This window comes from Benincasa hispida, chromosome 9 (assembly GCF_027475165.1).
Source record: "Benincasa hispida cultivar pf3 chromosome 9, pf3_genome.v1.1, whole genome shotgun sequence".
NCBI classification, from domain to species: Eukaryota; Viridiplantae; Streptophyta; class Magnoliopsida; order Cucurbitales; family Cucurbitaceae; genus Benincasa; species Benincasa hispida.
Window position 1 is genome coordinate 92,528,504 of NC_143486.1, and position 64,384 is coordinate 92,592,887.

At 29.5% G+C, this 64,384-nt stretch overlaps 1 long non-coding RNA gene across 1 annotated transcript; it reads left to right on the forward strand.

Annotated features, from left to right (window-relative positions):
• Nucleotides 1-32,736: 32,736 nt before the first annotated feature.
• On the forward strand, nucleotides 32,737-39,675 carry LOC150034198 (uncharacterized). The gene is made up of 2 exons (XR_016532288.1): nucleotides 32,737-33,014; nucleotides 37,111-39,675. It is a non-coding gene; the product is annotated as an uncharacterized LOC150034198 (long non-coding RNA).
• Nucleotides 39,676-64,384: the final 24,709 nt, after the last annotated feature.

Here is a 64,384-nt window from a genome sequence, read left to right on the forward strand (position 1 = left end):
ACTTTCTTGAAGAACTCTGCAGAAATCCATTACCCTTCAAACCCTTTTCATATCTTATATACATCCAGCCCAACTTAGTGTTTCCACCACACCTCGCAAAAGAATAATAGAGTAGATCTTCGTGCTGGTCTACTTGAAGATTGAAGCTCTTTCACATAGAACTTAGCTGGACTTGAAGAGGATTCTTCAAAGGTATTGTGTTCAGCAAACCCTCTTCTGTAAAAGTTTCTTTGAAGCATGTTTTAAATTAAAATTAAGTATAATTAGAGCACTTATTGATTCTGATTTTCTCCGTTACACGTTAGTATACTCTGTCATGCTATTTTTATTGTATTTATTTCAAAATTATACATAGATGAATTATTGTATATTTACAATAAATTTGGCAAGAGAAAAAATACAGTACAAAAACATGTAAAAATAATAAACTATTATAGACCAACTCTTTGGTGTGCATTTATAAAAATTAAAAAGCAAAAAGACTACAAAAGCATAAAATAGTTGATTCATTACAAGAAAACAACCCTTTCCCGACGCTTAAAATCGTCGAAAAATTGTGAAAAACGCATCGAGAGATCCGCTCTCAATGATTAACTAGTCGTCGGAAGTTTGGTCGGGAGAACATCTTCTGACACGGCAACATATATTATCAGGAGTTTATGTCAAACTCTTGACGCTTGATATACAGCGTCGGGAGTTTGGAACTCCCGATGCATGGATAGACATTGTCGGAGTTTCTGAATTTGAACTCCCGATAGTTGTTATAAGAACTCCAACATTTTTAGTTGGGAGATAGTCCTTTTTGTTTAATTTTTAATTTTGATCTGAATGATCTAAAATGTATAACATTATTAAGCAAATAAAAAAATATTCACATAAGAAATAAAACAGACAAGCAAAGTCGATAGTATTCTTTATTACAGAAACGTTGGTAAAGTGGTCTACAAACGAAATATGTCTTGACAAATAAATAGAAGAAAGAAATTTCGACATCATCTCCAAGAAAAATTCTCCAACACATAATCTTCAACACAGCATCTCCAACAAGATTTCCAACATCATCTCCAAACAGCATCCTACAAAACAAACAAAAACCATAAGATGAATCGCACAATCCTATAAAACAAAGAAAATCCTACAATCTTACAATCTTACAATCATACAAAATAAAGAAAATCAACACACTTCCAAGACTACATGTTCTCAACCTTAAACCTTCACAAACATACAAAGACCACAAGTTGAACTCTAAAAAATAACTAATCTCAACTCATCCTACACAACATTCAAAATTCATAAACTTTTACAAACAAACAAAAGTCATAAGATGAATCCTACAATCCTACAAAACAAATAAAACCAACACACTTCTAAGACTACATATTCTCAACCTAAAACCTCTACAAACACACAAAAACCACAAGTTGAGCCCTAAAAAAAAGCTAACTAATCTCAACCTATCCCACACAACATTCAAATTTCATAAATATCCACAAACACACAAAAACTTCATAAAACACATCAAAACACATCAAAATCTAGCTGTTTGGCTACCATAATTGAAGGATAGCCAACAATTCATTATCATAAAGCTACTGATAAGACATAACTATTTTGCCACCATAATTGTAGGATAGCAACATATTAGCCAACTGGATAATGAAGTAATCATATCTAATTCGATGGCCCTTCTCTCTGTGATCGTATCATATCTTCAATCATTTTTTTTATTTCTTGCATGATCCTCTCCCATTTATTTTTATCGTAATCAAGTTCCTTAATCCTTGATTGAGACTGTTCGACATTGGCTTTCAATTCCCTCACGTCCCTACTTTCCGTTCCTTGAGTATATGACGAACTCGATGAGCTGTTACCCATTCTTGACTTAGGTTTAAGGCCCCAATGGTAATTTCTCTCTATTCTTACTATTCATCCATGAAATTTTACATTAAAAAAAATAAAAATATATTTTATATTAATACATTAAGTAAATGATAGATGTTCTCAACTATTATAACCTGAAATTCTTCACTCTGAAAACGGTCACAAAAAAAAAAAAAAACAATCTTTTGGTCTATTCTTAAGCCAGCTAGGCAGGTTGACACGTGTTTACTGAGAATTGCTACATTTCCTATAATGTCTGTGCAAATCAAGCACGAAAAGAGGCTATAAAAGAATTAAGGAATTATTAACATATATGATGTTTATGACAATCTAAAAGAATAAACTTACAAACTTACCAACAATTGACTTGTAGCCAATTCTACAAATTCGTTTGGAACATCAGGGAAAGTACGATATCGTACTAGAAATGCATATCTGATGGTGACACTAATCGCATTACTAAATCGTACAGAATATTGACAAATTGGCTTCGTTTCCCCTTTTTCGATCACGATTGGAATTCACCCATGTTTTTTTGACATATTTTTCCAACTCGATGATTCGTGAATGCTCGTATTTCCTTCGAGTGGATGGAGAGTTATTATCAAAGGAATAAAAATTTAAAATAGTTTAGAATATATTTCGGTCAATAGAAGATGTGTATGAATACTAACATGAAGTATTACCCACAGAAGATCCCATGTTGCCTAGATATATCTCTTGTTCTTGGAACTCTTCCTCTGCCTCATGTTGCCTATTAGGGGTTTACATTGTATCTATACAAACACAAAAAAGGCAAAACAATATAAAATCAATATTAAATATGTGTAAACAGAGAAAGAGAATGAGTAGATACATGATTAGTCATTGTCGTCATCTAAACCAAATTATTCGTCGACACTTCAACTGTTATTGGTAGATAATTACTCTTCATTATCGTTTATGAAGTTATCATCAGCATGCTGAATAATTGGTCATTCCACAACTGTAGGATCAACGTTGACTCAACATAAGGTAATCTCCTCAATGGATTCATCCACTCGAACTCCACCAACAATTTCTAGTAAATCCAATTGTTTATTTTCAACATCTTTCACTTCTAGTACATCCCATATTCACTTATTTTTTACTACTTGAACAACTTTCCAGATGCTACCATATTTTATGTCGTTGAGGTAAAAGACTTGTTGTGCTTGGATAGCAAAAATGAAAGGCTCGTCAACATACCAAAAGTGAGATATGTTGATTGATTTGTATCATAAATCCATGTGTGTCCTATTACTTTTGTTGTTATCTGTATCAAACCATTTATACTTGAATATAAAAACTGAAATGAGGAAATTCACGATCAAAATGTTTTAATTCCTCTACATCAGCTGGATGTCGTAACACATCATCCGTTTCAACTCGCTATTTTTATGTCATCTCATGTCAGAAGCACCTTTTTTAATGCAAACAATCATTTTAATCTCTGAATCAATGGAAAATAACGCAAAATACCTTATGTGAAATTTTTTTTACCCTTGCCAACATTAACTTTGTATCAAGACTCACCACAAACTGGGCATTGTTGCAAATCTGAAAATTCTTTCCAATACTATACACAATCGTATTTTCACGCATGAATAGACTCATAACTTAGGCCTAAGTCACACAATTTTCACTTAGCTTCATAAAAGGAAGTAGGTATAGCGGTGTCGGTTGGAATGTTGTTTTTAACAATTCTAACATGTCAAACGACTTGTTGCTCCAGTCATTTAGAACTTTGATATGCATCAACTTGACTAAAAAGTTCAAGGGTGAAAATTGCGAATAACCAGGGTATAATTCATTACATGCTTTAGCCATTAAATCCTCAAATAAGTTTGTGGTATCTCTTTCTTGACTATCAAAGGACATTTCATTCTTGATCTCTTCTTCATTTGCGTCTTCGTTTTCAATTGGAACTTGTAGATCGTTTATAAGATTCAACATTTCATTTTCTTCAACAACATTACACTCTATGTTAGTTTCTTCAACATTATATATTGAACAAGTTGTATGTCTTTCAAAATTTCTAGACAAGTTGAGTGACTCTCCGTGAGATACCCATTCACAGTATGAGGGGCATATTCTATATGTTAATAGATGTCGCTCCACACCCTCTAATGACTCCCACATTGAATTCATACAATTCTTGCATGAGCATCTTGTTCGTCCGGAGTCATTAATGTGAAACTTTTCCCATCTAAAAATTAGGATACTCATTCTCTATACTCGACCGACAATTTATTTCTATGTTTGATCTTTTCTTTATTCATCCTTTAAAATAAACCTTTTATAACCTAACTTGTAATCCAAAACAAATTATAATCTGTGTTATGTACATAATGAATGGTGGTTAACTTTTAGAGGCTTATATAAGCTCATAGAAATAAGAATGGGATTATTATAGACTTATGGATGCATTTCTCAACTACAAATTATAAAAAATAAAACATCAAGAACAAGAAATTAAAGGGAAAATACAAAGAAATTTATGAATAAAAAGGGAAAGAAGTTTCTAAAAAGTCCATTAATCTCTTGAAAAATCCACATGAAAATCCAAAATCTATAATTGAACATGCAAATAGTGATGGTGGCCAAGATCATATTGAAAATTTTTAATGTAATATTGGGTATCATAATCAAGAAGAAAACTTCTAGACACAATCATCCCAATCTAATCTAAACAATTTGGAATTAAAGCATGAAAGATAAAAGAGAGGGATCAAAAGGATAGATAGATATTGAAGTTGAGATCATATGATATTTGAAAAACAATAACCATTTCCTACTAAATTTTCACATTTAAATCCTACATCATGATGTAAACTTCAAAGATGAATGAAAGCTCATTGATAATTTGACATGCCAGATGTTTTTCCAACAGTTGAAAGAAAGCAGTAAATAATCTAGAACCGATATTTAGATCATTGGTGAAGCATTGTTCTAAGATAATATAGCTATTAGTTCACAAACCTGAGGATTCAACGGATCACCTCCTGCAGAATCAAGAATTGACTTCAACTTCTCCAACAAATCTTTCCACCCTTGCAAAATTTCATGAATGGCTTTGTATCTGCAAAAACAAGAAAAAAGAACAAAGTTAATTTCGAGTTAAATCACAAAAATAACTACAATGAGATACCAAAAAAGGGAACAAAGCTAACTCTAAGTTAAATCACAAAAACAACTACAATGAGATACCGATAACATAATTCAACATACAACATGATATACAAACCACATTGACCCCACCTTCAACAACAGTGCTAGACCGAAGCTCAACGGGCACCAACGATGGAGATGGGCGATGGCAGCGATCCCTATCTTCAAAATCGACGAGGGATGGCAGTGATCGACTGACGGAAATCGTCAAAAGGTAACAAAATAGAAGAATGGCGAGAGGCAACGAAATTCGACAGAAAGAAATCGACACACAAACCCTAGCTACTTTGCGAAATCGATTTCCAGACTTGGTCTGGAGGATTTAAAGGCTATCTCTCGACGTTTAAAATGTAAGCGTTGGGAGATATGTATAACTCCCAAATGAATAACTTCATTTGTCGGGAGTTCACAACCTATCTCCTGACACGGTAGAATCGACTTGGGAGTTACATATAACTCCCGACGTGCTGATTAACCTGTCAGGAGTTACTTATAACTCCGGACGGTGGTTTTAAAGCTGAAGGAACCTTTGAAGATCCTTAAACGGAAGTGTGGAGATCGATCCAAAATTTATTCTCATATAATCAAAATTACAGAGTACAAACGTTATGCATAACCGTAAATTATTTACAACATGTAAACAAAAAGAAAATGAGAGAATTAGGGTGAGAGAACTAACCCTTAAAGAATGATCTTTTTCGATCATCTTCTCTAAAAAACACGGACTTGAAACCCCACAATGGACACTACCACTTGATTGACTTAATATTCTCTAGGTGAGAATCCAGGAGTTTTGTGGGCTCTGACTATTTTGGAAGAGGGGGTTTTGAGAGAGATGAGAGGAAGTGATGAGATTCATATTTTTTTTCATAATGTTTCTGTAGATCTATAATCTTTTTGTGAAACCACCACTGGAAAAAGAAGAACACCTCTCCCTTTCCCTACTATCACATATCAGAGAGAAAAGAGGGGGAAGGAGATACAACTCCCTCCCAAAATGATTTTTAAAATAAAATAAAATAAATTTATTTATTTTCATAAATCAATTTAATATATATTTATATGATAACTATTTTATCATATAATATATATTAAACTATATGTTATATCAAATAACCTATAGTTTCCACTCTAACCAATGACATTTAATATAAATCTCATTTATATTAAATTTAGTTTTGAATAAAATTCATATAATTAATATTTGAACCATATTCAAATATTTATTTCCTCTCAAATAAACTTTATATTATAATCTATTAAATACATTATAGTAATTATATCACATATAATTAGATTAAATTAGTTATATCCCATATAATTAATTCCCTCAATTAATTTGAACCATTCAAATTAATCAAAAAAATTCTCCAACGATACATGGATAATTAATTAAACTCCTTTAATTAAATCGTTCACCATCCGTTAACTGTCAGGCACTCCATTAAAGACCAACAACTATACTCTTCGCACTACAGATATATTTCAGTGTCCATCGGATATAACCAGTCAACAGTATGATGACCCTTCACAAATTGCTCGTAAGTACAACTGGGTCAAAATTACCATTTTGTCTTTGTAGTTACATCTAACTCTTTAAGTACCATTAATTCCTGTAATGAACAATAAATCATAGTCCAATTATGACCAAACCTTTCTCGAGCTAAGAGAGGTTATGGCGCCACATTGTCCAAGCTCCAAAATCAGCCCTTATAGGAGCAATTTATCTACTTACCTCAATGTGTGGGAAGGAGTGAATTTCGTCTTGCGTAGCTGTGTTCCCAGCTTCCCAATTAGACGAATCCCCGAAATAGTATGTTTGTTGAGTCGACGATCAACCACTTTCACCCATACAAATCAAATGACCGCCTTTATATACAAGAGTTTACAACTCACTCAGGATTCAGGTCATGTAACCTATGGTCATTCTGGTGAAATGTAAGTCTCTATTTTGAACGGTGTTATATAATGAGACTAGTCATCGTGATCTGGTCTTATACAAACTCCTTCGTATAGAATACCCCGCTTACATGCCCTACATGAATGATTAGGATCAGATCATTTGTAGCACTTTACAACTATTGTAACATTACAAAGCAGGTCATACTCGTAGTGTCACTAGGATAAGGTATCCAGCCTTATCCATCCACATGTATGTCTAAGCTACCGATGATAACCAGCTTGGATGTTAGTTTATTGGTTTGTGGGTTTAATGCCACTAAATGACAAAAAAAAACATCCCATATTTTATTAAATAAATAAAATGTTTGTACAATATAATTATAAACTATAGAACTTTACGAGATTTAGGGCATCAATCCCAACAAAAGTTCCAACAAAAGTGTCTCGAGATAACATATCTCCCGACTAGTGGACTTCCGACGGTGTTTTTAACATTGGGATATAGTCTGTTTCTTGTAGTGATTAATCTCTTCTTTTACCTTTCTCTAAATAGGTTGAACCTTAATAAATTTCTTGAAATTTAAAAGGTCTTCTTTTCCACTTCTTCAATATGCGAGGAAGAACAAGTGAATCTATGTAAATGGAATAAAAAAAAGCTACAAAAGCATATAAAAAATTATAATAATATTAAATCATCATTGAAAAAAATGACATGTTAAAAAAAAAAGAAAAAAAAAAGAAGAAGGGGATGATAAACAAAAAAAAATAGAGAGACAAATGTGATATCTCTTTCTAGAATTAGAAGAGAAATATGTGAATAAAAAAATCTCGAGATAATACATATTTAGAAAAAAACTTGAAAGAAGAAAATTTTTTGTTGAGAATTGCTATCAAGAAAATTAAAAAAAAATAACATAATACTACAAACAAAATTTCCACAAAAATGAAAGAAAAAAACAAATAGAGAGAGCGAGCTTAAAAAATAAAAATAAAAAAGGAAAAGGAAAAGAACATGAAAATTGTGAGGAGTTACCTGGATTAATTTAGCTATTTATAGAAATTTCAAATCATAATTATATTTTATTTTCATTTAAAACAAATATATTTACAAACTATAAAATTATTGGATTTTTTGTTTATATATATATATATATATATAAAAGGTTTTTAGATAACATGAGATTACAGGTTCTGGATCTAGATTTTTCTTATAAAAAATTATTTTCAACGTGAATGTCAAAAAAAAGAAGAGAACATTTTTACTTAATAGTTTAATGTGAAATTACTCTCTCTTTATGTATATTCATAGCCCCTTCTAATTAGATTCTAGATTAGAATCAGATAGTAAAAAGAATTTTTATATGTGATTTTTTTTATTTTTTTATTTTAACATGATTTAAAATAATATCATTTTTTTTAATTTAACCCTTTTAAATAAAATGAGATTTTCATACCTATTTTTTTTCTAGATAATATGAGATTATAGATAAAATCAAAATCTAGACTTTTATTTAAAAAAATTATTTTTTAATGTGATTGTTCATAGTATATAGATTGTTTTTTTTTTTTCATAGTTTTTTTTAAAATTCTTGAAAAAAAAGGAAAGAAAAGGGAGATGAGATATTGTTTTTAGCTATTTACAGAGAAAATTTTGATTTCGTAACTTGATTTATTTTAAATAAGATTTTCTTTTAAAAAAATCAAATTTTATCTTTCTATATTAACGTGATATGGGATGAGATATAGAAAGATAAAATTCAATTTTTTTTTTTAAAAAATCTACTATAAAATAGGAATTTTTTAAATTTTAACGTGGGAGTACGAAAAATTAGGCCAAACAATTTTATTTAAAAAATTAAATGTAAAATTATGTAAGATATCCTCGTAACCAATTACTAAAAATGACAACGGAAAAATAGAATGTTTCCCTTTAAGATAGTATAGAGTAGCAAATAAGAAGTTATGGTTCAAATCATCCAACCCTTTTATACTAAAAAAAAATGTAAATTAATGATCTTATGCATTTTTTTTTATATAGGTAATGTGATTACTAATTAACCCCTTATGTGTATTAGAATCTTTTTTCTAAAAAAGAGAAAAAAAAAATCATAAATGGAAAAAATAAAAATGACTAAATGGTTTAATTCACTTTCCAATTTTTAAATCACTTGAACTTTTCTCTTTCTATTTCTCTCACAACTATACATATTTTGTTGATTTTTCTTCATTATCACAATTTGGTTTTCAAAATTTTCAGTCTCATTTCGAATTTCCTCCAACCATTTTTCTGGTGCCTTATATGCATAAACATTTATTTATTTATTATTTTTTATTTTGACAATATACACTATATATATTTTTTTCCTCATGTTTAATGTTAATCATGTATCACTTATCACCATATTCTCATATCATGGCAATAGTATATACATAAATAGGTTTGTCTATGTATATTATATTATATTTACATTTATGGTTGTTAGAGTACATAATTATGAAAAATAAAGCATAGTTCATTGCATTCTCATATTATTTAAAATAAACTATTTATATAATAAGAGAAGAGAATGACTTGTAAAAATCGAATTTATATTTGAAGAAAAGAAAAACATGAAATGGAATGGAATTTTTTAACCTAATATCAAAGAGATAGATTTTTTTTTTATAATCATTTTTTTTTTTAGAATTTCTTTATATTATATTTAATAAATATAATATTTTCCAAACTTGCATGATTGAAACCGTGGCATCGCCTAAGCTTAGCCGATCCGTGGTTAGAGGTTTGGAGATTTTGCTTATTTGTCTAATCTTTTACAACTTATCTTTATTTATTTTATTTTTATAGATTTCAAATTTTGACTTAAAATTTAGAATCTCTATTTCAATAATTTAAATTTAATACATAATTATGGTTACAAATCTTTATTTTTATTTGCATTCGTATTTTATGTATACATATAAAATTTGTTTCAAATATATACGAGGGTTTTTTAAAATATATTTAGAATAAATACAAATTCAAATTTGTTATATATTACATATCTTATATTTTTATTTTAGTATTTTATGTAAATTTTTATATATACATATCTATTTAGTTATTTTGTAAATATATACCTCATTGGAGAATCTTTTTAGGATTATTTTGTCCAATTTTCCACTTCCACTCCCTATTCATTAATTTGTGTGTCTCTCTCATTAATTATTACAAATTTTCCATCAAAGACATTAAATACAATTTTCAACTTAACGAGCATAACCATCTTTTTCATCTTAATTGCAAGCTTTAAAGGTCAAATGCATTTTAGGGGGAATATGAAGAGTTTTAACAAAAATAAAATAAAATAACTTTGAATATTTTCTACTTCCATAACAAAAAAATTGAATGGTCCATTATAACACACATTTTTTTCATTGCCTATAAATAATTCATTTGTAACATATTGGTTGTCAAACAAATTTATCATCTTTTTCTCTTTATGATAATGACAATGGTAATTGTGGCTAAGTGTTTCATTCAGGGTATATCCCAATCTCATGATTTTTTATCGACAACTTATTTCAAATTTTGAATTACGTTGTTACATCGGATCGTACCAAAAATCTATATTTTTGTAGGGGTGTTCAAATAACCTAACAACTCGAACAACTTAGACTACCAAACCTAAAATGTAAAGGTTGAGTTAAGTTAGTTTTGTTCTTGGATTAGGTTAGGTTAAGTTTTTTCTAATTTTGTTGGTTTTGATTGGGTCGTGGGTTGGCTAAAAAAAATTTAGATTGACTCAACCCAACTCGAGTATATATATATATATAAATATATATATTTCTCTTTGTTTAAAGTTTGATTACTTTGTATGGATTAATTTATGAATTTTTAATATATATTTTTTAAATTGTTATGATACTTGTCTTTGTTTAAAGTTTGCAATAAATATCATAGATATTTGGTACTTAGTATTTGAATTTTATGAAATTTTAGTTATTAGTCATGTGTTGTATATAAATTTATATATTTTTAATTAAAAAAAAAGTTACAACTTGGACAATCCAACCCAACTCTTGGGTTGGATCGGGGTGGAGACTTTATTTGATCCTTTGGGTTGTCAACCCAACTAACCCGAATTTTCGGAGTGATCCAAAAGAACATCTTCAACCCAACTAAACCCAACCCATGTACACCCCTATATTTGTTTAGTTATTTTTTTTAAATTTTTTATTGTCAAATAGATTAAAGGTTTCTTGATCGTATGATTTTTTTGACAAATTGAATTTATTTGTAAAAATAATTATGTGTAATTTTTTTTTCATTAAATGTTTGAAATATGAATTGATATAATAAATATAAAATAATAAAATAAAGAGAAATTATTTTAAATGACAAAATTGTTGAAAATATTTATAAATATAGCAAATATCAGAATCTATCTGCGATAGATTGCTATCTGTGTCTATCATGATATAGATAGACAGTTAAATTTTACTATATCATTTTTATCATGCAAATATTTTCTTTCATTTTGTTATGGTTGAAAATAACCCTAAAATAAATAATGATCCATTAGAATAGAAGACCTCATTCATTCTTTCTATATATATATATATATATAATCTCTTGCATTTGTTTTTTTAACTTATTAGAGTCGAGCACCTGTATAAGCTAAGCTTGAAGCAGAAAAATAAAAATGTTGTAGCAGAAGATGAAGATCTGGGAGAGCAATTTCTCTTCCTTTTTCTGTATATTTGATTTCGTATATTAAATCTTTTTCCCACACATAATATAGGGTAATGACGTATAGATATATACACTTAGGTTTTAGAATAAGGACAAAAAAATAACTAACGAATCTTCTATACAACTGGTAGAGAATAATTATATAGCAGAGGCTGTTAGGAAAGCATACACATCAGCATCAGCGAGAGTATACACACCAGCGACACCAGCGAGAGCATACACACCAGCGACACCAGTGAGAGCATACACACCAGCGAGAGCATTCATATCAGCTTCTACATGGCTCCTTGTCATCTGCTGACGAGGAAATTTATTCTTCCTTGACATCTCCCCTCAAGCGAGAGGGTAAGTCCTTTAGTCCTAGCTTGCTTCGAATGTAGATAAATGTATCAAGGGGTAAAGGCTTAGTTAGGCAATCCGCCAATTGTTCTGTAAAGGGTACATATCTAACATGAAGTTGATCTTGAAGGACAAGGTCACGGATGAAGTGCACATCTATTTCAATATGCTTAGTTCGTGCGTGAAAGACAGGGTTGGCAGCTAAGGCACCTGCACCCATGTTGTCACACCAGAGAATAGGTATACTCTTTGGAGAGAAACCAATCTCGGTTAACAGATTTTTCACCCAAATGATCTCGGTTGCAGCATGAGCAATAGCTCGATACTCGGACTCAGTACTGGAGCGAGCCACTGTCATTTGTTTCTTAGATGACCAAGAAATGAGAGTCGATCCAAGATAGAGGCAATAAAAAACTGTAGATTTTCGATCATCAATACTTGAGGCCCAATCTACATCAAAATAGGCTGTTAAATTGAGGTAAGTATCATAGTTGATGGTTAGGCCAAAGTGGAGAATGCTTGCAAGATAGCTAAGCATACGTTTGACAGTGACCAGTGAATATCAGTAGGAGCTTTGAGGAATTGGCTAAACTTATTAACAATGAAGGCGATGTCCGGTCTTGTATTAGTGAGGTATTGGAGAGCACCAACCATGCTACGATATAGAAATGGGTCATGGAGGGGTGTTCCAATGCTCAAGGATAGTGTGGTGCTAGGTACTGCAAGGGTTGGATAAGGTTTCATATGGTTGAGGTTTAGTTTAGAGAGAAGCTCAGTTATGTATTGAGCTTGATGCAGATGTAGGTCGGAGGGTGTATAAGAGATTTGGACACCAAGAAATTGGCTGAGCTGTCCTAGATCTTTGAGAGAGAACTGTGTATGCAGTTGGACAACAAGATGATCGATGTGAGTTGGATCATTACCGGTGAGTATCAAATCATCTACATAGACTAGCAGCAGAGTGATGGAGGATGAGGTACGCATATAATATAAGGAGGTGTCTAGGGAGCTTACTTTGAAGCCGAGTTGACAAAAAGATGCTTTGAGCTCATCATTCCACGCACGAGGAGCCTGCTTGAGACCATAGAGAGTTCTATTGAGCTTGCAAATGTAATGTGGGTGAGTTTTGCTTTTAAAACCCGGGGGTTGAGACATGTAGACAGTCTTCTTCAGTTTGCCGTTGAGAAAGACATTATTGAAGTCAATTTGGCGAAGTGGCTAGTGATGAGACACTGCCAAAGTAAGCACAATTCTAACAGTAGACATCTTGACAACAGGACTGAATGTATCAAAATAATCAAAGCCAGGGTGTTGATGAAACCCTTTGGCAACAAGACGTGTCTTATACCGTTGAACAAGTCCTTGAGCATCACGTTTAATACAATAGACCCATTTGCAATCAACAACAGTTTGATCAGATGAAGGAGGTACCAGTGACCAAGTATTTGTACGTTGCAGTGCAGCAAGTTCTTCATTCATAGCTTCTTGCCACTGTGGAGCTGTAACAGCCTAAGAGACTGAAGTTGGTTCACTCTGAGTAAGGTCTTCAATACGTTCAGCAACCCAAGCCTTGGGTTTGAAAATACCAACCTTCCCTCTGGTGATCATTGGATGAGTGCCAATGAGGGGTTGAGTGGTAGGTTGTAGGAATTACTGTAGAGGGGAGGGTAGAGGTGTTGTTAAGGGTGACACTGTAGGGGATTGAGAAGTAGTTGAGGGAGACAGTAATGGGCTAGGATGTGGGGAAGGTGAACTTGTGGCTGGTGTAGGAAAAGTGTGAGGAGATTGAGGTTGGTAGAGGGATTTGTTTCAGGTGAGGGTTGTGGAGAGGATGGATGGACAGGAGGTGAAGAGAACCATATGGAGATTGATGGAGCTATATTTTTGGGAGTAGAGATTTGAAGGTTAGCAAAGCCTATTTGGAATGAAAATTCGTCTTCATTAAATATGACATGGTGAAAGAAGATGACCTTTCCATCCTCAGTAAAACATCTGTGACCTTTGTGTATTGGGGAAGGGCCAAGATAGATACATTTTCTGCTGTAAAAGGCAAACTTATGGTGCTCGTATGGACGAAGGTGTGGATAGCACGCACACCCAAAGACTCTTAGAGATAGCAGGTCCAATTTTCTTCCAAGTAACACTTCCATTGGCTGTGACCCTGAAGGATAGGAGAAGGAAGAGAGTTAATAAGATAAATAGCAGTTTGAAAGGCATACCACCATAGGTGCAGTGGCATCTTAGACTGTGCTAAGAGAGTAAGACCGGTTTCAACAACGTGGTGATGTTTACGTTCAGCTCGACCATTTTGTGCTGAAGTGTAGGGGTAGGAGACCCTTATTTGAATTCCAAGCTGATCACAAAAATGTGTCACTGCTTTGTACTCACTCCCACCATCCATTTGCAACATGTGAATGGATTTGTTGAATTGATTAGACTCCAACCAACTCTTGGATTGCTTCCCAGAGTTCTTTGGAAGTTTGAAAACCCATCACTTGTATTGCTGTCTCCTAGTTCATTGAATTATAAAGCCAGCCCAAAAGGAGCTGATCCACTGCTATCTAGGCATCATAAGCTGGATTTGATTGCATTTCGACATCAGGGACTGAGACAGTGGTTGGATCTGCACTGGAGCTTTCACCTGATCAACCACTGGTTGGAACTTGAATAAAACGATTTGGGCAAGGCCTTTTCCCAGTTAGATAACCTTCCAATCTGTAGCTTCTTAGAATTGGCCACGCAAGGTTTTGCCAAAGCAAGAAGTTTGACCTATCCATTTTGATGGATGTCACTTGGTTGAGAAGTTGATTTAGGGGAGGACCTGTGATGGTTCCACTGCTGGCAGCTCCAGAAAAAATAGGTGAGAAAAAATTTGTAGAAGGTTGATTTGCCATCGCTAACCTGGCTCTGATACCAAGTCAAGCACCTGTATAAGCTAAGCTTGAAGTAGAAAAATAAAAATGTTGCAGCAGAAGATGAAGATCTGGGAGAGCAATTTCTCTTCCCTTTTCTGTATATTTGATTTTGTATATTAAATCTTTTCCCCACACATAATACAGGGTAGTGATGTATAGATATATATACTTAGGTTTTAGAATAAGGACAAAAAAATAACTAACGAATCTTCTATACAGCTGGTAGAGAAAAATTATATGGCAGAAGCTGTTAGGAAAGTATACACATCAGCATCAGCGAGAGTATACACACCAACGAGAGCATACACACCAGCGAGAGCATTCATATCAGCTTCTACATGGCTCCTTGTCATCTGCCGACGAGGCAATTTGTTCTTCCTTGACAATTAGAAAGTAAGAAATAATCATTTTCCTCTGTAGCAAATTAATCATTCATGGCATATCTCAACTTCTTTTCACATTTATTTATTTTAAAGCATCTTCGAATCTCATGACAGTATATTTATATATAGTTTCATCCATTTGTATTTTGATTAATTGCAAAATAAGAAATAATTATTTTGATATTGTGGGGGTTTTTTCACATTTATGTTATCTTTAATAAAAAAAAAAGGGGATAATTTGAGATTAAACTTGCATCTAACAATGATAACATGTTTTTCTTAATTAAAGTTAAATTAATATTTACAATATCGAATAAAAATTAATTGTGGTTTTATTTTAAAAATTATCCATTGTTTTTAAAAGCTTGAAACAATAAAAAAAAAGTGTTGAATATTACACGTGAATGCACGTTAAAATTTTTAGTTATATAAAATAATTCCAACACATGATAAATGAAGGCATAAACTAAGAAAGATAACATCCTCAAATTATTTAAAATAACTCATATATATTTAAAATTAAAAATAAAATGTAAAATAAATCATGTTTATATATGTCATCATAGTATATGTAGTACATAATACATATTATATAAACCTCAAGCATATCTGAAATGGGGCTATTTGACCAAATATGTATTGGAAAGCCTGTTTTGTGTCCTCATATTTATAGTATCTTGTTTATGTTACCTTTATTGGAATTTCGTTCATGGGTCAGATTCGTTTATCATTACTTTCTAGACATATGTTTGATCCGTTCAAGATCTATTATGTTTGTCCCTCTCTTCGTCGTAATGCATGCTCCAATTGCCTGCAAGCAACGAGCGTTTATTGTCGTTGTCGATTTCTGCTATTGACTTCAGTTGAGCTCGTCAAATAAGATGGGTAATAATAGAAATCGGTGGAAGGAGAAGAAGATTACAAAGGTGCATCAAACAAATGATTTATTCAATTATTATTATAATATTTTACAATAGTAGACTTAATAAAAATAAATGAACATGGAGTTTCTTTCCACAATTTTTTTAACCAAAACTCATAATTTTCTTCACCATCTGTACAATTTGGTGACGGCTTGGAAGAGATGGTTGAGGAAATAAAACAAAAATCAAGGGAAGAGAAGGTTTTCCCCTCCTAATTTCCTTTTTAATTTTCTTTTCTTCTTCTTCCTTTTTTTTTTTTTTTTTCTTTTCAATTTTCTTGTATGATTTTTTCTTTTTATATTGTTTATATAGTTTGAAGGATTGAAATTGTTGAAAAAAAATACTCATTGGTCTATTTGTCAAAAATAAAATAGAACTTGCGATAGTTTTGTAAAACTTAAAATGGCCCCAATATAAAGACCATGTAGGTAGAAAGCCCATATTTCTTAAATGAATGGGCTCATATTCATAATTGGATCTGAGATGTTGGGTTGTTTGATACTAGCTTTAGGGGAATAAACCCATTGAGCTGTCTATTTTGGACATCTAAAAACCCATCATCAATTGCATTATCTCTCGTGGATAAATTTTCGAGATATTTATTTTTTTCTTATTAATAACATTTCGATTTTGTACTTTGTTTATGTTATTTATTAATTTCAGGTGATATATGCATGATACTTTTAAATTAATGTTTCGTTTATTTTAGGAGATCTCGTTTATTTTCTTCCATAATCTTAGTTTAAAATTAATCATGTCTCCATTATAATCTTAAGTATATGTCAGATGTACTAGTAATATGTTGAAAAATATAAATATACATTGCATATAATGTTTGATATATAAAACGAAATATATTACAAATTGTCTTTGTTTATACACTTATCAAATATAACCTAACTTGTTTATGGAAATTTCAAATATATAATGATGTATATATCAAATATACATTTTTTTTTCTTTGAAGCTTTTTGCTGATTCATGCTTTCTTTTTTTAGAGCGACATTTTTTAAACTTTTTGAGAATTTTTCTTTACTTGTGTAGGTTTTGAAAAGAAAATTGTTTTGGGAAGTTCATAACACGAGAAACTTCCCTTACATACTTTATTTTATTAGTATTATTATATATTAAAAAAAATAAATGGTAAGAATATTAAAAAGGTAAATTGGATCAAATTTTTGTGTAAAATAATATTTCGTTAGGCTATTTGCACAGTCATGTGATTATAATATTTATTTATGCCATATGCATAGAAAGTTCATAATTATATGTTGTAGGTCCAAACATGACATTACTTCTCAAAAAGAGCATTCAAATTAATTTTTTTAATAGTGGAATAATCGAACGTCTAACTTTGAGCTTGATAGTACAAGTTTTATTTCAATGTATTTTTTTTTTTGACAACATAGGAGGGAGGATGCAACTTCAAATCTCGAGGTTGATAGTAACAAATTTATGTTAATCGGATTGGTATAATCTTTCATTTATATATTTAAACATAGAATTAATGGTGGTTTTTTAACTCACAATTTTGAAGATTAATTATAGTGTTATATTCAAATTTTTATGACATGCTCATTTTATATAATTTATATCATCTTACAAATATCTTGAACTTGATAATTGATGTTAATATAATTTATTTGTATATTAATTTGTTATACACACGACATTATTTAAAGTTATCTTGATTTTTTTTTAGTTTGTCACCTATAAATAAGTAATAAACTTTGACAATTTTCACACAAAATGATGTGATATTCATATAACTCATTACTCATATGAATATTTATCTTATTTATAAGAGGTATATGTGTTATATGATGTAGTAGGTTCCATTGTTTTTCTTTTTCTTTTTTTTTTTTTTTTGAAAAAATAGTATGTTCCAATGTTATTTGATAGACATTATATTAGGTTGTTTATTATAATTTTTATTTATAATATATTGTTCATTATCTCGGATTTAATTTCTTATATTTTACTACTTTTATTATACATTTTATGTATTTTCAATGCCCCTCAACTTTTATAATTTAATGATTTTTTTTGTTGACCAAATTTTATATTCGATAATTGCATTCTTAAAATTAAGCGATGGAGCTAGCTCTAGCACTTGTATATATTTTTTTCTTTTTCTTTTCCCCTTTTTTTTTTTATCATTTTATATTAAGTTGTTATTATTATAATTTTTTTAATTTATAATATATTTTTCATTATCTCTTATTTAATTTCTTATATTTTACTATTTTTATCATACATGTTATATATTCTCGATGCTCCTCAAATTTTATAATCTAATGATTTTTATGCTGACCAAATTTTATATAGATGAGTGTATTCTCAAAATTAATTGATGGAGCTAGCTCTAACACTTGTATATGTCTTATTTTTATCATTTTATAAAGGATCACTTATATACAATAAATATTTCAAAAAATAAATAAAGAAAAATTCTTAAAATGGAATAATCAATATAGTCGGGGGAGACCAGTCACCCATGGCGGTTTCTTCTAGACCAATAGCCGTTACATTAATTTATTGAAGAATAATATTTATTATATTATATAATATGTTTTTTAACCTTCAAACGAATTTTTCATGTCACCTACATTAATGCTCCGACTCATACTTTAGACATTTGTTTTATTTATTATTATTAAGTTAGTTTTCTTTTCTCAATTATTTGAGATACTTAATTAAAGTTTAGATTTGAAGTAACCAAATCTAATTACAAGATTATAATAACTAATTCAGGTGATTTTCCCCTTTAAACCGTGATTCAGGTGATTAAGATGTTAGATTAATTTATTTTATTCATTACAAACACGTGATTTTCATAAACTATAAAATTAAAGTTCTTTCATTTTTTCAATTCACTTTCTTTTACCTAATAAAAATCAGAATAATAAACTATTTTAGTCGATACTTTGGGACTTTCCTAATGTTTGATTTTAATTTATGCCTTTTTAATAAGTATTAAATTTAATATCAATGACTAGTTTTTTTTTTATTCTTAATTTTACCACTTAGCATTCTTTTCCTAAATGTTGAAAATATATTCATTATACCGTACTTTTTTACATGATAATTAGTTATGGATGGTAAGAAGTGGATTTTGGACTCGAGTTTGGAGAGGACTAAAAGATAAATGTACCACTAGACTAGCTAATTTTATTGATATTATTTCAAATTTTTTTATATATTATATAAAGAGCATAGAGTTGAAGGAGCTTGATACTAATTTCGTAGGTGATGATAGCAATTATTATTATTATCTAACTAATTTCAATAATAAAAGTTAAGATTTAGTAAAGATACAATGACTAAAATTAAATATTTAAAATCATTAAATTAAAATTAAATAAACTTCAAAATACAATAAACTAAAATGATATTTTAACCTAAATTTTAATATTTTTTTTATTTAAAAAAAACTTAATAGCTTTTTATTTATTCTTCGAATAAAATAAATAGGATATGGAAGATGGAGCTTTTTCTTTAAATTAATTTGGAGAATAGACACGAACAATGCATTACTTGTCCGGTCTCCAACTTATCATCATATTCGTTTTTGACCCTAATATTTTAATTAATTTATGGATTTTTTTGTACATCAATTTATTTATTTCTTTTTTCTTTTCTTTTCCTTTTTTTTAAGGAATTTGTACATCAATTTCAACAATTGTGTCAATTAAGCATACTTTCATCTTAAATACGCTTATTATTTTTCTATAAATGAAGGTTCGATTTTTCACCAGTTTGGACAATTTTCAATAATATATATATATATTTTTAAAAAATAATAAATTAAACTTAAAGATGTATCTAATTTTTTAAAGAATAATATTAACTTATGCCTTTAAATGTCTTTTGGTTGCATTCATTAAAATTATGAACTATTACAAATATAGCAATCAAACCTAAAGTATTAGTAAGTGTAACACAACACAAAAAAGACTGCAGGTATAACAAAATTTAGGTAGTTTATAAGTGATAGACCATAACACTTATAAGAATCTATCCATAATAGACCATATCATCGGTAGAAATCTATCCGTGGTAGAACCTATAATTGATAGACTCTACTATATTTGTAATTTTTAAAAAATATTGTTATACTTTTAGTTATTATCATTAAAAATGATATCTATTACAATTACCCTATAAATTAATAATTATATAAATTTAAAATTTTTTCGTAATTGTAGTAATTTATACCCTCACGATGTTTTGTCTTGATAAATATCGTGCGAGGGACTTTTAATTATATCAACTAAACCCAAAACTTTCCTAAGTAAATCAATTTGAGCTATGTACTAAAAAAAAATCAATTTGAACTCTCACTAGGATTTCTCTTAGAAAACGATTCAAGCAACAACAAATCTAATTATCTCTTTTGTTAATTCGACATTTGAACAAATCTACAGATGGTACATTATCAATTTTCAAAGGCAATCTTATTAAAATTTTAATCGAAATAATTATAAATTTCACTCATTATCTTTCGAATTAAATCTCAATGAGGAGATAAATTGAAATTATTAATTTAGAATCTATACTAGACAACTTCTAAAATTTAAAAGTATGAATTGATAATTAATTTTTTGAATTTTTATGCTTATTGATATCTAGAATAAAATATTAACAAAAGATTAAAATTCACGACCGGATAATTTTTTAAAAACATTAATACGTCAGAGATGGAAGAGGAAAATTCAAATAATCTAGCCATAAAAAGAAGCACTAATGCGAAGTCGAAAAAGTGTGAAAAAGAATGAAAAAAAAGAAAAAGAAAAAAAGAAAAAGGTTAACATATGCTTGGATTATCAACGACAATAGCTTTATGCTAAAGTTGTGAACTGTCTCTTCTTTTCTACTAAGGAAAATGTATCTCAACGTTAAAAGGACATTTTGGTCGACATAATTCGATTAATGTCTCATTTGATAATTGATTTTTAAAACTTGTCTTTATTTGTTACAAAAAAATTTTTCATAATTTTTTTATTTTTTAAACTAAATGTTTAAGACCCGTTTGATAACTATTTTTTGTTTTTTTGTTTTTAAAAGTTAGACCTATTTTCTTTCAATTTCTTCCAATGATTTACATTTTTCTTAGGTATAATGGTTGAATTCCTAGTCAAATTTCAAAAACAAAATAAGTTTATAAAAAAACTATTTTTTTTAGTTTTCAAAATTTGACTTGAATTTTGGTAAGATGTAGATAACAAATGAGGAATTTTGAGGTGGAAGTAGTGTCTATTGACTTAATTTAAAAAAAAAAAAAAAGAAAAAATAAGATGATTAATAAACGGGACAAATTTTTAGTCAAATTCTAAAAACAAAAAAATAAGTTTGATCTATTTTTAAGTTTTCAAAATACTTGTTTTTCTTTAAAACACTGCTAAAAAATTGATAACAAGATATAGAAACTTATAAGTGGAAGTAAAGTTTTTAAATTTAATTACTAAAAGCAAAAAAATTTAAGTCCCATTTGATAAATTTTCTTTCTTTCTTTTTATCTTTCTATCTTTCTTCCTTTCTCTCTCTTTTTTTCTTTTTTTTGAAAATGTTCCCGGTTTCCTCCCATTTCTCCAATTATGAGTTTCATATTTGTTAAAGAAACACTTGAAATTACTAGTGAAATTTCAAAAGACAAAAACCATTTTTTTTTTTGTTTTTGATATATGGATTGGTCTTTTAAAATATTCGTAGAAAGTGAATAATATAACACATAAACTTATGTGTGGAAGTAGTGTTTATAAACCTAATTTTAAAAAATTTCTAAAACAAAAAATCAAATAGTTATAAAACAAAGTCTTTTTTTAGTACATTCAATTCGATGTAGGAGAATTCGAACCACAAAATTTATGGTTACTAACACACTAATATACTAATTGAGTTATAAAAAGAAATCTAAATAGTTATTAAACAGGGTTAAAATAATACTTTAGTCACTAATCAAACTTTAAAATATAACAATTTAACCAAATAATATTATTTACACTATAAAATAAATCGTTACAAGTAATAAAATACTAGGAATAAATTGTTATAAATTAAAATGTATGGTTACAAACTAAAGTTAAAAAGAACTAATTCTTTATTCGATCAAAGCACTTTTAAACCCAATCAGAAATAAGACCAAAAAGTGTGTTTTTTTCCTCCTAGATAAAGAAGGGTTTGACAATAAAAATATTTTTAGATCCAACTAAAAACTAAAAATAGAAAGAAAAAAAAAATCTTCGATTAATACCATGGTTGTGGCAGATTAAGAAAGGACACAATTTACCTTTAGTTTTTAAAATTATATGTATGTCGCAAATATTTAACAAAAGAGAACATTATTTATTTATTTATTTATAATAATCCAAAGAGAAATAGAAATGCATTTATATAATAAACACGTACAGTGCACTGAAATATCAAAATTTTAAAGTAAATATTTAGTTGTCAATAGAAATTTTTTTTAATAACAAATATATGATATAATATATACACATATTTTCTCTCTTCTAAAATTATAATTTAATAAAAAAAAAAACTCATAAATAAAATTGTTTATATTATAGCTATAAGCATCCCAAATTTTAAAGTAGGCATATCAACATGGAATAAAAATAATTTGATGTGATAAGAAAAGTAGAATACTATACATATATAAATATCTTACTTTTCTTTGTCCTTCCAGTCTATTTTAAAATTATCTCTCTTACTATTCTCTAGTTTTATCCACTTGTACCCTTCTAAGAAAAACAAAAATAACGACCATTATATAACCAAGAGAAGTGATATATTTATAAGGAAAAAAAAAGAAGGGTAAGAAAGTAAAAGGGGATGTCCTTTCAACGCCGAGAATCTCGGAAACCTACTTGTCAGAAGAGTATTTTCCAAAACTCTTGAGATGCCTCCCGTAAGTCTCTCCAAATTTCTAAACATCTGTATTACCTCGTTTATCTTATCTACTGCAAAATAAATATGATGGTGATAATCCAGATGCTCATTTTAGAAAAATTTTGAATTACCATGAAACAGATGACTACTAAAATGTAGTCATACTTAATGAAAGCTCCATCTGAGACCAAAATGTTATAAGTGTATTTGAGTCGTAGGGCTTTTTCCTAGACAAAAAGCACATATTAAAGGACATCTGTACGATGATGCATTACTACACTTAGGACCACTCTCTTTAAAATTTAATGTTTAAAATATTGAAACTTATGCTCTCTATAATCTACTATCTCATGTTTTTATTTAAAGGAGAAAAATACTTAGGTGATCTTTGGGCTACACTATCTACAACCTAGAGACTTGTCCAGAAAAAAATTGTAGATAACTATTTTTATTTTTTTTCAGAAAAATAATTATTTTAATTTTTCTTTGTGTGTTGAAAAAAGAGATTGCACCTAATCACTGTCTTTTTAATAGAGAGTATATACATATATATACATACATACATACATATACATACATACATATACATACATACATATACATACATACATATATATATATATATATATATATATATATATATGAGTGTGTGAGACAAAATATTACTATTTCTAGTATATTTTTAAATATATTTCAAATGGTAGGCTTTGTTTAGAATAACATAATTTTTGAGAGATTTCAAATTTCATTTTTATGTAAATTAAGAAAATTGACTAAAATATAATGATTAAATTTCATAGGACTTGGCATGAAGTCTTATTTAACCTTGTATTTCCTCATTTTAAATTAACAAATCATAATTAAAAACTTTGTGAGTAAATTTATTATCTTTCATTTTTTTATTACCATTAATTGATTAGCAATTTCACTTTTCACGTTTGGCTCAAGCTGACAAGTAAGAGAACTCACATCGATGTAATATCGAGTCGAGTACACTTTGGTGCATAAGTCAGTATACATGTGTTAAGATTGATTAAGCACCATGATTGAATTGATACAAGATAAAAGGCTACGTATCTTCCTATTTTGAGACATATAGAATAGAGAGTTTTGTTACGTAGACTTGAAACTTGAAACTGTAGACCCTAAACTTAACTTAAATAATAATATGTATCTAAATATAAAATTTTAAATTTTTCTTACACGGAGTAAAAAAAATTAAAATTATTTATCGAATTGTAGGAGGGAATATAATTTTTGAAAGGTGGGTGGAAGTGGGAGGAGGATCGGTTCTGATCTTTAAAATTACATCGACACAGAGATTCTAATAACCTATATTTATCCTTTTAACGTTTCTCTCTCTTTTATTTATTTTTTCTTATTTACAAGCTTCCACCAAAATATCGTTGTCCAATAAATAGAAAAATGCAAAGAATTATTGGATTCCAATATCACAATTTAATTTCAAGTTTCAAGTCCGTAATCTCAACAAAGCATAAAATTAAAGAAATAGCGCAATTATACACATAATTAACTGGTGAAATTTTTAACATGGATAAAATGAAAATTTAAGTTTTTTTCCCTTTTTTTGTACAAGAAAATTTAATTCTCCTCTCTCTCGTTTTAAATATTTTAATTCAAAACATCGCGTCCTAATTAAAGGAATATATAAATACATGTACTTAAAGATGCTTTAATTTGATAATGGTTATTAATTGATTATTGCATGATTTGAAACTTTAAAAAAGGCTTCAACTTGAGAAAAAAACAATTAAAAAAAAAACCTTAAGAAAGAAAATTCATTTGATTTAAGTGGACTGTTGATTATGAAATTATGAAGTAAAATTTATATATGCCTTTCTAATCAAGGATTTTACTGATGATACAAGCTACATAAATTTGAAAAATACACCATAGTATACCGTTTTTTATTTGTACATTTAAAAAAAATGCTTAAAACTTCAAAACTACTTTTAAAAAATAGATTTTGAAATTGCATGAAATACCAAATAAAAATAAGACACTTATTACCTTCTTTTGAGTCGAATCCTCCTCTCTCTTCTTTGTTCAACTAAAAAAAACATTTTTCAAAAATGAAAAACAAAAAACAAGATAGAATAGGTTTAACCCTTCACTTTTATTTGTCATTCTTTTTCAAAATGTTAATTAACCCCTTCACTTTTGGTTTATAGTTTTGCAGTTTTAGTATTCTATTTAATCTCGGTTAAGTAAGTTTTGTTTGGACTTATAAATTTGTGTTTCGCTAAGCTTAAGAAGTTCTTTTGTTTTGTTTTTTTTTTTTTTTGGCAAATTGCAAAAACCAAGTATGGTGGTAATTATTTTTAAACTTTTCATGATAAAAGTTGGGCTCTCAAACTTCTTTAAGTATTAAAATCGGACCATGATAAGAATTGAAATCCTCCCACTTATATAATTGTCAATTTCAACGTATAATTACATTTATCATCGTAATTTAAAAGAATTTTGCAAATTCTCTCATGTAATATTATAAATTTTCCACTTTGACCGAACAATTCTGACGTTTAGGAATCTAAACCCTAAACTAAGTAAAACGAAAATGAGCAAAATAATAATAATAATAATAATATTCAATGCACAAATTAATTTTCCCACATGGGTATTAAGCTTCAATATATAAAGAGAACTACTCCTCACAGCTCTATCCAAAGCAAATAGAAAGAAGAAAAAAGAAGAAAAAAAAAGGTGAAAAAAAACGGAAAGGAGTTGGGAGATGGCGAGGAAAAGCAAAACGTACCATCCAAGGGCTAAACTATCAAGAGATCAGCTACTTATAATCTTCAGAAACCATGACAGCGACAAGGACGGCCGCCTGAACACCACGGAGCTCACCGAAGCCTTCCGGTTTATCGGCGCCCTTCTGCCGCCTTATAGAGCTCGCCTTGCTCTTCTTTATGCTGATTCCGACAGAGACGGATTCATCGGCGAGAAGGATTTCGAATTACTTGTCAATTATGCCGAGCAACGCAAATACACTGTCATTTGAAAGAAAATCATGTATAATCTTAGATCTAACTGCTTATTGTAACTGTCTTCTAATAAAGGGATACTTTTTTTATTGTGAACTTGTAACACGCCCAGCTAATGTCCTATTTATTGAATTCGAATATTTTTACACATATATAAATATTTAACTATTTTAAATAGGTTAAAATCAAGGATTAATATATAAATCAACATTCAATTTCACAAAGATATCGATAAAATACGGATATTTACATAAGTTAAAAAATGAATAATTAATTTATTTTTTTAAGCAAATACCTCTGATATATTGAGCCTCAACGGACAAAAAAGTGGAAACGTCTTTCGAAACTTAATTTTCATGCCAACAACAGCTTTCTGAATCAAAGCCAATGACCTTGTTTTTGTTCTGATTTACAGATATCAATTTTGATTTTTGGTGGGTGTTTTAAGTATTGAATTCACGTGATGAATGCTGTATTTTGTATGGGCTTTTTTGGCTTAATAGATGTTTGCGAAATTTGGCACATAGATTCGTTTGCTTGTTGTTTTGATCAATTATAAGGGCTTGTTTGTATTTTGGCATTTAATTTTAAGCAATTGAATCTGTATTTGAAGTCTGTATCGTTTATGGTTGATGTTGCTGAGAAGAATGTTGGAAAACAGAGGATTTTTCTGCAAAATTGTGCATCCTGGACTACAGTGTCATGACGCTATGACGCGAGGCAGACCGTGAAAAATTTTCGTAACACGACACTATACCCTATAATCGCGACACTACGAATGTCAAACGTGCGCACGAGTTGCTAATAGTCGGTTTGAGTCCAAGCAGTCATTTTTCCTCTTTTTTTGTTGTCATTTTATTTGTTTATAATTAAATTTATATAATTCGATTATATTAATTTAATTATTTGTTTAGGGTTCCAAATATTGGTCTATAGTACCTTTTATATAGTTTAACGTGAATGTGATGTATGTTTAAATTATATGATTTATATGTTGCATATTGTATGTCATATAGATTTAAAATATCACTATAGGTTTGTTGGGATTGATGCCCTAAATCTCGTAAGGTCCTATAGTTTGTAAGTATTGTACAAATTTATTATTTGTTTAATAAAATATATGATGTTTAATTTCAAAATTAGTTGCATTAACCACAAACCAATAAACTAACATCCAATGTTATCTTGTAGTTTAAATATGTATGTAGAGACATACGGGTGGATCATGTTTAAGGGATAATCTAAATGGTCTGGAGTAGATGAATAAAGCTGGGTACTTTATCCTGGTGATACTACGAGTATGACCCACTTTGTAAGTATTACAATTGTTGCAAAATGTTGCAAATGATATGATCCTGATCATTTATGTGTAGACATGTGAGAGAGATATTCTATACAAATGAGTTTATATAAGACCAGACCATGAAATGTTTAGTCTCATTATATAACGTCGTTCATAATAGAGACTTGCATTTCACCGGATGGACATAAGTAACATGACTTGAATCTTGAGTGAGTTGTAAACTCCTGCCTATGAGGGTGGTCCTTTGATTTGTATGGGTAAGAGTGGCTAGATTGTCGATTCAATAAGCTTACCATTTTGGGGATTCATCTGATTGGGGAGCTAGGAACATAACTACACAAGAAGAAATTCGCTCTTTTCCCGAGGCCGGGGTAAGTAGATAAATTGCTCCCTTAAAGGCTGATTCCGGGGCTTGAACAATGTGACGCCACACTCTCTCCATGAGGAGTTTAGTCATAGTTGAACTGTGATCTATTGTTCATTAGAGGGATCAGTGGTACTTAAAGAGTTAAATGTAACTATAGGGGCAAAACGGTAATTTTGGCCTAGTTGTACTTATGAGCAATTTGAGAAGGTTATCGTACTGTTGATTAGTTATATCTAATGGACACAAAATATATCTGTAGTACGAAGAGTGCAGTTGTCAGTCTTTAATGAAGTGTCCGACAGTTAACGAATGATGAATAATTTAATTAAAGAGTTTAATTAATTATTCATATACTTGTGAAACTTCAAGCTACAGGTCCATGAGGTCCCCTTAGTAGCTCAATAGGACTAAATGAGAATCAATATTTGGATTAATTTGAATTGTTCAAATTAATTGAGAGAATTAATTATATATGATATAATTAAGTTATTTTAATTATATATGATATAATTATTATAATGTATTTGATACATTATATTATTTATGAGAGGAAACAAATATTTGAATATGGTTCAAATTTTGATTATATGAATTGGATTCATAATTGTTGAATTTAATATAAATATAATTTATATTAAATGTCATATGTGAGAGAAAAGAAACTATTGGTTATATTGTATATGATATAATGTGAAAACTATTGGTTATATTTTATATTTGATATAATATATAGTTTAATGTATATATTATATGATAAATTAGTTATTATATATATATATATATATATATATATTAAATGATATTTTAAATAAATTAATTTTATTAATTTTTATTTCTTAAAATTAATTTAAATTAAATGAGGGAGAGACTTTATTTCTCTCCACCCACGTAAGTGGGTGTATTTTTTTGGATTTTGATTATCTTTAACCCATGAGAGAAAAGAGATAGATGTAGAACATTGTTTTTACAAAGAAAGGTTATTTGAATTCCTCTACTCTCTCTTCATCTAAAACTCTCATTCTTCTCCCTTCCATCAATCCAAATTAGCTAAAGTCCACTACTCCTGGATTTTCTACACGAGAATACTAAGTCTCCAATTGATGATGTCCTAATTGGCCATTTTGACTTTGTTCGTGATTTGTAGATCGAGGGATTTCTTGAATTTCTTGAAGGGAAGGTAAAGTTTCATGAAACCCTAAACGTTTTGTTGTTGAGCATGCTATAGTTAATTTTTAATTGCATAATCTGTTTGTTTATTCTGTCAAATTTCTTTCTCTATAAAAATGGGATTTGGGACGTTCTCATTTTCGCTCAAGGGCCCTTCACTATGGGATCCTTCAATTAGTATAAGAGCCAAGTTATGATCCCAAATTCTATTTTTTTTAAAATTAAATTTTACAGTGCTGGTAAATTTTTTCCTTTCTACATTCTGTTCATAATTCATGTGATGAATAGCTTTGTGATGAATGTGGTTTTGTTGATGGATGTTTCGGGATATGATACTTAGTTTTAAGGATTTATTCTTTTATAAATTGGTTTGTAAAGACCCTTGTTTTGAGCATAATTATATGCAATAGAGTCTGTATTAATAGTCTTTGAGTCGTTCGTGATGTTCCTGGTGGTTTTCTAGAGAAAACGCGACCTTTTCCGATGAAATTTCGATGGAGTTCGACACTGCTAAAAAGGGACTGTATCGCAGCGTTGCAACGCTGCAATGTGGAAAGAACCAATCGGTTCTAGTTTGGTTCGGTTCGTGGTTCATCTGGTTCGACCGTAGTTCAATCTTTTCAGGTGGTTCAGGTTCGATTCGGTGGTTGATTGGTATGGTTCAAGCGGTTCAAAGCCCGATTCGCTTGTATTTGAACCGGTTGACTCTTTTCTTGTAATAATTAGCTTTTAAATTCCTTTTAGGTGTCTTATCCCAGTCCATTAACTGTTAGTTTTAAATATACATGTGATGTATATTTTTTTCTTATATGTTATGTTGTATGTCATATAGATTTAAAACCCACCATAGGTTATGCATTTATATTCATGTATCATTCTATATTATAAGTGTTATAATATATGTATATGCATAATTTAAATTATATAGCATGCACATGCATCATATATTACAAAAGTTATAGTATATGTATGCATGCATTTATAGCATATCCATGCATCATTTATATTATAATTGTTATAATATATGGTTGAATGAATGTATGGATGTATGCTATAGCTTGATTCATTACTTTATTATATAAATGTTATACATGTTAATAATGAATTGAGAATGCATGAAGCATGACACCACCTTAGGTTAATTTATAAATGTTATGATTAACTGAAGTATGTCAAGCATACAATGAATGTTTTAATTGTTTTATTTATTTATAAACATTATAATTAAATGAAATTTGAATTAAAATCAACAATTAAGAGTTGCATGCAAACCTTTGGTTATAATCATCTTTTAAAATTATTTTGAAACATGATGGAGATAGACCTAAGATCATATTTCTAATAAGATTAAAAATCTTATTTTAATATTTTAATTGGCTTAGTAGGATTAAATTGATTGTTAATAAAAGATTAAATATCTGACAAATGTATCTATAAGGGACTTTTTGTCCTAAGGCGGGTTTTGTCTAGGCTAGGGTACTTAAGATGACGGAAACATCGTACCCCTACATGGGAACCTACCTAGAAAAGTGAATTATTCTGTCTAAGAAACAGTATCCTAAGACACCTCAAGAAGTTGAGGAGATGAGATGAATTTCCTATGCATCTGTAGTAGGTAGCCTAATATATGTCATGTTGTGTATTAGGCCAGATATTTGCTAAATAATGAGAATAGTTAGTAGATATCAATCCAATCCAGGATTTGATCACTGAAAGGCGGTTAAAACTATTGTCAAGTATCTTAGGAGAACGAGAAACTATATACTAGTGTATGATGCTAAGGATTTGATCCTTATAGAATACACTGACTATGATTTTCAGACTGATAAGGATTCCAGAAAATCTAGATCAAAATCCGTATTCACTCTTAACGGAGGGATAGTATGAGGTACCATCAAACGAGGTTGTATTGTTGACTCTACCATGGAGGCAGAGTATATAGTTGTTTGTGGAGCTACTAAAGAAGTTGTCTGACTTATGAAGTTTTTGAAAGATTTAGAAATTGTTCCAAACATGTCAACGTCCATCACCCTATATTATGATAATGGTTGTATTGTGACAAACTCCAAGGAGCCTCAAAACTACAAATGAGGAAAGCACATCGAACACAAGTATCATCTCATCAGGGAGATTGTGCAACGGGGAGATGTGATCATCATATAGATCTCTTTGGAGGACAAATTTCCTGATCCTTTTACAAAGACTCTCACAACTAAGTTTTTGTAGGGTCACCTAGAGAGTTGGGTCTACAGAATATGTGTCATCTTGTCTGTCTAGGGCAAGTGAGAGATTTTTTGGTATAGAGAATGCCCTAGTTTATCGTATTGTATTTCATATTATATCGTGTATTGTACTCCCCACTCGCTTTAGGATAAGTAGGAGATTGTTGGATTTAGCGTCTTAAATCTCGTTCATCTTGTAGTTTGTAATTTGTGTAAATATAAATTATTTATTTAATAAAATAAGAAGTATTTTATTCGACATTTAAATAGCATTAACTCAATCCAATAAACTAACATCCAAGGTCATTGAATAAAACTTGAACAGTATGTGGTAGACATACACGGAGATCACGTTCAAGTAATGGCCTAAAAGGTCTCTATATGGTTAAGGTTAGGTGCCTTATCCTGGTGACACTATGGATACGACCCACTTTATAATTTTTATATGAGTTGTAAGTGTTACAAAAAAATATGATCCATATTGTTCATGTGAAGACATGTGAGTGGGGATAGAGTATATAAAGAGTTTATATATAAGACTGGACCACGAAATAATTAGTTTCTTAGTCTAAAACCATTGCTTGTAGACACTAACTTTTCACTAGGATGACCATAAGTAACTTGGCCTTAATTCTAGATGAGTTGTGAACATCTATCTATGAGGGTAAACCTTTGATCTGTATGGGTGAGAATGGTTTGTTTCATCGATTCAATATATCTACCATTTTGGGGTTTTGTCCAAGTAGGGAGCTAAGAACACAATTACACAAGATGGAATTCACTCTTTCCCATATAAAGGGAAAGTAGATAAATTGCTCCCTTAATAGCTGATCCTGAAACTTGAACAATGAGACCCCACCTACTCATTGGTCCGAGAGGGTACAGTTTATAGTTAGACTATAAATTGTTTGTTCATTAGAAGAATCGGTGGCAACTAAGGAGTTAGATATAACTATAAAGGTAAAATGATAATTTTGACTCAACTGTAGTTACGAGCAATTTGTGAAGGGTCAACTTACTGTTAATTGGTTATATCCAATATATATAGTTAAAAATTTTAGTTGGTTAATCTCATATCATCGAAACTTCTAATCTGTAGGTCCAATAAGTCTCCTTATTAGCTCACTAAGGATAGAAACAAAAATAATCATTTTTGGAATAATTTGAATTGTTCAGATTATTATGTGAATTCAAGTAATTAATTATATTGATATGATTAATACGAAGTATAATATATGTTGATACATCATAATTTACAGTTAATTATAAATATGATTTATAATTAAAACTATATAATATGTGAAAGAAAAATATTTGAATAAGATTCAAATATTTTAAATAAGTTTTATACTATAGATTAAAATTTAATATGAATTTGATTCATATTAAAATTATAGGTTAAAAGTAGAGTTATAATATGATTATAAATGCATGTAATATACTTATTAATGGTTAGTTAACCATGTTATAAACACTATATTAATGTTATTTCAGCAAACGTGGGGATGAGAGTTAACGTAACTCCCTCCTCTTCTCCCTCTTATTCCTTCTCTATGTAAAACAGAGAGACCTCCTTGCACTTGTACTCTCTCTCACTCTCACAAAGATCAAGAAAAAACTTTTCCTGCTTAAATTCTCTTGAAGCCCACACTTCATTTCCTTGTGTCTTGAGAATAATGAGGATTCCGATTGATGGTGTTCACATTGGTGGAACAATTCTTGGATATTTATAGTAGCGTTGATCGTGACCTTGGAGGGAATTGTTTGAAGATTTACGGATTCTTCAAAGGTAACATTCTTCATCTTTAATTTTTAGGATTGAAAAATCAATATGCTTGGCTTATTTTTATTTTAGTAAAAATTAATTTTGATTTTCACAATCCCAGTTAAAAAACACTACGTTTAATCGCTTTCGCTTTGGGATTCAATCCCTTAAAAAAAAACAGGACGTGATCAACACTTTCTCTTCTTGATTCACAAACAGGGCATACTGGCATTAATTCGATTCCTTTCTTTGCCAAATTTGTTCTTGTTGCTAATTTATTCTTCAGGGAACGCCAAAGCAAAAGTCTGATTTTTAAAGTAACATTCAGCTTCCAAACCTTCTTCCAAATATTCTCCATATAATTCTCACTTGATGAGTTAATACATAACCTTGATTTCTGAAACCATTTGTACCTTGGTTTTATAGAATATAAACCCATTTTTATCATAGTGCCAAACCATCTTATCTTCCTTCTTTAGATTCGGGGGAAGTTTTTTAATAATTTCACAAATCTTCTGGAATAGTTGCTGTGATAAGAAGATCAATATTCCATACACCATTCAGTTTGATAAATTAAGAGACTAATGCTTGATCAAAAGAATTATTTAAACACTTTCATTTGGAATCCATGGGTCATGAGGAACATTATCACAATCAATTCATTGGCTACTCTATATCTTAAGCCTTTTTTTTAAGAAAGGAGTAGCTCCACCATATGCTCTTCCATAAGTATATGGGTCATTCTCCCCAGGTTCAACATTCAAGACATTACAATCTCTATAATATAGACTCTTCATCACACCCTTGAAACTAATAGGTTTAGTTCTAAAAATAACCTCCAAGCATGCTTTGCCATTAATGCTTGGTTAAAACCTTCCATACCACTTATGGATCATCAACCATCTAAATTAGAGGTGAAAGTAAAGTTTAAAAGCTTATCTAACATACAATTTAAAGGTGAAAGTAGAGTTTAAGAACTTTAAATTTTCATAAAAACTAAAATAAAAAATAAAAAAATAAAGGTACCAAACAGGGCTTGAGAATTCAAATGTTTACCTAAGAAATATGAAAACGACAGTTAAGAAATTAAGAGAAACAAACACAATTTTCAAAAATAAAATACCAAATAGTTACCAAACTAATCTAAATGTCATCGAATGAGATATTATTTATGCTTTCTAAGTTACACTCATTCATGTAGCAAACTTTGCTTTTTTAAATAATAGATATTTAAAAGAGATGCTTGAAGATGGTGCAATCTAGACTCCACCTTTACTATGTATATATTTTTAAAATTTCATTTTTGATTAAGATTATATTTGATTGTAAGAAAACTAGTTATGAAATTAAGGTGATTCATTATGCAGAACACAAATATTCCACAGATAGTCTTGACAATCTCAGAAAAAAAATAAAGTACCAACAACTAATTAAACAAGCAATACACCGAGTTTGGTAATCCAGTTCGTGATCTGCCACCTATGTCTAGGGAGCAATGTGTCTGGGAAAGATAAATTCACTAATATGAAAAGTTGAGCATTTGCAACATTATATTTATCTGTAAAATAATGGCAAAAACAATAAAACATGTAGAGCCTAACTTATTATTGATCACGTAGGCTATCCCAAGATGTGAGACTTTTTCTCGATAGAACTTAGGCACCTCCTAAGTTTGTGCATATTAATGATGAATCACTTAGGTTCCCCCTAAGTGTGAGAACACCTTCTCTTCGATGCTTTATCTTTCCACTATCCAAATAAGACCACTTCAATAAACTTAAGCTCCCATTAAATTTGAGAATTCCTTCTCTATCAATGTTATCTTAGGATCCCCTTAAGGATGAGAGGTCCTTTTCAATCAATGATGCCTTAGACTCCCCCTAAAAATCAAGAAACTTCTCAAGATTGCTTAGAATAACTCACCAATAATAATACAACATACCACAAAATAACTACCATACTTCTTGCTATGGAGATCTTTGTTGAAAGGCAAATGCTCAATTCTAGACTCAAAAGTGGTAACCTTAGCAAATCCAAAAACTTGCTTTTAAATAAGCATAGCAGGAGAAGAACAATACTCATTCAATATCGACATACCATAACTAAGGAAAACATCCCAAATTAATAACAATGCAGAATATTCTCATAAGAAAAAATAATATTACAAAAATAACATCCGAAATGAGATCTTATGAGACATTTTTTAGGACACCATTAAATCAAAATAATAACAATTTTAATCACTCTTAAACAAATATAATCAATTTAGAACTCCAACAAGTTAAATAAAAGCGATTAAGTCATAACATTAGTTTAAGTTATAATTTAAGTTGAGTTATTTGATGCCTTGATTAGTTGGAGATTTTCAATGTTATGTTACTTTTTGTCTATAGAAGGTTCTAAAATCATTCTTAAATAAAACGACGCTCTGTTACACAATACTCTTTTGGGGGTTTTATTTTATTTTATTTTATTTTTTTAATTCTTAAATTCTTAAATGTTGACAACTCTTTTGATTATTAATATTGCATATAATGCGATTTCCTATACAAATTAAGGGAATAAGAATCGGTAACAGAAAATAAAAGTTCCCACTAATTAAGGCTTTTAAAGGCCTTTTCTTTTTTTATTAAAAAAAAAAAAAAACCTTTCTTGGAAATTACTTCTTCCCCGTTGACGCCAAAATTATTAAAATAATAATAATAATAATAAAAGACTTAAAAAAATTTATTAAAAAAAATCTTTTGTTGAATTTGTGTAAAGTGATATCATGCCAAGATGAGAAAATTACTCTGAGTAAGTTTAGATTCATGTAAACTTTTGTGGTTAGTATTATTCGCTCTTCCCAGAAGGTTAATTGCTGTCCAGATTTAAGGAGTCAATCAAATACATCATTAAAAATTTAGGAACTTATTAGACATATTTTAAAGTTCACAGATCATATATAAAAATTAAAGATTTCCATTTATCTTATGGGTATCGCTCGAATAAGGTCGGGAATGAGGGTAGGGAGAATTTTCTTCCCATTGAGCGCTAAACATGGACGGAAAGGGGGAATGTTCCCGTCCTCAATCTCGACTCCAACCTCGCCCCCGATGAATATAACATATTTATATCATATTTATGTTGGAGTTAACATGCAATTAGCGGAAGATATCAAGATCATTAATCACTTTAATTCATCAATTTTAGCAATTAAGACAATATGCTCATAGAATAATAAAGAGGATTTTAGTCTTACCTTTGTAGAACTCTTCAATTCAACAAATCCAGTTCAAATCTCCTCAACAAATCCTTGTAACTACCACTTGATCTTCCCTGCTATTCTCTTGGACCTTAGATTGATTTGTGGAAATCAAAACGAGTTCTAATAGAATGAATTTTGTAAGAGGAGAAGACTGTTTTTAGGTGTTTAGGTGAAGAACTCTTCTTCTTTCAACCAGCAAAAACTCAACAGTAATTCAATTGCATCGCCTTTTGAATTTGACACCTCAAATTGCACAAATTGGAAGCAAGAAGGAGGTGAAATTCAATAATGGAGAAAGTGGGAATCCCATTTTCTTCCATTTTTTAATTAAATTGAATAATAATTAAATATAGATTTGATTTGGAATTAAATTTCAAAATCTAAAATTAATTCAATTTAATTTTTAACCAAAATTAATTCTAATAATTAATTTGGAATAAAACTAAATTTAATTAAATTATTTAATTTATTTGAAATTTGATATCAAATATCAAATTATTCAACCACCGATTCCTAATACATGAATCCATATTCATGTAATTAATATTTAAATAAAATTTAAATATTATCCAATTCTTTAATTTCGTTTAATTAAACATGTAATTATATCGTATATAATTATTGATTCTATTTGAATGTTTCAAACTTACTCATCACTTTTAATCCGTTTGTGAGCTAGTAGAGGACCTAATGGACCTAAAAATCATGGTCCAACAATGCTAGATTAATTGGCTAAACTTTTAAACCAAATTAATCTAACATTTATTAACTATCGGGTTACTCCATTAAAATCCAATTAGTTGGACTCTTCTTACTGTAGATATATCTCTGTCCACTTGATTTAATACTAATCAGTAAGTTGATCCTTCACAGGTTATTCGTAATAATGGTCGGATTAAATGCTATTTTACCCTCGAAATTACATCTTACTCCTTAAATCACACATTGATCCTCTAATCAATGCCAATGAGAGGGTGAAGAACAAGCTCTCTACTATTCCTAAAAGCAGGTAGGAGGGAATTTTATCTTGCACCCCATGTCCCCAACTATCTACCTGACATTACCCATGAAATGGGAGATTTATTGAATTAGCGCTTTTGAGTTAACCCTCACCTATGCAAATCTAAGGATAATCCCGAATAAACAAGAGTTCCTAGTTAGCTCAGGATTAAGGTTGAGTTACCTAGATCATCCTCTTGAAACAGTCAATCTTAAACAGTAAACAATGATATAAAGTAAAAGTGACATTTTTTCTTGGTCTGGTCTTATGCAAACTCTTTGCATAATTGCATAAGATGCCCCACTCGCATGTATCCATATAAACGATTTAGGATCATATCGTTTGTATTAAATACAAAGTGGGTCACATCTGATAGTGTTATGTACCCAACCTTATTCGTATACTATAGTTCTGGCTATTTACTCAAACTTTATCCATTCCTATGTCTCCACATAAAGTTCAAATACTCATGTAATAGTCATAGATCTTAGTTTATTGGATTTAGCTTTACATGTGCAATTCAGTAATAGTTTTATTGAATAAACATCAATAACATATTTATTGTCAATATAATATGTTTAATCTTACAAACTGCGAGTTTTAGAACATATAACCCAACAATTTATACATGTATATATAATAAACTCACATTTCATACACACACACTAAATACTTTAAAAAATCATTGCTTCTTTAATTAGCTATTTTCTAAATTTCATCTCAACTTTTTCATATTTTAGTACATTTCTAAGATATAGATGTTTGAATATTTAAGTTGAAGCCTAAGAAGCTACAATATCGTAAAATTTAAATTTTAACTTTTAATAACTATGAGATTAAATATTTTAAATATAATTTTTGCATATAAAATATAATTTTTTTTATTGAGAAATTTTATAATGTTTTCATGAATAAAAAATTATTGGAAATGACCATTTAATATTAAAAACTTTATTTGATCGAGAATAAATTTAAATTTTTTTTAATAAATGAATATGTTAAAAATAATGAACAAAGAATTTTCCCGCGGAAAATTTTGCGGGGATGGAGATTGAAATAGGGGACGGGATAGGGATCTATCCCGCCTTATGAACATCTATAATAGAAACAAATCAGAAGTCCATGGACTAAATTTATGTTCTTGTATGGAATTGTGCTCCCCGAACCCATGGACACCATTGATCAAATGGCTAACAATTCAAAGTGTATGGTGGAGATGTTGTTAGTGACCTGAATATACTTAAATACAGTATATTTGCGTTAGTTTAATTAATTTAGGATTTGTTTTAGGTCATGACGTTTTTTTAATCAAAATTAGAGTATATGGGTATTTTGAACATTTTCTAATTACATAAAAAAAATCGTTTTGCTATTTTTACAATTTGAATTTTTTTTCTATTTTTAAAAATTAAGGATTTTTTTTTTTTTTTTTTTTTTGCAAATTACAAAAACCACCTTGAGAGTATCGTAATAGTTGCAATTACACCAACCATTAAACTTTCAATTGTAAAAAGTTGACCTTCAAACTTCTATAAGTGTAAAATTGGACCCATAAACTTACAATAACAGTAGAAATTAGAACTCCAAATGATAAAAAATGAGCCCTCAAGCCTATACAATTGTTACAATTTCTACCATTGTGCAAGTATGAAGATCTAATTTTAACTCTCGTACAAATTTTAGTACTCAATTTTTACAATTGAAAGTTTGAGAATATAATTACAATTATCATCCTATCTTTTAGTTTTTTTTTTCTTTTTTTTAATGTCTATAAATATAAGCAACCTTTAATTTTTTCTCTTTTAATTTCTCTCACTTTGACCGAACAAGTCTGACGTTTTAGGAATCTAAACCCTAAATTAAATGAAAGAAAAACGAGTAAAAGAATAATAATATTTAATGCACAAATTAATTCGATCACATGGCTATTGAGCTTCAATATATAAAGAGAACTACTCCTCAAAGCTCTATGCAAAGCAAACAGAAACAAAAGAAAAAACAGAGGGAAAAAAACGGAAAGGAGTTGGGAGATGGCGAGGAAAAGCAAATCATACCATCCAAGGGCTAAGCTATCAAGAGATCAGCTACTTATAATCTTCAAAAACCATGACAGCGACAAGGATGGCCGCCTGAGCACCTCCGAGCTCACCGAAGCCTTCCGATTTATCGGCGCCTTTTTGCCATCTTATAGAGCTCGTCTCGCTCTTCTTCATGCTGATTCCGACAGAGACGGATTCATCGGCGAGAAGGATTTTGAATTACTCGTCAAATATTCCGAGCAACGCGAATACACCATCATTTGATTTTTTGCCTTCTTTTTCTAAACTATTTTTGTTTTTACAATATGGTTTAACGATCTCGAGTATAACTGTTGAACAGTAGTACTGTAAAAAGTACCATCTTTGAATAAAAGATAGTTTATCGTGAACTTCCATGAAGCGTGTCTTGTTGATTATTGGAAGATTTTTGTATATATATAACTATTTTGATATATTAAGTTTCGTAATTTTGATATGATTGACGAGGTGATATTAGAGTTTTATTAGAAGGCTATGTAAAGCCTTGCTACCATGTTGTTTTGAAGAGTTTTACCATAAATAAAATATATATGAGCATGTGTGCTTGTTGAAAGTTTGATTAGAGAGAATTTCCCTTGAAATTTGCAATTTGTACGTTGAGTTTCATACTAAGAACATTTAAATACGATTGATCTATTGATTTATTGGATTTTGAAAACTAAGAAAAGTAGTTCTTAAAATTTTTTTTTTTTTTTCTGGAATTTGTTTAAGTTTTAATGTTCAATAAAACTACACTTTTTTCTTTTTCTTTTTAAAAAATTTTCAAACATGGCTTGATTTTTTAAACACATTTTATAGAAAGTAGACAACACATAACATAGAATATTTAGAAGTGAATTAGAGTTTAAAAGCTTTAAAATTTCAAAAATCAAAAGTCGAAAAAAATGGTTATCAAACGGGATTTAAGAATTCAAATATTTACCTATGAAATATGAAAATAACGGTTAAGAAATTATGAGAAGCAAACACAAATTTCAAAAATAAAAAGATGAATAGCTATCAAACTATATCTAAATGTTATCAAGCGAGGCATTATTTTCCATAGAAAAATATGCTTCCCAATTTGCACTCATTCATGTGACAAACCTTACTTTTTTAAACAAGAAATATTTAAAGGAAATGCTTGAAAATTAGTACAACCTAGACTGCACCCTAGGCAATCACATAGACAACAAATAAACTCCCAACAACTAATTAAACAAGCAACACACAGAGTTTAGTAATCCAGTTCATGATCCACCACCTACGATCGAGGGCAATATGACCGGGACAGATAAATTCACTAATATAAAAAGTCAAGTGTTAACAACATTGTACTTATTTGTAAAGTAATGACAATTACAATGACACACGTAACAACCTAACTTATTGTTGATCATCTTGTTGGGATGTATGCCCTAAAGACTCGTAGTTTTATGTTAGTTGAATCAATGGTTGATTAATTTTATATTACTTGTGAAATCATCCATTAACCTAAGATCCAAGATTATTTGATGTAATTTAAACATGTATGTGGAGACATACAAGTGGATCATGTTTAAGTGATAATCTAAATGGTCTATAGTATATGGATAAGGTTTGATATCTTATCTTGGTAACACTACTGATACGACCCGTTTTGTAGTTGTTATAATTATTGTGAAGTACTACAAATAATCTGATCCTGATCATTCTTATGGAGATATGTGAGCGGGAGTATCTTATATAAAAGAGTTTGTATAAAGACCGGACCACGAAATGTTAAGTCACTCTTTATAACGCCATTACTAGAAGAGACATACATTTCATCACGATGACCATAGATGACTTGGCCTTAATCCTAAGTGAGTTGTGAACTCTTGCCTATGAAGACAATCCTTTGATTTGTATGTGTGAGAGTGGCCAGATTCGTTGGCTTAATAAGCTTACCATTTTGGAGATTCATCTGATTGGGGAGCTGGGAACACAGCTACATAAGAAAAAGGACTTCACTCCTTCCCTATAGTTAGAGTAAGAAGATAAATTGCTCCCTTAAGGGCTGATTCCGGAGCTTGAACAATGAGATACCTCACCTTCTCCTGGCTCGAGAGAGGTTCGATCATAGTTGGACTATGACTAAATGTTCATTAGAGAGATCAGTGGTACTTAAGGAGTTAGATGTAACTACAGGGGTAAAACAGTAATTTGATCTAGCTGTACTTACGAGTAATTTGTGAAGGGTTAATGCACTGTTGATTGGTTATATCCAATGGATAAATAAATATATCTATAGTTCGAAGAGTTCAACTGTCGGTCTTTAGTAAAGTGACTGACAGTTAATGAATGTTGATTAATTTGATTAAAAGAGGTTAATCAATTAATCTCATATCATTGAAGCTTCATTCTATAGGCTCATAAGATCCCTTCGTTAGCTCAATGAGGACTGATGAGAATCAAATTAATTTTCGTGTGATTTGAATTGTTCAAATTAATTAAAGGGAATTTAATTATATAAGTTACAGTTAAATAATTTATATTGATACATTATATAATATAATGTATGTTGATACACTTTTATGAGAGAAATAAATATTTGAATATGATTCAAATATTAATTATACGAATATGATTCATATAAAAATTATAAGTTAAAATTTAGTGTGAATATGATTCATATTAAATTTATATAGTTTTATGAGAGAAATAAATATTTGAATATGATTCAAATATTAAATATATGAATATGATTCATATAAAAGTTATATTTTAAAATTTAATGTGAATATGATTCATATTAAATTTATATAGGTTTATGAGAGAAATAAATATTTGAATATGATTCATGTATTAATTATGTGAATATGATTCATATAGAAATTATATGTTAAAATTAATATTAATATGATTCATATTAAATTTATAGTGTTTGATGGGAGGGTTTGTTATTTGAATGTGATTCAAATATTAAATTATATGAATGTGATTTATATAAAATCTATAGGTTATATTATAAGGTTATATTATATGTGATATAATATAAACTATAGGTTATATGTTATATGTGATATAACATATAATTTAATATTTATATATATTAAGTTAGTTTATATATTTATTTATTTATTAAAATTCAAATTTTGAATGAATAGAAAAAGGGGAGGGAGTTATAACTCCCTAAATTCTCAAATCTCTCAAGAGAGAAAGAAAGGTTCTCTGATCATCATCTCCTTCCTCATCTTTCTCTCTGGTTTTTCTACAGAAATTTTTCTCAGAAAAATCTGTCATACTCTTCCCTAAATTGAGATTGAGTGCAAGCTCATACCTCTGCACGATTCTCGTCCCTAAGAATAACGGAAAGACCCCTGGTGGTATCCGGTTATAGTATTCATGAGATCGGGAGAAGACGACGTGACTTGGAGAGGAAAGCAAAGAATATTGGCCTTCAATGGGTATGTGATATCCTAACCCTTTTTCTTCTTCTTGTACGATAGAAAACATGTTTAATTAGTTTTGTTTATCCTATATTTCCGTCATCTAATTATTTTTTTGTAAAATTAAAATTGGGACACGATTTATTCCGCTGCAGGAAATTTCAATCCCTTCACACCTAGGCTCTCCCTAGATGTGAGAGTTCTTCTTAGTAGTACTTAGGCACCTCCTAAATATGTGAATATTAATGATGAATCACTTATGCTTCTCTTAAGTGTGAGACACCTTCTCTTCAATGTTTTATCTTTCAATTATCAAATGAACATAACTTCACTTGATAAACTTAGATTTCCCCTAACTTTGAGAACTCCTTTATCGACGTTACTTTAGGATTTCCCTAAGGATGAGAGATCATTTTCAATCAACGATGCTTTAAGCTCCCCTTAAAGGTCAAGAAACTTCTTAAGATTGCTTCGAATAACTCAACAACAATGGTACAACATGCTGCAAAATAACAATCAAACTTCTTGCTATAGAGACCTTTGTTGAAAGGCTACGAAACTCAATTATGCTCAATTCTCAACTCACAAGCGGTAACCTTGACAAACCAAAACCGAAACTTGCTCTTAAATAAGCACAACGGAAGAAGAAAAATATTTCCATTTGATATCGTCATACCATAAATAAGGAAAACATCCCAAAATAATAACAATGCAAAACATTCCTAATAAGGAAAAAATGTTGTAGAAACAACATTCGAAATGAGATCTCGTGAGACATTTTCTGGAACAACCATTAAACCAAAATAACAACAATTCCAACCACTCTTAAATAAATATAGCCAATCCAGAACTCCAACTAGTTAAATAAAATAGATTTAGTCATAACATTAGTTTAAGCTATTTAAGTTTGGCTATTTAATGCCTTCATTAGTTGGAGATTTCAACTGTTATGTTACTTTTTTGTCTATAGAAGGTTCTAAAAGCATTCTTAAATAAAAAGAAGCATTGTTTCTGAATACTCTTTTGAGTTTTTTTTTTTTTTTTTTTTTTTTTTTTTTTTTTTTTTTTAATTCTTAAATTCTTAAATGTTGACAACTCTTATGAGTTGTTAATTAATATGCATATAATGCTATTTCCTATACAAATTAAGGGAATAAGAATCCGTAATAGAAAATAAAAATTCCCACTAATCAAGGCTTTCAAAATTATTAAAATAAACAATAATAATAAAAAAGAGTTTAAATTTTTTTATTTAAAAATTCTTTTGTTGAATTTGTGTAAAATGATAGTTTAGATTTATGTAAACCTTTGTGGTTAGTATTATTCACTCTTTCCAAAAGTTTAATTACTCTCGAGATTTATGAAGTATAACGTATGTTGTATGTGTTTATATAATCGAGCTATCCTGTTGTCTTTGTTATTTATCCTTCAAATGATGGGATCAAAGGCAGGGACGAATCCACATGGGGCCCTCATTTAGTTCTGGTATTTGATATTATATAATATGAATCAATAAATCTAACAAATTTTAGACTTGGCTCGGTGGTAGTTAAGTTCACATGACGTAAGTGAAGCTTTCTTTTTCTTTTTTTTCTCCTAATTTTCTTAACCTTCTGTTTTTTTTTAATTCAAATATTTATCTCTTTTTTTTAACACTTAAAATCAGTTTTAAAAAATTATTTCTAATTTTTATTTTTCTCACAAACAAATAAACATACAAGTATATAAATAAATTTTAATCTTTAATAAATTTTTTTAAGAAAATTAATTGTTTAAAATGATAAAACTACTAAAAATATTTTTAAATATAACAAAATGTCAATGTTTATACTGATAGACAGTGACATTTTGTTATATTTGTAGATAAGTTTGTTCATTTTACTATATTTAAAAACAACCTTTGTTTTAACTTTAGTTTTATTTTAAGAAACTTCTAATAAATATTTCAAATCTCATTATATGCTTATATATTTGTAATTTTGTAATTAATATTACTTAATTTAAATATTAATATAATGTATTTTATATTTATATAAATGTTGATTTACAATTTTAGTCTCTAAAATTTCAAAATTGTGTCAAATAAGTCACAAATGTCTAAAAAAAATCACAAACTTTCAATTTTGTATACATTTCAAACATATTAAAAACTAAAATCGATTATTTTATTGGACAAAGAAAATTATTTTGTATTTAATTGAGCCTTTAAATTTCAATTAGTACATAAAAAATAATAAATCGATTTAAAAAAAACATATAATAGGATCCATTGGACATAAAATTACATTTATATATGATATAACAAATAATATATATATGGATACCTATTGGATAGAACTTGGAACTATAGACCATGGAAATCTACCAAATACACGATAAAAATTTTAGGGGCTCATTATATACATTTTAAAGTTCAGAGATCATATATAAAAGCTAAAGATGTTCATTTATCCTACAAGTATCCCGCCTTGAACGAGGTGAAAAATCCTAATTTGATGGAGAATAGGGGAAGGATTGAAGAGAATTTTCTCCCCATTGGCTAAACGGAGTGTGGATGGAGAATCCCCTCATTTATACCATATCTATGCCATATTTATAATGAACTCACATTCAATATGCATAGATACAAACACTAAATACTTTAAAAAATCATAGCTTCAATAAGTAGCTATTTTCTAAATTCATCTCAACTTTTTCATATTTTAATATATTTTTAAGATATAGATGTTTTAATATTTAAGTTGAAGTCTAGGTTACGATATCGTAAATTTAAAATTTAACTTTTAGTAATTATAAGATTAAATATTTTAATTATATATTCGCATATAAAATATTATTGTTTTTATTGAGAAATTTTAATGGTTTTCTTTGAATAAAAAATATATTGGAAATGACCCATTTAATATTAAAAAATATTTAATTAAGAATAAATTTAAAATTTGTTAAAAAAAATGAATAAATTAAAAATAAGTAATGGAGAATTTTTCCATTTGCGGGGATGGGGACACGGACCAACCTTGCTCTATGGACATCTATGAAAGAAACAAATCAGAGGTCCATGGATTAAATTTCTAATCTTACATAAAATTATGTCACCAACCTGAAATTTTGGATTCATCACCAATCAAAAGGTTAACAATTCAAAGTGTATCATGGAGATCTTGTTAGTGACTTGAATACAGTGTATTTGTGTTAGTTTAATTTGTTTTGGACTTGTTTCGAGTTGCGATATATATATATATATATATATTTATCAAAGTTAGTGTACATGGCTATTTTGGACCTTTGTTAATTATTTAAAAAAAATAATTTTGCTATTTTTACCATTTTGAAAACTTTTTATTATTTTTCTAAACAAAACTTTAAAATTTGTTATTTATCTTGTCGGTCAATAATAATAAGGCTAAACTTATTTATTTATTTATTTTTACAAATTGCAAAACCCCAATTAGAGTACAATGATAGTTACAATTGCACCAATAAATTTTCAATTATAAAAAGTTGTCCCTCAAATTTCTATAAGTATAAAATTGAACCTATAAACTTACAATAACAGTATAAATTAAAACCCCAAATAATAAAAAATAAACCCTCAAACTTATACAATTGCTACAATTTTTACTATTGTACAAGTTTGAAGATCCAATTTTAACTCTTGTACATATTTGAAAACTCAATTTTTACACTTGAACGTTTGAGAATATAATTGCAACTGTCACCATATACTTTAAGTGATTTTTCTTTTTTTTGCTTTTTTTAATTTTAATTTTTTTTTTTTTTTTGTCTATAAATATAAGCAACCTTTAATTTTTCTTCTTTTAATTTTTCTCACTTTGACCGAACAAAGCTGACATTTTAGGAATCTAAACCCTAAATTAATTTAAAGGAAAACGAGTAAAATAATAATAATAATAATATTTAATGCACAAATTAATTTGATCACATGGCTATTGAGCTTCAATATATAAAGAGAACTACTCCTCAAAGCTCTATGCAAAGCAAACAGAAACAAGAGAAAAAACAGAGAGAAAAAAAAAAGAGAAAGGAGTTGGGAGATGGCGAGGAAAAGCAAATCATACCATCCAAGGGCTAAGCTATCAAGAGATCAGCTACTTATAATCTTCAGAAACCATGACAGTGACAAGGACGGCCGCCTGAGCACCTCCGAGCTCACCGAAGCCTTCCGATTTATCGGCGCCTTTCTGCCGTCTTATAGAGCTCGTCACGCTCTTCTTCATGCCGATTCCGACAGAGATGGATTCATCGGCGAGAAGGATTTTGAATTACTCGTCAAATATTCCGAGCAACGCGAATACACCATCATTTGAATTTTCACCTTCTTTTTCTAAACTATTTTTGTTTTTACTATATGGTTGGACCATATCGAGTTTTAACGGTTGAACAGTATGGTAAAAAGTACTGTCCTTGAATAAAGTATATCGATGAATAATTAATATCTTATCTATTGAATTTGAAGATTTTGGCGTATATATAACTATTTGAAATATGTTAAAATCAAGAGTGAAAATTTTGATGTTGGTATCAAAATCTAAATTCAATTTTACGTATATGTCGATCGGATATTTCTATTAATAAAAAAGTTTAGAAAATTTGTTTGGATGAATAATTAAGTTACTTTTACTTTCAATTTAAAGTTATTCATACCAAATAGATAACATTTTTTGTATTTTACAATACAAATATTTATAAAAGGTATTTGTAGATATTTAATATGAAGCCTTCCATTTTCGAATATATTAGGGATATTTTCATCTGGGTTAAAATTAACAAATTTGATGTAGTTCAGTTATAATATTATATCTTAAACATCATACATACATATACAAATTATTTCATCATTTTTTCCTATCACTACGGACGAAATATAGGATATGCTAATAATCCTTGGAATTGGATGCCTCCAAATTTATTTATTTAGGATAATAAATTATTGTTTATATTTTCTTTAAAATTTTCATGTAATTTTTTTTTTCTAATTTTATCATTTTTATGACATATTAGGTAAGTTTCGTAATTTTGATATAATTGACGATATGACATTAGAGTTTCATAAGGAGGTTAAAGTCTTGTTATCATGTTGTTTTGGAGAGTTTTTACGATAAATGAAATATATATGAGCATATGTGATTGTTTGATTAGGGAGAGCTTCTTTTGAAATTTGCAATTCATGTGTGAGTTTCATATCAAGAACATTCAAATAAGATTGATCTACTAAAATTTAGGTACAAATAATTGAATAATGCATCTAGATATTATGTACTTTCACATTCAGCTTTTAAATTTAGGTACAAATAATCAAGAGAGTAATAGAAAATGTTTAATTTAAAAGATTTAGAATAATAATAATTTAAATATTATATAAAAGGTTATTCCACTTTTTTGTTGTAAAAAAAAAAGTGTAAATGCATGTGAGGTATCTACATTTTGTTATTGTTGTTGATTGAAGAAGTACTAAGTTGTGTGTGGCTCCAGATCTTCATTAACCTATTAACAAATAAATGAAATAAGAAAATGCACACATAAATACATGATCTATAAGAAAAATGTACCTTGGACAAAGAAAAAAGGAAAATTAAATTAATAAATGACCTCAAATATTTCAATCTTGAATCTCTTCTCTCCATCTCTACACAAAAAAAAAAAAAAAAAAAGGAAAATTCACAGTCACATATCTATATATAAAAAAATGAATATTAAAAGAAGAAAATAATGTGGTTTTTTTTCACCTTCTAGTTTTTTATTGTAACTTTGTGAGGATGAATAAAAATGTACGTGAAACAAAAAAAAAAAAATAATAATAATAATTAAGAAATTACCTCAAAAATTTCAATCTTGCATCTCTTCTCTATATCTCTACAAAAAGAAAAACAAAAGAAAAAATATTTCTATATGAAAAATAGATACGACAAAAATGAAAATTAGAAGAAGAAAGTGATGTGATATTTTTCCCTCTTAGTTTTATTGGATAATTATCAATATTTTTCAAGAAGTTTCTTTATTATTAAGAAGTTTCTTGGAGACAATTTTGGGCCATTAAATCTTACACGTTGTCGAAGATCAATTCATAGTCATTAGATCATTCACATCTCTCTAGAACACTTGGAGTTATTGGATCATTTACATCTATGAATAACAATTTTCAGCTATTGGATTTGCTTGATGGCCAAGTTTCTTTGGGACCCATGATTGCCAAACCATCCCAAAATTTCCAACAAATGAATGAGATAAAATAAAGAAAATTTCTTCTCATAAGAGAGCTTGGTGTTCCCCTATAAGAAAGAAAGTTTGTAACTCCTATTTTCATATAGTGGAATTCTTCTATCCTTGCTTGTAGTTTTTATCCTAGTTTGTTGGGGTTTTCTACGTAAAATCACTGTGTGTTATTTTCTCTTTTCTTCTTCTGTTTTTTTTTTACTATTCTCAATCTACTTGTAATTTTACTCTATTAGATCATAATCTCTTTTCTTTACAAGTTTTTTATTTCGATTTTGTGAGCATGAATGAAAGAAGAGAATGGTTTAGAGATGGAGAGAAATTTGAAAGGTTAAAAGAGATGAGGGAAATGTTAATAAGTGGGAGATGGAAGGTTAAGAGAGATCAGAGATGTGAATGAATAAGTGAAAAGCAATGATAGAGAAATAATAAGAGGATTAATTAGATGAAAATAAAATTTGGAGGGTTGTGAAAGTGGGGTGAGAATGGTAGTGGAAGAAGGAGATAGATGAATAACCATAAACAAATTCAAATAAAGCATAAAAAATAATTCATATTTAAATGACAAAATTGCCACCAAATTTAATAGTGAAAAGTCTTACAATAAAATTGTAAAATGGACCAAAAAAAGTTTCTCTAGTGGCTTTTATATATACTATAGATTATAGCAATATAAATGAAATATAAAACAACCTAAGAAACCAACAAATCACTAAGTAGAATCTGTCCATAGATTGATGTGATATTTAATTGTAAGAAAATCACAGTTAAATAAAAGAGATTGAATCACATTAGTTTAGGCTAATTAAGTTTGGTTATTTGATGCCTTGATTAGTTGCAAATTTAAACTGTCATGTTACTTTATTTTTGTCTATAGAAGGTTCTAAAAGCGTTCTTAAATAAAACATAGCTTTATTTCTTTTTTTTGTTTCCTTTTATTATTTTCAAAAGGATAGATTCTTAATTCTTAAATGTTGACAACTCTTTTGAGTTGTTAATATGCATATAATACAATTCCTCTGCAACTTAAGGGAATAAGAACCCATAACAAAAATAAAAGTTTCCAATTTCAAATGCTTTTTCTTTCCTTCTTTTTCTTTTTCTTTTTCTTTTTTTTTTTTTTTTTTAAAAAAAAGATCTTTTATTGAATTTGTGTAAAGTGATGATGTCAAATGTGTTATTGTTCCTATTTTAAATGAGAAAAATGGCTTGCAGTCAAGTTTAGATTCGTTACCTTTGTCCTTAATATTGTTCGTTCTTTTCAATAGTTTAATTATTCTCAAGATTTAGGAAGCATGTGATCCTGTATTAGGTGTGTTTATATAACATAAATTTATATTGTGGGAAATGAAATTGGAGAGAGAACCAAATTTTTCCGACAAGTTTCATGTTGCTCCTTTTAATGGTGAGATCAAATGGTTAATAATTTGGCGCATGTAATTGCGTTTGAAGCTCTTGAGAATATTAAATAAGAAAGATAGATGGAAGACCTTCCAACTTCTAGTAGCTCTATGAAAAGAGTATCGTGAAAATCTTGTTTGATTGAGGCTCTTTGCCTCGTTCCTTAATCGGTTTTAAAAAGCTATTACTTAGAGAACTAAGATGATCAAACCCATAATAAAAAATAAACTCTATTTCTTATATTTTCAAGTGTTTAATTTAAAAAATAAGTTATTTTAGAAGAAATTAAAATATTTGGCAAAATAACTTTTCAGGTATATTTTAATCAGTTTTTATAAAAAATATTTAAATAAAAATGAGTTTTTTTAAAATACACTTTTTTCGCGAATCAATCCAAATGTACTCTTAACGTTTGAACTCAAAATTTTTCTACCAAAAAATACTAAACTCAAATAATCAAAAAAAAAATTTAATGAGATTTTAGTTAAAGGTACATCCTTTGGAATTAGTAAACATATAATTAAAATAATAAAGCAAACTCAAACTGAAATATATAGATTTATACTATATGGTCATTTACTACAAAGGAGGAATTTTTAATTTCTCCTTGTACTCTTAATTCTTTTGTGCGGTTTTTTTTTCTGTTTTTTTTTTTTTTTGTATTTTTTAATTTTACATTCTCTTTTTGTTATTAGGTCCTCAAACTATTCATATTTTATCTACAGATCATTTTATATATTTATATTATATTAAAAGAAACTCTAGTAAATGAAATGTGAAATCATACAATCCTTTAACAAGTAGATATACAGACCCTTTATATAATAACTACACTTCTTATTTTTTATTTATTTATTTTTTTAAGAAATGTGCTTAATGTCTTATTCCATTTTACTAAAAAACATTTGAAATTATTAATGAAAACATCTTACTCATTATTATCACTTTTATTACTTTTAATTTTTATGTCCAATATTTACAATTTAAGCCATGAGAATTATATTCGTTCAATCACGTTTATATTCCATCTTGAAAAATTATGTTTAAAAGATAATTCAACACATTTCAAATTGTGTAAATATTTTTAAATATTTTTTAATATTTAAAAAGGGCATGTCTAGTATTTATTATTTAAATTTAGTTAAAAGTATCAATACAAGAAAATACAATTTTTCCGATGCTTAAATTCGTCAGGAAATGGCCAAAAATGCATCGAGAGATCAACTTCGATGCAGGAACTATCATGGGGAGTTTGATTGGGAAATAACCGTCGGGAGAACATCTCTTGACGGCTAAAGCCCTATAATCCGGAGTTATGAAAATCTCCTGGCGCCTAATATACGCCATCGGGAGATAGAAACACCCGATGGCTATTGATACTTCGTCGATGGTTCACTTTATCTCTCGACGAGGTCCAAGGCTGTTAGGAGTTTGATTCAGCAAATCAATTTTTGAAATGAAACTCCCAATGACATACTAGCCATCAGGAGATAGTTGAACTCTCGATGGAATATCAACAGTCGTCGGGAGATAGTTGTACTAGTCGATTTTTTTTATTAAGATCTCAATAACCTAAAATTTAAAACATTATTAAGCAATTCAAATGTTTTCATATAAAGAACGAAACAAACAAACAAAAGCTGATAAATAGTATTCTTTGTTTTATAAAAGAGAAAAAAGTTTGAAAGATGGTTTACAAAACAAATATGCTTTGAGGAATACATAGAAGAAAGTGTGATGACATCTCCAAACGGCATCTCCAAACAACATCTCGGAAACAATAATTTACCTATAATTACATTAATTAGAGTACATTAATATATATATATAAAGATTAAACGTATAAAGAATTCTCAACCGACCCTCATTTGAAGACTAATCTCAACCCACCCCACACAACATTCAAAATTCATGATAAACCTTTACAAATACACAAAAATACAACAAGTTGAACTCCAAAGCAAGTTTAACTAATTTCAATCCATCTCATACAACATTCAAACTTCACGATAAACCTCTACAAATATCTAAAAATTTATGTCTTAAAGATCTAAAAAAACATGTTTTCAAGATTTTTAACCATTCAAACTAGTAAGAATATATTTGGCTTAACTTTTCAATTGTTTAATTTTTTTAAAAACAAATTTGAAGTATTTGATAACCATTCAAAATAGTTTTTACAATACTTTCAAAGTGTATTCAAAATATTTTTATCAAAAGAGTTTAAATAAAAATAGTTCTTTTGAAAAACATTCTTTTTTTCTAATTATTCCAAACAGGCTTAAAACACAATATCATTTTAAGATTTTATCAATTTTAAAATATATTAGAAAACAGAGAAAAATGTTAACTGATAAGCATGACTTTAGGGGAAAAGCAAGACTAAGTCTAGTTTACATGTGGTACATATGTTTTAGATCAACTTCCAAAAAGAATCAGATTTTTTTTTTTTTTTTTTTAAAAAAAGTTTACTTTAGAAGAGATAAAACTAATAAATTAGATGAATACGTTTGAATTTTTTTAATAATTTTTTAATAAATATTTAGGTTTGTTTGAGATTTCGTTTTTAATTTTTTGTTTTTTTAAAAAAATTATATTTGTTTGTTACCCATTGGTCTGGTTATTTTCACTCTTCTTAAAAAAACACTTTTAAACTACTAGTCAAATTCTAAAAACATAAACAAATTTTTGAAAATAATATTTTAGTTTTATTTTTATTTTGAAATTTTGGCTCGATATCTAAGACGTTAATAGAAAGTTGATAATAAAACATAAAAATGTACGAGTGGAAGTAGTGTTTATAAGTTAAATTAAAAAAACCAAAAATCAAAATTCCATTTGATAATCATTAGGTTTCGATTTTTAGTTTTAAAAAATTATGTTGGCTTTCTTACAACTTCTTTACAATAATTTTCATATTTCCAAACTAAATAATACTTGAATTTTTAGTCAAATTCAAAAACAAAAACGAGTTTCTAAAACCTTTTTTAAGTTACAAATTTGGACTTAGTTTTGAAAAAAGTTTAGTGGATAATAATATAAAAAAATTAATAAATGAAAAATAATATTTAAAAACTTGATTATTAGGTTTAGATATTATTCTTCCAAGGTCTAAATAATAGAGGTCATATCTTAATTAAAGGATAAATTAGCTCTAAGGAATAAAAAAAGATAAATTGGATAAAGTGTCCAACTATCCATAATTACCCACTCATATTTTTAAATGACACATTTATTTTTTTCTTTTATGACAATTATAACTACCAATTATTTTGGATATAGTTTTTTTTTTTAAGAGCAGGTGTATGAAAATTTGAACCTAGATTAAGAATATATTGATATGCAGACTTATTATGTTATCTCACCTTCCTTTTACTTTTGTACCACCTTTTTAGGAATATGTTTAAATCAAATCAAGATATTTGGAAAGATGAATTTAATAGTCAAAGATTTGGAAAGAGAAATATATAAACCATGCAAATATATATATATGTATTCCATAAAAGGTGGTAAGTTTATCCATTCAAATATAAATGTTAGGAACTTTAAGATTAAAATAGATTTTTGCAAGAGTCATTTATTTTGATTTGAAATATGATGAAATTTTGTAAGTCTTCCTCCCTTTCATTCAGCTACTATGAATATTTTTTAAAAATAAAACTATTGTCACAGTTCTTAGTATTTATTCATATTTTTTTCATTTGGACAGATTTTTGTGTTTAAATTTGATATGACATATAATCTGTATGTTGTTGTCCCTTGGTGATAAAAAATATGAATGTTATTTTTGTGGGCTGCCAATGTATCAAACAACTCCAACAATGATTAGGCGCTTCTCGGACGGTGGTGACGTGCATGTAGAGGATGACAGTTGACGTGAACGATAGATGACAATGATTTGAGTGGGAGGAGATTAAGTTGGTATGAACGAGACTAATGATAGGAACAAGATAAAGTTACGATCCCAATTTTAAATGAATATGCAATCAGTCCCTCTTTTTAAAGCGAGATTAATAGTTAGTGTGTGTCGGGTGTAAATATTAGGAAGTAAAGTCTCCACTCTCATATCCTAAAATTGCTTAAGACACAATTCTCAATACCCAAAGATTTCTAACATTCTTCATTTAGGGTTCTGGATTTTAGTCACTACCCACAATTCCCTTCTTTATTTCTATTTATTTTTGTTTGGGCCAAATTGGGCATCCTTATATTTGGACCAACCATGAAACAGAGGGCTCAAACTCGCCTTTTTTATCTTATTTAAATGAGTTTTCTTTCTTTTTCTTTTTAATTCACCTGCAAATGGTAAAAACTACCCTAAAGTATGATAGTAGTTACAATTATACCTTTAAAATTTTAATTTAAAATATTAAACCCTCAAAATTATAAAATTATTAAAATTGGGTCAAATTGGACCCTCAAACTTGCATAATTATATAAATTGTAACATTTGTATAAGTTTATAGAGTTTAGTTTTTTATCATTTGCAGGTTCAAATTCTACAATGTTGGTAAACTTAAGAATCCATAGAGTCCAGTTTTTCTACCATTTTGGTAAACTTGAGAGTCTATAGAATCCAGTTTTAACACTTATAGATATTTAGGACTTAATATTTATAATTTTGAGAGTGTAATTGCAACCCATACTTCATGGGTGATTTTTGTAATTTGCCCTTAATTCAATTTTAGAATAATATATATATATATATATATATATATGAGGTCAAAGATGAACTTAACTCAACATTTATTAATATGCACTACCTCAATTAAAGTCGAAGAGATCATAGATTAAACAGAACCAAGAAGGAATTCCAAGAAGTACAAATCTCATTTGAAATAGTCCATCCAACAAGATTTGTAATCAGAAAGATTAGAATTAAAAGTTTACATAGCCAAGAGGGAGGATTAGAAGCCCAAGAAGAACAATCCCCACTTGAGACAACTCATCTATCAAGATTGTGAGTTACTTACATTTATTTAATGACATAAAATATCATCTTTAGGCCATATATTTTAAAAATGTCTTTAAATTTAAATTTTTTCAAGAAATATTCTAGTATTTTTTTTGGATAAATTTACCCTTTTTATTATTTTTATTCCTGATTTTTATATATATTTTCCTATTTTTGAAAATTTCTTAATGATGAAGAGATAAATTGTTTTATTATGGAGAGAGAAGATGTATTTAATATATTTTTTTTTCCATATTTTCAATGGAGGAAGGAAATTCATTTGTTTGTTAAGATTTTTCTCTTTATTTAATTTAATTGGAGAAAGAAAATGCATTTAATGAATTTTTTTTTTCGTTACTTTTACAAATTAGTTTTTTTTCGGATTCATGGCTATTTAAAATATACCTTGGTTAAGTATTTGAAAATATTCTAACCAATATAGGAAATATATCACAATATATAAATTAGAGATTGATTCAATGCTTGACATAAATCAGTGTATAATCTAATATATGAAATATACCATGATATATAAATAACATTGGCTTAGTGTTCCACATATCGCATAATATATATCTTACATTTTTTTTACAGTATCCATTTAAATAATCAGAAATCTCAACACATCAAAATTTATATATATCACAATACACATAAAATCTATTTTTTTTAAAAAAAAAAAAAAAAAACTCTCAATTAATTTTTATATTCTAACAAATACCTTGAAACATTGTCAATATACCTTGGAACATATACACAATTAAGATCAGAAGATATGACAATATACAAAATTAAGAGTATATTTTGTTTAATTGAATTTCTTTATAAGTTATTGCATAGTATATAAATCACATATTGACTTAATATTCAACATAAATCACAATATATATCGAATAAACAAGGTATATGCAATAGTATATTGTTCACATATATCAAGTAAAGGAATGCATATTTCCTTGGGGGTTTAGAACATATATATTTAGAGTTTAAAAAAATTAAAGAAGAAAAGTTCTCTACGATCTTGGTGCGACAGATCTGTATAGGTAGCACGAACAAAGTCCATCTTCATCTCTCTTGTTGGGATTGATGCACTAAATTTTTTAGGGTCCTATAGTTTGTAATTGTAATGTACAAACTTTTCATTTATATAATAAAATATTTGATGGTTTATTTCAAAATTAATTGCATTAACCACAAACCAATAAATTAATATCCAAAATAATCTGTAGCTTAAACATGTATGTAAAAACATATGGGTGGATCATTAAGTGATAACCTAAGTAGTATGTAGTAGATGGATAAGGTTGGATACCTTATCCTGGTGACACTCTGAGTATGGCTCGCTATGTAGATGTTACAATTTTTGTAAAGTGCTACAAATGATCTGATCCTGATCATTCATGTGGAGATATGTGAGCTGTGATATTCTATACAAAGGAGTTTATATAAGACCAGACCAAGAAATATTTAGTCTCATTATATAACACCGTTCATAATAGAGACTTACATTTCACTAGGATGATCATAGGTAACATGACCTCAATCCTGAGTGAATTGTGAACACTTATGAGAGTAGTCCTTTAATTTGTATGGGTGAGAGTGACCAAATCGCCAACTCAACAAGCCTACTATTTTGAGGATTCATCTGATTGGAGAGCTGGGAACACCATTACATAAGAAGGAATTCACTCATTCCCCAATGTCGGGACAAGTAGATAAATTGCTCCCTTAAGGATTGATTTCAGGGCTTGAACAATGTGGCGTCACACCCACACCTGGGCCGAGAGGGGTTTGATCATAGTTGGACTATGATTTATTATTCATTAGAGGGATCAATGGTACTTAAGGAGTTAGATGTAACTACAGGGGTAAAATGACAATTTCGGCCCAGTTGTACTTACGAGCAATTTGTGAAGGGTTATCGTACTGTTGATTGGTTATATCCAATGGACATAGAAATATATCTGTAATGCGAAGAGTGCAACTGTTGATCTTTAGTGGAGTGTCTGATAGTTAACAGATGGTGAATAATTTCATTAAAGAGTTTAATTAATTATTCTTGTACCATTGAAGCTTCAAGCTACAAGTCCATGAAGTCCCCTCGGTAGCTTAATAGAACTAAATGAGAATTAGTTTTTGGATTAATTTGAATTGTTCAAATTAATTGAGGAAATTAATTATATATGATATAATTAAGTTAAATTAATTATATATGATATAATTAAGTTAAATTAATTATATATTATATAATTGTTATAATGTATTTGATACATTATAATATAAAGTTTATCTGAGAGGAAATAAATATTTGAATGTGATTTAAATATTAATTATATGATTTGGATTCATATAGTTAAATTTAATATAAATGTGGTTTATATTAAAAGTCATTAGTGGGAGAAGAATTGAAACTATAGACTATATTGTATTTGATATAATATAGAAACTATAGGTTATATGTTATATATGATATATCATATAGTTATATGTATAATAAGATTTATTATATATATAATTATATTATATTAATTTAAATTAAATTTGTTTGTTTAATTTGAATTAATGTGAGGGAAATAACTTCTCTCCTCTTTTTAATCTCCACCCACGTTTAATGTGGGTGGTTGACAAAAGTTGATCCTGCAAAAAGAACGATTGAGTTCTGTGACTTCTCTGCAAGAAAGAAAAAAAAAATCTCTCTTCCTCTCAATCTTCCTTTTCCCCTCTAAATCCAAAATAGCTAGAGTCCACACCTCTAGATTTTCTACCAGAGAATACCAAGGTCTCCAACTGGTGGTGTCCAATTGGCCAATTTTGGTTCCTGGTCATGAATTTCACAAATAAGGGATTTGTGAAGATTGTTTTCAAAGGTGAGTGATAACTGACAGAAATGCCCGTTATTATAAGCCTTTTACTTAGAATCATGAGGGCTAATAAGTATAAAATACGGTGATAATATTTAGAATTTGTGAAAAGTTGAGTTTTACGTCAATTAGCGCCTAGATCCTCACTAACCCCAATTTTATGCATTACTCCATGCCAAAATGTCTATTTTTGTAGCTATCGCAGAAATCAAACGCATGCGTTTGAAATAAGCAATCAAAGACAAACGCATGCGCTGAAGCCAGGCGATCACAAAGACAAATGAATGCGTTGAAAGTTAGGCGATTTCAAAGACAAACGCATGTGCTGAAAGTTGCGGTGATCGTACGCGTCCATCGCATGGAAGTTGCAGTGATCAAGCGAATGCGGTGATCAATTGGAAATTGTGGCCACGGAGTGATAATCATAATAGGAGGGCGATCGTAAGATGGGTAGAACGCATTGATGCTTCAATTGAATCAAGTTCGGACGCATACCTTGGGAGTATGAACAAGATAAGACGATGTGACATTGCCCATACCGCAACAAAAGCATCAGTGAGCCATAACGCAATCATGATAGTTGTCGGCGTTTAAACTCTATAAATAGTCTTTTGGACCTTCATTTCAAGACATCCGAATTTCTGCCTCAAGGCAGAGGTTTGTGATCACAGATGAGAGCTTGAACGAGATTTTCAGTGAGAATTCTTCATCTCCACAAACCAGACTGAGTGACGACCGGAGCTTTCGCTGAAGATAAAGCTCGAGAGAGATATCTTCACCATTCATCCATGACACCACCGGCAGCCTTGACACAGAGTCCTTCATTTCTCTTCTAATCTCTATATTGTATTACATTTTAGCAATGCAAATCTTGATTCCTTCATTGTCATCTTCTTCATCATCTTCATCTCTATCATAGTTTATCTTCAACATTTATTTATCAAAGGTGATCGCATGCTTAATCGTGTAGCCTAGAGATAGGACGCATGTAGCAACCCACCGAGAGGTGTGCGTTGTGCGAGTATATTGAGTTAATCCTCTTTGCTTGGTGAAAGGTTATAGCAACGCTTGTCTATGGGATGTTGCATTGCTTGTCTATAAGTTAGATAGTCGCGTCTAACTACCTGAGAAGGTAAGAGATGGAACGCACTAAAGCAAAGTTCGTATTGATCCTAGAGATAGGCACAATCTTATGCTCGACGAAACCATGCACTATAGAGATATAGTCATGCGGCTGACCACCGAGAGGTGTGCAATGCGTTAGTGCAATGAGCTGGGATTACTCAAGCAATTTAAGATAATAAACATTACTATGCGTTAATGGTTGTTGTGTCTCTACCTATTCTCATCGCAAGTCTTCTATTGCTCAATCTATTTAGTTAGAGTAGGAGTAGTGTATAAATCTATTAAACTTATTTCTATTTTTTTTATTCATCGCCTCAAACGCATTGCTTCACAAGCATTATTGAGTGACAAGTCCCTGTGTTCGACCTCGGATTACCCAAGAAACTTGCGTTCGCGTTATATTTGGCGCGAGCGTAAGAAAACTTGTGATAGGAAAGCATGGTCATTGCATACTAGATTAACGCATCTTCATTCCGACGCATGGGTGCAAACACATAAGCCATGTCTAAGCATGATTGCATGTACAACCCCATCCGTCAATAATAATAATTTTCCTAATCCAACAGTAAGGTTTACTATAACCTTTTATTTTATTTTCTTTACAACTATGTTGTATGTTTTTTCTTTAAATGCATAATATTTTCTTCTTCTCTGTAAAATTGTGATTCTGTAAAGAATTAGGATTTGGGAGATCCACTTTCGCACAAGGATCCCTTCATTGTGGTTCCTTCAATCGGTATTAGAGCCATCATATTTTGATCCTAAATTCTCAATTTTTTTTAATTAATTTTACAATCATGGCGAGATTTAATATTTCTGCGTTTTGTAATTGATTCATGTGATGAATGATGTTGTGGTGAATGTGGTATTGTTAATGGATGTTTCGGGATAGAACACATAGATTCATGGCTCTTTTTATTACAACATTTTTTTGTAAGGGCCCATGTTTTGGGAAAATAATTTGCTATTGAGTCTGTAATTTAAAAGTCCTTGAGTCGTTCTTTTCTGATGAGATTCTAATGAAGACAGGACCAAATTCGACGAAGAATCGATGGATTTCACAACAGTACAGTCGGGACTGTACCGCAGCGTTGTAACGCTGTGATGAAGAACAATGTTGTTTCTTTTTGTAGCATTGCAACGTTGGGCACAACGTCACAACACTGCGATATGGAAAGAACCAATCGATTTTGGTCTGGTTCGGTTCATGGCTCACTTGGTCCGATTGCGGTTCGATGGCTAGTTGGTCCGGTTCAAGTGGTTCAAGGTCCGGTTCATTTGTTTTTGAATCGGTTGATATCTATTCTTGTAATAGTTAGTTTTTTAAATTCCTTTTTGGTGTCCTATCCCGATCCATTAACTGTTATTATTAATATACATGTGATGCATGTTTTATACTTAAATCTATGTCATATTGAATGTCATAAAGAATTAAATCCCACCATAGGTTATACATTTAATTTTATGTATCATTTATATTATAAGTGTTATAATGTATGTATATGCATGATTTAAATTAATATAGCATGCTCATGCATCATATAGTATAAATGTTATAATATATGCATGCATACTAATAACATATAACATACATCATTTATATTATAAGAGTTATAATATACAGTATGAATGTATGTTTATAATATATTATTGATAATTTCGTTACCTTAATGTATGTAATTGTTATGCATGTTAGTAATGAAATTAAAATTGCATGAAGCATGACACTACTTTAGGTTAATTTATAAATGTTATAATTTACTAAAGTTTGTCAAAGCATGCAATGTATGGTTTTAATTTATTTCTTTTGTTTATAATTGTTTTAACAAAATGGAATTAGAAATTAAAATCAATAAAAAATTGTTTTAAAATATGATTCACATAAACTTAAGATCACGTTTTTAATGAGATTAAAAATCTTAGTTTAATCTTTTAATTGGTTTAATAAGATTAAATTGATCCTAATAAAAGATTTACAATGTAACAAATATATCTACAGGGACATTTTGTCTAAGGCGAGTTTTGTCTAAACTAGGGTATTTAAGTTGACAGAAACATAACACCCCTATCTGGAAAGGTGAATTAGATAGATTTGTTACATACGTGCAAGTTTGATTAAAGTTTATTAAAGAGTTTGATAGACTTCAATTAAAAAATTTTAGCTATCCAAATACAAATGTTTTTTGGGCAAATTAAACAAATATTTAGATAAAATCAGTAGCTGGATTTAAGTTAATTAATCCTAGGTAAAACACTCATTGAAAAGAAAATGAGATATATGACACTATTTTTCTTCTTCATGTTTCTCCTTAAAATTCACACTGTGAGGTCTATACTCGGCCTCGAGGCACCATGGGTGTCCTTCTACAGGTGGCATTTGTATAAATCAATATCAAGGTGAATGGAGAGAGTGTTTATAGTAAGTGGGAGGGAGGCATGTGACAACACATCCCTCGGTCTTTCTCATTAGGTTGAAATAAAGTTGTGTGCATGGCCTCGTGGCACCGTGGGTGTCCCCCTAAAGGATGGCATTTTTGCATGACACTTTATTCGATCTCCAAAAATGGATAAAGTTGCTTTAGTTTCATGTCTCAATCGGTTTTTCCTTACGGTTGGCTCATTGGGGCAGAATTCTAGAACCTAAAATGAGAGGTTACACTTACAAGAATTGTTAAGCATGTTAACAAAATTTGGACCAAACAATGGTAACTGTTAGTTACAGTGACAATGTGTTGTTTCTGTCTAATGGTTGAGAATGTCTCATTTCAATGAAGGGGCACTTGATCACTCTACGGTGACTTTTTTCCTGACTCACTAAAACATCATTGCAAAATAGATGTCACTTAGGGTACTTTAGACTTTTTTGCTAAAAACTGATTGGTTGTCTTAGTGATTTAATGCAAATAAACTAATTATAAATAATTTGTATGTTTCAACAAATTTATTTCAATAGCTAAAGCTACTTTAAATTTCCCCGCTACTGATAAATTAAGCGGCAAAAACTACATAACTTGGAAAAACACGACCAACATAATTTTAATAATCGATGACCTTCGTTTCATCCTGATGGAGGACTATCCTCTCATTCCAACTTCAATGCTGCTCGAAATGTTCAAGAAGCATACAAGCGATGGACAGGGGCAAGTGAAAAGGCCTGAGTGTACATCTTGGCTAGTCTTTCTGAAGTCCATGCTCAGCGTGAGATCATGGAGTCCCTGAAGGGAATGTTCGGACAACCGTCCGCACAACTCAGACATGATGCTCTCAAACACATCTTCAATACCCGTATACAAGAAAGGGCATCTATCCGATAACATGTTCTCAATATGATGGTCCACTTCAACGTGGCAGAGATGAATGGGTTCGTCATCGATGAAGCCAGTCAGGTTAGCTTCATTTTAGAATATTTACCTGAAATTTTCCTTCATTTCCAAAGCAATGATGTTTTGAATAGGATTGACTACAACCTAACTACTCTCTTCAACGAAATATAGACCTTCCAGTCCTTGATAAAAAGCAAGGGATAGAAAGGTGAAGCAGGTGTTGCTTCATCCTCTAAGAAGTTCCATAGAGGTTTGACCTTTGGGACAAAGTTTGTACTTTCTTCCTCCAGCAATAAAAAGTGGAAGAAGAAGAAAGGTGGAAAGGGGAAAACTAACCATCGGCCGCTGCTCAAAATAAAGTCAAGGATGCAAAGAGAATCTGTTTCCATTGCAACCAAGATGGGCATTGAAAGAGAACCTGCCCTAAATACTTGGTAGAAAAGAAGAAGACCAAGTAAGGTAAATTTGATTTGCTTGTATTGGAAATATGTTTAGTGGAGAATGATGATTATGTCTGGATTATAGATTGGCATTCACTAACAACGTTTGTTCTTCATTTCAGGGAATTAGTTCCAAATGGCAACTTTATGCTGGTGAAATGACAATGCGGGTTGGAACTAGACACGTCGTCTTGGCTGTGGAAGTGGGAGGTCTCCAGTTGACTTTATATTAATAAATTCATTTTACTAGAAAATATATATGTAGTTCCTGGTTTAAAAAGGAACTTAATTTCTGTAAAGTGTTTGCTAGAACAATCATATTGTATTAATTTTCTTGTAAATAAAGTGTTTATTTCTAAGAATAGAGTCAATATTTGTTTGGTTGAACTAGAAAATAATTTACATGTGCTAAGGTCGTTAGCTGCTAAAGCCCTCCAAACATTGAGATGTTTAAAACTGCGGTAACTCAACATAAAAGACATAAAATTTCTCCTAAAGAAAATACCCAACTTTGGCACCTATGACTAGGACACATTACTCTTAATAGGATTGAGAGATTGGTGAAGAATGGACTTTTAAGCGAGTTAGAAAAAAATTCTTTACCTGTGTGTGAGTTATGCCTTGAAGGCAAAATGACTAAAAGATCCTTTACTGGAAAAAGTCATAGGGCCAAAGAACTTCTACAGTTGGTAGATTCAATTTTCTATGGCCCATTGAATGTAAAAGCTAGAGGAGGTTATGAATATTTCATCGTTGGGGTTGATGCCTTAAAGTCTGGTGTTCTGTAGTTTGTAAACAGTTTGTACGAACACTTGTGTTGTATAATATATGATATTTACTTCACATTTTGATTTTGCTCAATTGTATGTTTTATTTGCTTTACCACAAACCAATAAACATAAAATCTCTGGTTTTCTGTATGTAACTCAAGCATGTATATGGTGACATACAAGTGGATCATGTCTTGAGTGATAACCAAAATGGTCTGTAGTATATGGATATAGAACGGAAACCTTATCCTGGTAACGCTATGGATGCGGCTCGCTTTGTGGAATGGTCACAAGTGTTTTGACTGGTCACAGATGGTCTGATCCTGATCATTCGTGTGAAGGATATGCGAGCGGGGGCTTCCTATACAAAGAGTTTGTATAAGACCTGACCACAAAGTGTTAACGTCTCGTTATATAACACCGTTCATGACAGAGATTTCACTTCACTAGGATGGCCATAGGTAACATGACCTCAATCCTAAGTGAGTTGGGAACTCCTACCATTGAGAGCGGTCCTTTGATTTGTATGGGTACAAGTGGCTAGGCCGCCGATTCAAACCTACCATTTTGGG